Source organism: Cololabis saira, chromosome 24 (assembly GCF_033807715.1).
Source record: "Cololabis saira isolate AMF1-May2022 chromosome 24, fColSai1.1, whole genome shotgun sequence".
In the NCBI taxonomy this organism is placed as follows: Eukaryota; Metazoa; Chordata; class Actinopteri; order Beloniformes; family Belonidae; genus Cololabis; species Cololabis saira.
Window position 1 is genome coordinate 17,361,116 of NC_084610.1, and position 72,089 is coordinate 17,433,204.

The following is a 72,089-nucleotide window of genomic DNA, read 5'->3' on the forward strand; positions in this document are numbered from 1 at the left end:
GGCTGTGGGGGGACTGTGTGAGCTCAGTGTGCTACAGGTTAAGCACTGCAGTTTGTTTGTTTTTTCATTGGTTTGTATAGTCTGTGTTTGGACAGGTAAACGGGCTGGTTGATAACCATGGCTAGTGTGGAGGATTTTTTGAAAGCTCCATCAGGGGAGTCTTTGGAGTATCACACATGTGATCAGTTGTTGAGGATTGCTGATCATTTCAAGTTGGAAGTGAGTGATAAACGGAGTAAGGATAGCATTAAAGCTATTATTAAGGTTAATCTGTCTGATGTGGGGATTATCCATCCTGGTAAATTGCAGGCTGCCGATCCTGTGGTGGAATCTGTGTCTGGTGATGCTGGGTTAACTTTTGAACAGAGGCGGGAATTGCTTCTGCTGCAGACTGAACTCAAAAGGCTCGAGGTGGAGGCGTGTAGACTGAACTCAGGTGGCGCTGGTGCAGGCCATGCTCTTTCAGCTGCTCCTGTTAGATCAGCCTCTAGTTCTTTTGATGCTGCCAGTAATTTGCGTTTAGTTCCCCAGTTTTGTGAGCGGGATCCAGAAATATTTTTTTCGCTGTTTGAGCGTGTTGCTGAGGGTAGAGTGGTCAGTTTTGGATCGCACACTGCTTTTGCAATGTGTTTTAACTGGTAAAGCGCAGGAAGCCTACTCTGCTCTCTCAGTAGGTGAAAGTAAGGTGTATGCAACTGTCAAGGCTGCTGTGTTGAGGGCATACGAGTTGGTGCCGGAGGCATATCGGCAGAGGTTTCGGACCTGGGAAAAGTCTGGTAAGCAGACTCATGTTGAGTTCGCCAGGGAGCTGGTGACTTATTTCAGTCGGTGGTGTGTTTCCTTGCAGGTCAACACTTTTGATGACCTGTGCGATTTGGTGGTTTTAGAGCAGTTCAAGAACTCTGTTCCCAGTCATATTGTTGTTTATATCAGTGAGCATAAAGTGAAGACTGCTGCTGAGGCTGCTAAACTGGCCGACGAGTATACTTTTACGCACAGGGGTGGCCGGGAGCATTACTCTCGGGATGACCGGGCAAATGGTAAATTTTATGTGTCAGGTCATGTTAAGGGGGAGGACGGAGTCAGTCCTCGCCTGGGTAACATTAAGCCAGAACGTGTTGCACGGGGTCAGGTACAGTTTGACTCAACCAAAATATGCAATTATTGCAAAGGCAGGGGACATTGGAAAGCTGACTGTCCTAAGCGTGGTGCCCAGGTTAAATCTGCTGCGTTTGCTGCCTCTGTTAAACATGTTGGTCATGTCATTTATTCCTCCCAGCGGGTAGATGCTGGAGTCCAGTGCAGTTTGGATTAGGCAGATTTCTCAGCTTTTGTGTCTGACGGTTGTGTGTCACTGGTGGGGAGTGATGCCACTGTGCCGGTAAAAATTCTGAGAGATACTGGGGCTGTTGATTCATACATTGTGAGCTCTGTGTTGCCTTTTTCTGAGGGAACTAGTACTGGAGATTATGTTCTGATGCGAGGGATGGGGTTAACGGTGTTGCCCGTTCCATTGCATCATCTAGTGTTGAACTGTGGGTTGGTTCGAGGTGAGGTCACCATGGGTGTGCGCCCTGCACTGCCGATTGAGGGTGTGGACATTATTTTAGGTAACGACCTTGCTGGTAGCCGTGTGTGGGCTGATGGTGTGCCACCTCCACCCATAGTAACATCTTCACCTGTTACAGGAAAACCAGATGAGAGTGCTCAATGTTTTCCTGAGGTTTTTACAGCCTTTGCAGTGACTCGAGCTATGCGCCGTGCAGAGTCAGAGTCTGAGCCTGAACTTGAGGGTGGGGGACCAGGGGAGAGTGAGATTTTCTCTGTGGACATCCCTGACTCTTTGTTGTCTGTTTCTCGCAGTGACCTGCTGGTGGAGCAGAGGGCAGATCCCTCTCTGAGCCAGTTGTTTGACCGAGTTCTCACTGTTGAGGAGGCTAGGAGCGCAGTAAGTGGTTACTTGCTGCAGGATGGATTGTTTGTGAGGAAATGGTTGTTGCATGGGGAAAACTTTGTTGGTGACCCGGTCTGGCAGATTGTTGTTCCGCAGTGAGGTGCTGAGGGCTTCTCATGATCAGTCTGGGCACCTGGGAGTCCGCAAAACGTATGACTACATTCTGCGATACTTTTTCTGGCCTCAGCTAAGGAGGGATGTGTCCAGGTACATTAAAACATGTCATATATGTCAGATGACAGGAAAGCCAAATCAGAGTATTAAGCCAGCTTCTCTGTGCCCTATTCCAGCAATAGCGCAGCCATTTGAACATCTGATTATTGACTGTGTTGGTCCTTTACCTCGTTCCAAGTCTGGTAGCAACTATTTGCTTACAGTAATGTGTCAGAGCACAAGGTATCCAGCTGCATATCCATTGCGTACCATTACTGGTAGGTCTGTGGTGAAGGCTCTGACGCAGTTCATTTCCACCTTTGGCATCCCAAAAGTAATTCAGAGTGATCAGGGCTCTAATTTTTCATCTCATTTGTTTGCTCAGGTTCTGAAACAGTTACATGTTAAACATAACCAGGCTTCTGCGTACCATGCTCGGAGCCAAGGGGCTCTGGAAAGATTTCACCAGACCCTGAAGTTTCTGTTGCGTGGCTACTGTGTTGAATTGAATCAGGATTGGGAGCAAGGGCTGCCGCGGCTTCTGTTAGCTGCTCAAGAGGTTGTGCAGGAAAGCACCGGTTTTAGCCCAAACGAGCTTGTGTTTGGACACAGTGTGTGGGCCACTCACTCTGTTGCATGATGCTGTGGGGCAATCAGAACCACCCAGTAATTTGATTGACTATGTCAATGGTTTTCGGCACCGATTGTACGTGGCTGGGGAGATGGCTAGGGAGAAGTTAACCTCTTCCCAGGGGAAAATGAAGCGTCTTTATGACCGCCAAGCTGAGCACTGTCAGTTTAGTCCTGGTATTCAGGTACTTGTATTGTTGCCAAGTGCCGGTTCCCCTTTTCAAGCCAAGTTTACTGGCCCGTTTACAGTTTTATGCCAGCTGTCAGATCTAAATTACCTGTTGTCGACACCACGGCGTAGGAAATCAACCCAACTTTGCCATGTGAATTTGCTGAAACCTTATTACACTCGGGAGTCACAGGTCTCTGCATCTAGTGGTGAGGGGCAGAAAGAGTCTGTTAAATCGGTGGCTGCTGCCGTGGGAAGTTCTGTGTTTCTATCTGTGCCAGAGGATGATGGGGTTACTCCACCGGATGAGTGTGTTGCGTGGCAGGCTAAAGAACTCTGAAACCTTGAAAGATCTGGAGTCTCTGTTTGGTCATCTGTCTGAGGAGAGGGGTGCTGAGTTGTCAGCTCTGATTAATGGTTATCTGTGTCTGTTTTTGCAAACCTATTGTTTAGATATCCGTCACATTAAAGGAGTTTATAACATTGTGGCTGATGCTCCTGATTGTTAATCATGTCACTGTGCCATTTATTGTTTGATCTCTCCGGTCTGCTGTGTCTTTCCTTTTGCTGTCGCTCTTAAATGCTTTTCCAGGTGCCGGAATTGCTGGGTTGCAGTGTGGGGGTTGGTTTGCTGACCGGGGAAGGCAACGAAATTGGTCAGTATGAATTGTACTGTAATTGATACATTTCATGTAACTATAGACGGTGGTTAAGTGTTTCAGTTTTGTGCAATGTAGTTGTGCCATTTCCGGTGTTCCAGTGGGAACCCTGTTTTTATGGGGGGGGGGGGGGGGGGGGTGTGACGACCCCTCCATCCACTAGTTGTCCCTGCTTTTCTGCTGCTGTGTTTTTCCTTTGCAGGAAGCAGGGTGGAGAGGTCGCCTGATTAGGTGATGACCCACACCTGGGCCCGGTGTGGGTCTCTTTAAAAGGCTTCACTCCTGCTTGTCCTCTCTCTCTCTCTCTGGTCTGGTCGGGCACGGCTGCTGCTGTTTGGATTTTGGTTGTTTTTTTTCCATACATTCATACATGCTCACACTACTGATTACTGACTTATTTCTTTTGTTAATAAATTTCCTTTTTTATACTGTCATTCTCGTCTCCCTCCTTGTCGCTGCCTATGAGCCGGGCTGTGACAATGGACATAAATATTTGGCAACAAATCCAGTTTCCTGATATTTATATGTACTTAATTTCTACGCCGGGGAAATACACGAAGCAAAGCTTGAAGGCATACAAAGGTCTTGACGCTTGGTCCTACTTCAAGGCAGGATTTGTTGGCGAAATTAAAGTGATGAGGACACTAACTTTATGATTTGACCGTTTAACGTTAGCTACCCAAAAATCCAACATTACCTGATACAAAATGGGAACCGCAAATCCACGTTTTAGTGCTTGGAATCCAGTTGTTTCTGCGAATTGCAGCGATCCATTTGTCTCTCTTAAGCTTATTTTTCAGCAGTCTGTAAAACGATAACTCCGATTTTTTGCTAAATCTATGAGTACAGCACTTTCCCATTTTAGATGTTTTCCAGTTGCTCAAACTGAAGGTTTACGCTGCCACTCAGTCTTTCTGCCACTCAGTGGACGTAATCCGCTGTGAAGTTGCATCTGTGACGTCATGCGCATTCCCTCTATAGATCAGTGAAGAAAAGCCCCCCAAAACATTACAAAAATGTATAGGCTATAAAAAATTATTCAAGCACAAAATAGTGTTTTATATTTAGGGCCCGAACACTGACAGTGCGAAGGCCCTATTGTATCTGTAGGAATTTTTCTTTTTCCGACGAAAGGAGGGCCTTTTTGCCCCCCTAAACGTGCCCCAAAAGTCACCAAATTTTGCACGCAAGCCAGGCCTGACGAAAAATGTGACATTTAATGGTTTGCATTCATGGGTGTGGCAAAATGGCTCAACAGCGCCCCCTAGAAAACTTTGTGCCTCCAAGCCCCACAATACGGTTTGATGTACATGCACGAAAATCGGTACACACCTGTATCATGTCGCAACTTAAAGAAAATTCTCTTGGCACCATGGCTGAAACCGAACAGGAAGTTGGCCATTTTGAACTAATTGTGTCATTTTGGCGAAATGTATGCCATTTCTTCAGCCGCTTCAGAGCCTGAGCCGTAACGTGCACCCAGTAGTAGTAGTCGCAGTAGCAGTAGCAGTAGTATTATCAGTAGCACTACTAGCAGTAGTAGTAGTAGTAGTAGTAGTAGTAGTAGCAGTAGCAGCAGTAGTAGTAGCAGTAGTAGATTGGTGATTTGCATATGTCTGATTTTAAACGCTGTTAAATGATCTTAAGTTTACTTCAAGGTATTTGACCTGTTCAGCAGAGCTGTCATCCTGCTCCTCATGTTCATTATCATTCTCCATTACGTTCATTCTGGTCCATAATGGATCAGGTGCTCCAACAGCCGCAGCTGTGAGTCATTTTGCAGGTGTCTTCATTTTTTTCAAAGGGCAGCTTTATTTTAGCCGTGTTCATTGAAGATTTTTCCCTTCACTTAAAGCTAATGAGTCTCCGCACTAATTAGGTCCTCATGAAATTGTCGAAACTAAAGAAGAGAGCACTTTTCTCAGTCCAAACAGCTTTCAGGGCTGAAATATTACAGCTCATGCTGCTTTTTCACTTCATTGCTATTCATATTAATATTAATATATGTAGATATATAGACGTATAATATGGATATAGATATGTTATATGTAGGTATGTACCTGTATATGGATATATTGAGTTGTATTATACGTACATTGTTTGTGTATCTATAGCTCTATTAATATATAGATTTATAGTTATATATAGATATGTCGATATATAGATTTATAGTAATTGTTATGTATATAATTCAAGGTAAATATATGAACCAGTGTATATATAGCATATCTACTCTTATATAGTTATTCAAATATATTGATATACCATTGCTGTCTATTGTTCTCTATTATATTGTAGTATTATAGTAACGTAATGATAATATAATACTATACATTATAATTACTTCTATTATTACATACATAGTATCACAACTAAATGCTGGGCGTTTGTTTTGTTTTCTTTCGTTTGCTTTGATTTGTTTTGTTTTTGACTATATTTATATATACATATAATTGAGTATTATATCAATGTATTGAACAGTTATTAAAGTAGGGATGTGTGTTTTATAAGTAAGCTTATTGAAACTCTTGTTATATGTCAGAATGTATGGAAGATTCACGGGTAGGACTCGATAAGTGTTTACTTCATTCCTACTCTGTTTGGAACATGTTGGTGGATCCGTGAGGTTCGCCCAAGTGCTGTGTACATATATATGCATATATATTTGTATTGTTTTTTTTTTAACTTTTAACATGCATGTTCGAAATAAAATCTTCAAATCAAATCAAAATCAAAATTATTCTTTTTTTTTTAAAGATACAGATTGTTTATTATCCAGTGTCCAGGACAAAAAGACACTCGTGTGAACTCATCCATCACATTTGGCTATCAATGATACATAAACAGTGCAGGGCGCGTGCAGGTGAAGTGTTTGCTCCGGTGCGGTCATTGACCTCTGCAGCAGCACAAAACCGACAGGACACTTACCTTCAGCGATCTGACCCCGAGTTCCAACCAAGCCCAAATCTGGTCGATAACAGCACACGATTGGCTGCCATGGGTTACATACTGTACCGTCACAACTACAACCACCATCCAGGAGCTGCTTTTCCGGATACCGGCACGAGTTAATCAAGAACGAGGAGGACAACTGACCGGTACGTGCTTGTAGATGAATGCAGGTCACAGTGGGATTTCATTCACCTCTTTATTTTCACAGTAACGCATTTCTTTTTGATTTACCATTATGCCATTATGAGTTGTTTTTTTTTTGTTTATGTGTGTGGATGTGTTATATATGTACACTGCAAAAAAAAAACTGTGAAATTTAAGGTAAAATACTGGCAGCTGTGGTTGCCAGAATTTCATCGTAAAAAAACGTTAACAATGTATATGACATTACGGTACGCTTTTCAGGCAACCATACATTTCATAGTTGAGAACTGTTTTATTTACAGTAAATTACTATGAAAAAAAAAAATATTGTAAACCTGTTTATGTAGAAATTAAAGTATGTTTTTGCATAATGTTGAACAGTTTTATACTGTAAATTTAAATGGAAACATCAGCTAAATCTGTAATTTAGACAGAATAATACAGTTAATTTTAGGGTAATTACATGCTTGTGATATTACGGTATTTTCAAATTTTTTTACCAAAAAATTATATTTTTACAGTAAAATTTTGTGATTTCTACATATTATTACAGTAAAAAGTATAGTTATGTACTCTTTTCTTGATTTAGGGTAATATAATGTATCTACTACAGTGATATACTATTTTGGATTTTACGGTCGTTTACTGTTGCTATTTTACAGTTTTTCACTGTAATTTTTACGAACATTTCTTACAGTGTATATATAGATATCTTTTGTTTTTTTGTATAGAAATTAAATTAATTTTGATCATAATGAAATATAGTATAGGGGTAGGATTTAATACGTTTTTACTTCATACTCATTTTCGAGCATGTTCATTATGATGGATGCATGTTTTTATTCATATTTCTGTTTTGTTTTCTTATTTCTAATTGATAATTATTGTTTTGTTATTTAGTCACTACTGTTTCATGTTCGAAATAAAATTTCAATTTAAAAATTTCAATTTGGATTTTCCCAGATGACTCAAGATGCCGGCGGGATCAGTGAGGCTGCAGAGCATTAAGAAGTTGGGCCAGGAAAACCAAAGCTATGATCCTTCAGAAGAAGGTAATGCATGTTTCCCCCCTTTAGGAAAAAGCATATTTTCTAATCATAGAGAAATAGAGGACCAGCAATGAACACATACATAAAAATGCCTGATTTAATTTGTTTCAAAGAGCCAGACTGATTGTGGTTTTGTGTTGCAGAACCAGCTGGCTCCTATATGTAAGTGGTGCATATTCCGTCTCACGAGCTATTGATTTTACCCATCCATTACTATCAATATACTTTTTTATAACTCTAGTATGATGAAAAGATTTTAATTTTACATCATCATCATCAGAAGAACAGCATGGCTCTACAAGTTAATGTGATTAGTTAACGCTTAATTATCACGGCCCCGGAAGCTCAAACATCCAGCAGCTTAAAGATCCCCCCAGAATTGTTGGAAATATCAAAATGCTTTGAGTTCTACCATGTGTCTGACAAGTTCAGCCATTAAGCTTTAACTAACAGCGTGAACTCAGAGGCACGACTTGTTCCCTTTTTAATCACGAACAGAAGGGATTCTCCATGCATCCTGCATCAAATCCCCATGAGTAATGTCACCCTCAAGCATCTGTTTTGTACCATTATTGCAAAGGGTAACCCAGGGGCAGTCTCTCAGCGTTCTGTTTTCTTCCACGCAGGACTATGACTAATTCAAAAGAGAAAGAGAAGTGAGTAACGAATAGTAGCATATGCCCTGAACACTTTGTCACATTTCGGCTGATTTATTGACTAAACCGGCCTTCTGCTTCTGACAGGACGACAAGAGATGCAGAGCGACCTGCAATACGAGTGAGCTTCTTTCAGCTGGTAAAACATGTTTTTATTTATTCATTTATTTTGCACTCCCTTTTTTTTTTTTTTTTTTTAGGTTTGAGTAACTTTCTTTCTTTTTTTATTATTCGGAATCACACGAGCGTTACAGCAGCATAACATAAGCAGACCAACATTAGCAGCAATGTGTATATATATATATATATATATATATATATATATATATATATATATATATATATATATATATATATATATATATATATATATATATATATATGTGTATATTACGACAGAGTATTAGGACCAAATTAAGACAAAAAAAAAAGTCATAATAATATGAGAATAAAGTCATAATATTACGAGAATAAAGTCATAATATTACGAGAATAAAGTCGTAATGTTTTGAGAATAAATTCGTAATATTACGAGAATAAAGTCGTAATATTAGATATATTATAAATATATAAATATAACTTCACAAGATGGTCAATATTCCTCATTTTAACACAGGGAGAAGAAGCTCTTCCTGTCAGAGTTCTCATAAATTATATTCTCATAATATTACGACTTTATTCTCATAATATTACGACTTTATTCTCATAAATTACGACTTTATTCTCGTAATATTACGACTTTATTCTCGTAATGTTTATTCTCGTAATGTTACCACTTTATTTTCGTAATGTTACGACTTTATTTTCGTAATGTTACGACTTTATTTTCGTAATGTTACGACTTTATTCTCGTAATGTTACGACTTTATTCTCATATTACGACTTTATTCTATTACGACTTTATTCTCGTAATATTACGACTTTATTCTATTACGACTTTATTCTCGTAATATTACGACTTTATTCTCGTAATATTACGACTTTATTCTCGTAATGTTTATTCTCGTAATGTTACCACTTTATTTTCGTAATGTTACGACTTTATTTTCGTAATGTTACGACTTTATTTTCGTAATGTTACGACTTTATTCTCGTAATGTTACGACTTTATTCTCATATTACGACTTTATTCTATTACGACTTTATTCTCGTAATATTACGACTTTATTCTATTACGACTTTATTCTCGTAATATTACGACTTTATTCTCGTAATATTACGACTTTATTCTCGTAATATTACGACTTTATTCTCGTAATATTACGACTTTATTCTCGTAATATTACGACTTTATTCTATTACGACTTTATTCTCGTAATATTATGACTTTATCCTCGTAATTTCCACATTGTTTTTTGTCTTAGTTTGGCCCTAATACTCCGTCGTAGTATATATACATATGTACATATATTAATAAAAAAAAAGCTTCATACAATTATGAGAAAACTGGCTTATAGGCTTCTGGCCTGTTGTTGCTGGTACCTCTGAGTATTAAATAAAACATTATATCTCTACTGCGATCCATTTTTTTTTTCTTGCAAACAGAAAAAGAACAAAAACATACAGTAAACATGGGGTGTTTTCATTAAGATAAAGAGAAAAAAAAACTTTATATAGAGACAAATGGGTAAATAAAACATCTCAAACAAGAGCAGGGCTCAGGGAAATATAACTTTTCCAATCTTCCCAGATTGCTTCAAATTTGGATTGTTGCAGCCTCATAGACATTTTGCACTCACTTGCACTCTTTGAGAGAGAAGAGGCCATCTGGTGTGTGAGGGTATGATTTGTTCAAGTTCAAGTTCAAGTTGACTTTATTAGTACCCGTAGGTAGATTTGTTTTGCAGTAGATGGGAGAAGGCATCTCACACACAATTGACACATGATTCATTGTTTTACATTGAGCTGTTTAAAAAAACAAGGAATCTTAAGTTAGTCTTTACTCTCTCTCTCTCTTTACTCAACTTTTCTAAGTGTAAAGTTGGGGACTACATTGTGTTTGTATTTATGAAGGAATGTTACATTGAGTTCAAAAGCTTTTTTTTGTGGAAAGTTGAATAAACATTGGCATAAAGCAAGCATATTTGCCCTTTCTTATGTTGTTAACAGTATTAAAAACATAAAAAAATACCATAAGGTAATTTAGGACAGCAAAAAATGTGTGAATAAATGTGCGATTAATATTTGATTAATCGCGAGTTAACTATGAATAGGGGTGTAACGATACACTAATCTCACGATACGATACACCATATTGAGGTCACGATAACGATACGATACGATATTATAGCAGTATTTTTTTAACAACCTTGAATGAGGAACATATGACTGGAAAAAATTGTCTTTTATTGAAAGACACAAAATTCAAAACAATGCTGTGTGTTTGTCCTATTGTTACAGTTTGTAATGCTTTATAACTGTTTAAGTTTTAAAGAGCAAGCCAGGCCAACCATTTTCCACAAACTGAACTAAAAGTAAATGTCAGGTTTGCATTATGCATTTTCAGTTTCATACAGTTTCAACAAGTGTACTCATGTATGATTTGACCTTTTTCTTTCTAATTTAACAACTAAAATTAAATAAATAAATAAATAAAAGTAAATAAATACATACAATTTTACATCATAAAAAAGATTGATTCATGCTCACCTTATAAGTGTAAGAGATTTATTTTTGTTAAGAAGTTTGTTTTGGTAATTCAGGGTTCATTATTTTATAAATATATTCTTTATATTCTGATGTAAATCAGGGACTATAATTACACTAGTCAGTTTATCTGTAGTTGTTAATATGTTTTAGATTGGGCGGAGTGATATAGCACTAGGTGCTGTGTTGATGCTCTAAAATCCTACGCTGTTGAGCGGACATTAAAGTACACTGCAACTCAGCAGAAGTTGCCCGCGTGTTTATCCTACTCACGACCCGAAAAAGGTTTAATTTAATAAGGTAAGGCTTAACTCTACACCAGCGGTACATAAGTAAAAGTTCAGAGCTCAAAACGGGACCACAAAACGGGACTAGTTTCTTCTGAGCGGAGTAAGATTTTGGTCCGCGGGTCGAGGCGTGGTCGGATGCGCGTTACTAGTCAACACAATAGATTAATATTAATAACCCAATATCGCAATACAGTTTGTCACCTCCACGACACGTTTCGTGACGTTTTTGTATCGCGAAATTTCGTGGCACGATATATTGTTACACCCCTAACTATGAACAACATGCGATTAATTGCGATTTAAAAAAAAAAAGAATCGTTTGACAGCCCTAGTTAAAATAGATTCAATAAAAGCATGATGAAAAAGTGTCATGTTCCAAAGTATTGTGTTTGTGGTTTGGTGCAGTTTCGCTTTGCCACCTGCAAGGACGTGGGGATGATGGTGGTGGGCAGCCTGTGCGCGGTGCTGCACGGGTCGGCCCAGCCCCTCATGCTGCTGGTGTTCGGCCTGCTCACCGACACCTTCATCGATTACGACATTGAGCTCAACGCGCTTAAAGACGAGCGGAAGGAGTGCGTGAACAACACCATCCAGTGGAAGAAGAACTACACCGACGCTCTAGACCAGACGGTTTCCCTGAACTACACATACATGAACTTTTTTGACAATGCAACGTGGGAGTTGTTCACACCAGTGGGGAACATGTCATGTGGGTAAGTTTTTTTTTTGTTTCGTTTGTTTGTTTATTTCGTACGGAGGAGTATTAGGGCCAGGCAGGAGAAAAATAAAAAATAAAAATAATATTTTAGAGGAGGACATTTTTTTTTTCATTATGCACTTCGAGAAAGAAGTCGAAATGTTGAGAAAAAAGTCGAAATGTCGAGAATAATGTTTGTAATCCACAAATTTATATCCTCAAAATGTAGACTTCATTCTCGAAATTTAGACTTTATTCACGAAATTTAAATTTTGTTCTTGAAATTGTATTTCAACATTAATCTCGACATTTCAACTTTTTTTCTCAAAATTGTATTTCAACATTATTCTCGACATTTCGACTCGAAGTGCACAATAAAAAAAAAATCTTCCCATCTCAAATATTTTTCTCCTGCATGGCCCTAATACTCTTCCGTAATTTCGGTCATTTCCAAATTAAGAATTAAAATACAAAAGAAATGAAAGAAAAGAAAACGACAAATAAACATGAAGTTAATGCTAACATTAGACCAGAATATATATATTTTCTGGACTATAAACCGCACCTGCATACAAGCCGCATCCGCTCTATTTAAAAAAAAAAAGATATGCAAGCCGCAGATATTTATGTTAGATTAGATATTTACTACATGTACAGAACCATTTTGAACTGTAAAATGTACAAGGATCTATTTAGGTACATACATGCACATCATTTACAGTGTAAATGTAAAGTGTAAATGATGTGCATGTATGTACCTAAATAGATCCTTTCCTAAAAGTGTCTTTTAACATGGCAGCAACTTTGCTGATTAAAACGGGACAGAAAATAACCGGTATTTATTTATCTATTTGATATATCGGTTTGAAATCTGCTTCTACCTACTTCTATCTGCTAAAGAAAAAGTAGCGTATTCTTCTTTGCATTTATTTTGTCTTAGTTTTGATTCTCATTCTGGTTAGAGCGCCCCGAGCGGTGGAAGAAAAATCCACAGATAATATATGATAGATGTATAAACCGCATGGTTCAAAACCTATGAAAAAAGTAGTAGTAAAAAAAAAAGTAGTAAAAGTAAGTTACAGTGTGGCAACAGATTATTGTAAACCTTGTACATCAACTGTGATATTTTGAAATCAACAAGTTCATTAAATTTGAGCATCTGACAATTAATGAATAATTGTATGTTATATGGGGGTATCAGACAAAAAAGGCAAAATCCAGAAGCAGTGTTTGAAAAACCCAGGATATCCATGGGGTGAAGAACCGTCACCTCTGTATCACGTTGGCAGGCTCTCATATTGCTTTGGAGGAATTTTAGCCGACTCTCCTCCTCAACATCGCTTCAGATCTTTAAGATTTCCAGGAAATTGTTCACACATATCTCTCTGAAGGTTCCTCTACAGTGTTTCATCCAGTTTGAGGTCTTGATTTGGCCATTTTCAGCCGTCCTGCTGTAGTTTTGCTGGTGTCCTTCTGAACATTGTCCTGTTACATCACAAGTTCCCAGCCAAGCGTTAGCTGTTTGAGAGGATGCCTCACCTACGACATTAGAGCTCACTGGTATACAGAGAAGCTCACAGTGACATCCACGACGGCAAGCCGTCCAGGCTGAGCGGCTGTAAAACAACCCCAAATCATCACCACAGAACAAAACAGTTTCTTGAGCTGTTGTCTGAATTATGACTGTAGTTATGCAACATGTTAATACTAGTATTATATTGAGATTCAACAGTAGCTGCCAAAGTATTGGCAGCTAATGATGCTGTAAGGACCAATCACCTCCCAGAATGCTGATAAAACTGCTTTCAGAAACATCGTGTGGGTCAGAATTATCAAACAGATCCAGGGCAGCAAACAGAGGACGTATGAAATCGGTTTTATTTTTCCCACATTCCGTTTTTATTTTTTCCATTTTCTGTGTTTTTCGTTTTTTTTAAATTGTTGATAATTTGGTTTTTAGCATTTTATGCACATTTAACCCCAAGAAAATATATATCAAACAATAAAATATAGACAATTTATGCAATTATAACTGAAAACTTTAATGTTTTCATACTTTTAAACATATTTACAGGCAAAAAAATTGCAGTAGTTATTCTCGTGTCCAACAAAACATCCTTTTTTGGGCATAAACAAAAAAATCCAAGTTATTTGTATGAAATAAATAACTAAGAAATAAGTAACTCAAAAGGCCTTTCAATATCCATTTAAAGTGAAAACAAAGAAAGAAATTGCAACAGCTCAACAGCGCATGTGTGAATTAAATGACATGACTACTGGGATTAAAGTTCACCGGGTGAAAATGTTATAATGAAAAAAATCGATCTTTAGATATACCAATCGATTTTTAGGAATTAATATGAGAATCGATTTAGAATCGGAAAATCGATTTTTTCAACACAGGCCTACAAACAACAAGCCATACTCGCTCATACTTGATCTTTGGCTGAATTTACTGGGAACGCGGCCAACTGTCTTGCGATTGATCTTTAGTTGAATGAAAACGCCTTGATGTCCTCTTGCCTGATCGAGCAACAATTTCTTGCAAGTTCTCACGCTGAGAAGAACCAATGAAAACCATGAGGAGTGTTGCTCGAACGGTAGAGCGTTCCAGTGTTACCTGTCGTTGGGTGTGTCAAGCAATCTGTGTTGTTCCACTATCCAGACGGTATCAACAACCAGATACAAGGGTTGCTGTCCTTTGATTCACAAAGCAAGCTAGTTATAGCTGCATGGATGGTAACCTTGCAAGATCTAAACTCTGGTTTGTAGTCTTTAGGTGTTAGATGGTGGCCTACGTTTTATCAAACTCTTTCTTCAGATGTTGCGAAGTTGTCTAGTGTATAGGATTAGGGCTAGGTATTGTTAAGAACCTCACGATTCGATTCGATTTCTTTTTGATTCGATTCGATTTCGATTCCTTAAGTTTCGATTCGATATTGATGTAAATGCTTTAAATTTAAATTTCAATACAACACTGTACGGTCGAAGGTCCTTACAAATGAAGACGGCCACGGACTCCGTTATCTTCTGTGCGCGGACAGATCTTGGCGGTAGTTTCCAGACAAAGGCTTTATCGAGTTGCATCTGTGTTAGGTCCACAGTTTTAGCCGTAGGTTGTTGCAGGGCATCCGCATGGTGTCGGCTTAAGTGGTTCCGCAGGTTGGTCGTGTTGCTGTTGTATTTTAGTTCTGCCTGGCACAACTTACACACCACCCTACTTTTGTCCGTTTCTCGTGTTCCTTCTTTAAATGGGAATTCAAAATGAGTCCAATCGTCTGATCTGAATGATTTTCTGCTTGCCATTGTCGCCATTTTATTGTTGATTGGTCGCGTGCAGCCACTGTCCACAAAACGCGAATCATAAGAAAAGGTTGCACACAGCGCCCCCACTGGCCAGGAGGCTTTGCTTAATCGATATTGGGATAATTGCGATGCATCGATTTTTCAATTTTACCCACCCCTATATAGGACGGCATCTATAACAGGGAAACATTGATGAACTCATCTTTTTTAAGTTCCCATGATGAAGCAAGGATTGACTTTGTTGATCGCACACAGACCTAGCAAGAACTAGATGATTTATTTTAATGATACTTCCTTTTCACACTTGTGCATCTATGTGGTGTTGAAGTGTGCATTTATAACAGATTCATGATATGATGTGTACTTATTTTCAGGATTCTCGACATTGAACATGAGATGACCCTGTTTGCCTTCTATTATGTTGGAATTGGGGTGGCTGTCTTCCTGCTGGGATACTTACAGGTCAGTCTTCACAGAAAAAGAAAAAGATTTATCTCTTGTGAGTCATCCTTGCACCCACTTAAAACAAAGGCAGCCATCGGGACACCCACTTATCAGGCCACTAAAATGGTCCTCCTGCTGCTTTGATACTCTGCCAACATGCCTGTGTTCATTTGTATTTAATGTGCTCCATTGCAAACTGTGAGATCTTCTGTAAATATACAACCCGCAACTGCATTTACTAACCCTGGCAGGCAATTAATGAGCACTTACAGTTCACAATTTAGAAGCTATACATGCATGTATAAGGTATGGCGTTTTTCCATGAGGGTTGTGACCTCACACGGTGGCAATTTTTGAGGCTTAATACAGCGAGTCCTGCTTCCTACACAGCTGAACACAACATCGAACAAGAATGACCACAAGACTGGTTTCATCCAGGACAGGGGAGCACTAATCACACGCATGAGTGAACATGAATGATGTGGAAATCCCCAGGGCTTGGCAACACACAGCTTAACTTAATGACCATCTTTCAGTGCAATCAATGGGTCAACGGCCAGTGCATGACATTCACTGTGTAAAATAGCGTTTTTTTTTGTTTTTTTAAAGAGAGCTACTGGTTTTTACTGTACTGTTTTATTAAACTCATGAGACACTGCTCCCTAGATGTAGCGTTGCATTTTTGTGGTTTACCGAGAGATGAATTAAAGCTATTTTTGTACTACTCTACTTCTCCTAATAAGGCTCTGTATTATATACAGTATTTTCCATTATGAAAGTGGGTGACACCTCCTAATTAGACTCTTCTAAGTAGAGTCTCACAAAAACCGATATTTTATCCTAAATTTCTCAGACTTTTTCTGTCAAAATAAATAATTTGTAGAATCCAATCCCAAATTCAAACCAGATGACTTCGACCATCGTCCTCATAACACCCCGCTGCCCTCTTTGCTCTCCATCTAACCATTACCATATGTAAGTGTAACCTCGGTGTTATTCCTGACAGATCTCCCTGTGGGTGACGGCTGCTGCCAAGCAGATTCAGCTCATCAGGAAAATGTACTTCAGCAAAGTGATGCGGATGGAGATCGGCTGGTTCGACTGCACCTCTGTAGGAGAGCTCAACACTCGTATGTCAGAGTAAGTGAGATCATGAGGACATGATCTATAGGATGAAGAGAACATTGACACATCGGTGTCTGTGACTACGTTTACATGCAGTCAATAACCCTTTTCTAACCGGAATATTAGCAATAACCCGGTTGCGCACGGCCATGTAAACACCAATAACCCCTTTGAATAACCGGAATTTGCTCATATTCCGGTTTTTAAAAACCCGAAAATTACCCCTGGGTTACTCTTTTTCTAACCCGAATATTTCGTCATGTATAACCTAACGGGATATCCCAATCAAAAGGAACATGAATTTGTTTTCTGCGCATGTTCTTTGCACAAGGAATCTTGGTCTTTTGAGTCCAGGAAGTTCTTATAAACATGAAGAAACGCAAGACCAGGAGGAGACTAATCACTTCAAAAATGTAATGAAAGATATGAACATTTTGGCATTTGTAGATGGTAGAAAGTACCGGGATAGCGAGATTTACAAAAAGGTGAGCAAAAGGTTGCGCAAAGTGGTGGGTCAGTACCAGCACCAAAGCGCAAAAGAAGGCGACTTCTACTGGACTGTTGATTATCCGCCGTGCTGCTGTTATTGTTGTTGTTTTGGATTTGGATACAGGAAGAAGAAGTAGAAATGAGGGGAATTGCGTCATGACGTTCTCCATGTGTTGCTAGTTTGATCCAGATATCCCAAATAACAATTACCATGTATACAGGGATAACCCTGTTTGCTCACGCATGTAAACAGATTATTCCGAATGTTTCAGTAACCGGAATATTGACCTTAACCTGAATTTTGACTGCATGTAAACGTAGTCTGTGTTACAGTGAGTGTATCTGTTTTACAGTGACATAAACAAGATCAATGACGCCATTGCTGACCAAGTTGCCATATTTGTGCAACGCTTCACCACCTTTGTGTGCGGTTTCTGCGTCGGATTTGTGAAAGGATGGAAGTTAACGCTTGTCATCATCGCAGCAAGTCCACTAATTGGAGTTGGAGCAGGTTTCATGGCTCTGGTGAGATTTGACATCACTTACATGGACTGAAGTTTGATATTTATCATGACTTGATGACTTTATCTCTTCCGAACTGACAGCTTCAGCCTTTGACGTCACTTCAAATGACTTACTTTTTTGACTTGGCATCTTAGCTTTTCTTGTCTGGATTTGTGTTCATTAGATAACTTGATGTGACTTGGTTACTTGACCAGTCTCATCCATCCATCCATCCATCCATCCATCCATCCATCCATCCATCCATCCATCCATCATGCATGCATCCATCATGCATCATGCATGCATCCATCCATCCATCATGCATGCATCCATCCATCCATCCATCATGCATGCATCCATCCATCCATCCATCCATCCATCCATCCATCCATCCATCATGCATGCATCCATCATGCATCATGCATGCATCCATCCATCCATCATGCATGCATCCATCCATCATGCATGCATCCATCCATCATGCATGCATCCATCATCCATCCATCCATCCATCCATCCATCCATCCATCCTTCCATTATGCATCCATCCATCCATCCATCCATCATGCATGCATCCATCCATCCATCCATCCATCCATCCATCCATCCATCCATCCATCCATCCATCCATCCTTCCATTATGCATCCATCCATGCATCCATCCTTCCATTATGCATCCATCCATCCATCATGCATGCATCCATCATCCATCCATCCATCCATCCATCCATCCTTCCATTATGCATCCATCCATCCATCATGCATGCATCCATCATCCATCCATCAATCCATCCATCCATCCATCCATCCATCCATCCATCCATCCATCCATCCATCCATCCATCCATTATGCATCCATCCATCCATCCATCCATCATGCATGCATCCATCCATCCATCATGCATCCATCCATCCATCATCCATCCATCCATCCATTATGCATCCATCCATCCATCCATCCATCCATCCATCCTTCCATTATGCATCAATCCATCCATCCATTATGCATCCATCCAACCATCATGCATGCATCCATCATCCATCCATCCATCCATCATCCATCCATCCATCCATCCATCCATCCATCCATCCATTATGCATCCATCCATCCATCCATCCATCCATCCATCCATCCATCCATCCATCTTTCCATTATGCATCAATCCATCCATCCATCCATCCATCCATCCATCCATCCATCCATCCATCCATCCATTATGCATCCATCCATCCATCCATTATGCATCCATCCATCCATCCATCCATCCATCCATCCATCCATCCATTATGCATCCATCCATCCATCATGCATGCATCCATCCATCCATCCATCCATCCATCCTTCCATTATGCATCCATCCATGCATCCATCCATCCATCATGCATGCATCCATCCTTCCATTATGCATCAATCCATCCATCCATCCATCCATCCATCCATCCATCCATTATGCATGCATCCATCCATCCATCCATCCATCCTTCCATTATGCATCCATCCATGCATCCATCCTTCCATCATGCATCCATCCATCCATCCTTCCATTATCCATCCATCCATCCATCCATCCATCCATCCATCCATCCATCCATCCATCCATCCATCCATCCATCCATCCATCCATCCATCCATCCATCCATCCATCCATCCATCCATCCATCCATCCATCCATCCATCCATCTCTACAGTAGATGGCTTTCTTGGCTGACCAAGTATCTCTTAACTTCACGTTAGCCCCCACCTACTTCTTTATTAACTTTGCTTCTCTTTTGACTTTAGTTCGTGGCTAAGCTAACAGGGATGGAGCTGCAGGCTTATGCTAAAGCTGGTGCCGTAGCGGATGAAGTTCTCTCCTCCATCAGGACCGTCGCTGCCTTTGGTGGAGAGAAGAAGGAAGTGGAAAGGTTTGCAGACACACAAACTGAAAGCCATATGGAAGTGAGATTATTCTGAGACTAACCCTCATCCTTTTCCAAAGGTATGACAGGAACTTGGTCTCAGCCCAGCAATGGGGCATCAGGAAGGGTCTGATCATGGGCTTTTTCACTGGATATATGTGGTTGATCATCTTCCTTTGCTATGCTCTGGCCTTCTGGTATGGCTCTACCCTTGTGGTTGACACTCAGGAATACACTCCAGGAACACTACTGCAGGTATAACTTTCAAGACAAATATGATATCCAATGCAGCCTGATTTAATAGACTATATATACGTGTAAGTGCTTACGGTCTTGGCTAAATTAAACTAGATTAAGAAAAACCGGCAACACTGCCCTGGGACTTTCACATGGCATCCTTAACACCGACTGCTCAGGTAAGCATCACAACAAACGAGTAAAGATGTGGTTCTCCTGCTCTTTCAGGGAGGCAACATGTGCTAGCTAACAACATTAAGATCGAGACATCACCTGATTAGGATTAACCAGTGTTTAGTCTCCAGTTATTTCAAGATATTCCTAACTTTACTTAAAGAACTATAAAAGAAAGAGTATAGAGCTGATCAAATCAAGGAAACATACAAAATGTGTAGCCTTTTCAGAACGGTGTAAAAATAACATGCAATCAAAAACCAAATATGTGTTAACACTAGGCCACCCTTGCATGAATCAACAGATTTAAAACCAACTATACAACGGATTAGGAATATCATAAAAAAAAAACACATCCACTAAAATCCAGAGATAAAAACCTAGCCCCATAAAAACAGAAGTAAAATAAATGATAAATTAGTGAGTTAGAGGAATCCCGAAGCAGCAGTGGCCAGCACAGCTGCAGAGATATAAACATACTATATGTTAGCTAAGTCTGATTGTACATTTACTAGAAACACAATGATCAAGACAGTGTGCAGTGATCAATAGGATTACCTTGCTGTATGACACCTTACCAATGCAACGATGCAGCGGCCAACTCCAACTCCCCGACCAATCGGTGGCCTGTAGTGTGATGACGTCAGATGCTCAGCCGCTTAGAACCTTGGCAGAGTAGTTACAGAAAAAGTATCTACTTGACACATTAGACCCCTAGTAGGAAAGAACCAAACTGAGGCGAGTCGGGCTGGGTAGGTGCTAGTGGAAAAGCGCCAATAGTTTCCCCCCCACTGTGGAACGATTAAAGGCTTGTCTTAGCTTCTATTCGCCTGCCCCCTCCCCTGTCCGCCCTGCTGTTGCTCTCTATCTTGTGCTGTCTTCCATCTATTTTGGAGCCTCTCTCTGCATATCTTCCATGTTCTCAAACCATGGATCTGGTCAGCTGGTCTCCCAACTCAATTGACCACATTTTCTTGCCGAGAAGACGGGAAAAGGGGAGCCCTCAATCCTCCTGGAAGTGGAGGGTCGTGTGTCTGTCCATACTGTCGCTCGAAGATGTCTACATAATTGGATTTTTTATGACAGATTTCTTCTTTTTGGAGCTGACGGTTACCTGGCATATTGACAAATTTGGACCACAAATTCGGCTGTTTGGAGTCGACATTTGAGATGTACCAGAGAGACTTCCAATCAGAAGGAAAATTACTGGATATGTTGCTATCTGAATGGGCTCCCCCTTGTTTTCTTGGAAGGGTGGCTATCTCAATCTCCCCTGGATGCTCGTCCCCCACTACCCTTTCCTTTCCAGGACACCTGTGGAACTGGATCAGAACTCTGCCGATGCAAACTGATAACGCTCCATCGCTATCAAGGACTATGGTTGAGGAACTGAAACTGGGGCAGAGTTCACAGATTTACTTACTCACACCAACACCCATCCTGTCTCTTCTTCATTACTGTATTGTACTGTATTGCCCTGCCCGGATGGTCTTCAGCAGGAGGGTCCCCCCTTATGATCCAGGTCCTGGTCCAGGTTTCTTCCTCCTAAAGGGGAGTTTTCCTTGCAACTGTTTGGTTTAAGGTTTTTCTCCCACTAGGGGAGTTTTTTACCTGCCATTGTTTATGTAATAATTGCTCGGGGGGTCATGTTCTGGGTCTCTGGAAAGCGCCTAGAGACAACTTGTGTTGTAATAGACGCTATATAAACAAAACTGAATTCAATTGAATCATAGATTTTCACTACTTTTAAACTGGCTCCTACTTGGACATTGCTTGAACTCTTTAAAGGAGCATGAGGCAGGATGGAGGCAGGATTTATGAAAATATTTCGTATACGTTTTAAGTTTTCTAGTAATAATGTCAGATGAAGCGTTCCAAACCAAAAAGAATGAGTCCCCTACCGTATCTCTCTGTTGCCTTGAACAGGCTGTGTGCTGCAAAATGTGCTGCAATTGTGACCGGAATTTCCCGCGCTGTCCTGCGGATGTGACGTCAAATGACGCTGCATGTGCGTTCTCCCCGTTCTCCCGTGCCGGCTTCACTGTTGGCTGCAGTACCCCCGACGGCCGTCGTGGCGAAGGGTGGCGCTAGAGAGTCTCATTTCTTAAAAGGAGCCTCATGCTCCTTTAATAATAGTGGTGTAATATAATCCCATTGGTATGCCAAATGACACAAAACAAAACCAATTTAATGATTCACGTCTCCAAAAAGTTGGGAATACTTTATACAATACAAACTGACCGTATGTTGTAGTTTTGTTTAGCTTTTTCTCGTGATTTCTGCCTGTATACAGATATTCACTCTTTTTGTATTGGCTTGGCTCATTTTTCATTTTTTTCTCTATTTACAAACATGCCCCTGTCAAAAATTTGGTTTTCCTTCATTTCCTTTTCAGGTGTTTTTTGGAGTTCTGATAGCAGCCATGAACCTGGGACAGGCCTCTCCGTGTCTGGAGGCGTTCGCAGCAGGCCGTGGAGCCGCCACCATAATATTCGAGACTATTGACAGAGTAATAATAATTAATGTTTCAGAGTTTCCCCTCCCCCCTTGAATGTAATGTTTCACAGGAAGCTGTGAGAATCTTATTGACAAGTCTGACTTTTGAAATATGTTATCACCAGGAGCCAGAGATTGATTGTTTATCAGAGGCTGGATATAAGCTTGACCGGGTCAAAGGAGATATCGAGTTCCACAACGTGACCTTCTACTATCCGTCCAGACCTGAAGTGAAAGTACTTGACTATTTTTACTTTATTCTTTTTTTTTTTTTTTTTTTTACCTTGTCTGCACACATATTAATGATTGATACCATGACGGTAGAAACCAAAGGTATGTATATATATGTGCATTATTACTATATTTAATATATATACATATATATACGCATACATATGCGTACACATACATAAATATACACATACAAACCCAGTGTTTTTTTTTTTGTTTTTTTTTGGGGGGTGTGGGGAGGATGACGACACTGCCAATCCAGGAAGCAGGAACACACGGAAACACACGTAAAGCACTGGAAATCTGCAACAAAAAAACCACAAACAAAGCACGGAATTGATACTTTATTCAAACACAGCTGGAAAGTTTGCAAACCCTTAAGTATTTTTGCAAGGACCTGAGGAAAACTGGAGATTTGTAGGTCGTATTTAGGCAAGCAAGGCAAGTTTATTTTTATAGCACAATTCAACACAGGGTAATTCAAAGTGCTTTACATCGACATTAAAAGCGGCAAGACACAATTAAACAGTAAATAACAAATAAAATGAAATAAAAGGATAAGAAAAGAGGTAAAATAGAGTTAGAGAGTACGCTTCAGTAAACAGTAATGTTTTTAGGCCTGATTTAAAGGATCTACAGTTGGAGCAGACCTCAGGTCTACAGGAAGTTTGTTCCACCGGTGAGGAGCAGAATAACTGAACGCTGCCTCACCTTGCTTGGTTCTTGTTCTTGGGAACCACAACAAACCAGATCCAGATGAACCTCAGGGGTCTGGGAGCTTCATAGGAACTAACAGATCAACCATGTATTTTGGTCCAAGGTCTTTGTAGACCAGCAGTAAGATTTTAAACTCTATCCTTTGACTCACTGGAAGCCAGTGGAGTGATTTCATGAATATGGTCCAGTTTCCTGGTGTTTGTAAGGACTCTGGCGGCATTGTTCTGGATCAGCTGCAGCTGCCTGATTGATTTCTTGTTAAGGCCTGTAAAGATGCCATTGCAATAATCCAACCTACTGAAAATGAATGCATGAATAAGTTTTTATATTAATAATAATGTTTTCCAGGTGGTAATAGGCAGATTTAGTGATAAACTTTAGATGGCTGTTGAAGTTCAGGTCTTTAAGCAGAAAGCCATCGGGTTTCGCAAACTTTCAAGCACCGAAGAATCTGATTTCTGGTGTCAAAGATTTGCGTCCAAACTTCCCTTCACCGTGGTGTCACGGCCTCTCTGTGATCAGATCCTGGACCAGCTGAGCGTTCCAGTGAAGTCGGGAGAAACCACAGCGTTCGTTGGCCCGAGCGGAGCCGGGAAAAGCACTGCTGTTCAACTCTTCCAGCGTTTCTACGACCCTAAAGAGGGCATGGTACGTGGAAAGATCCCCTAAGAAATCACATTCATGGAATATAAGGTGCTTTTTCTTTAGAAGTCCCTTTCAAACGTGTGCCATTACACACTGTTGCTGCCTCCTCTTCCCTTTTCAGCTTCAGACTGTAGCTCTTGTTTTAAAATTAACCATCCCCTGAGGCCTACAGAGGTACAGGATAATCTGTTTCATTATTCAGCCAATGGTTCCTAACAGCCTCATTTTTCACTTTTAGAGGAATAACAGCGCTCCTCACCCACTGTACTCTCTTATCCTGATTGCCCCTTTTCATTTGAAACCACCATTGTTGCAAAGTAAAAAAAAAACATTACAATGTCACATTGCTTTAATAGCATCATCCATCAATTTTGGTAAAAGCACCTGCTCTCTGTGCCCCCGTCTCAGGTGACCCTGGACGGCCATGACATCAGAGGGCTGAACATCCAATGGCTGCGCTCTCTGATCGGCATCGTGGAGCAGGAGCCGGTGCTGTTCGCCACCACCATCGGGGAGAACATTCGCTACGGTCGCCCCGGCGTAACCATGGATGACATCATCGCTGCGGCAAAGGAGGCAAATGCGTACAACTTCATCATGGACCTGCCACAGGTGGGGAGTGGGGGGGAATAGACTCATATTAACAGATTAAATACATCCCTGTATAACTATTGGACTGCAATTTTTAATACTTTGACAGAGATAACTGGGACAGTTGAATGAATGAATGAATGAATGAATGAATGAATGAATGAATGTTTATTTCGGTACATTTGTAACCGAAAGGGTGTAGGTAGAAGCAAGGCTTATATATACCTACCCCTTTTACTGGTAACTTACAATGGTTACAGCAAATACAAAAGAGCAGAGCTCAAGACTTTGAAATTAATTATCAGTAAACTCAAATATCCTATCATAGCAAAATAAACTTAACTTAAACTTTCTGTTCTCACTTCCATCTCCACCTTCAAACTTCATCTTTTATTAAGTACAACCCACTCCTGCACTCGCCTTTAGTCCTCCTTCATGCATACTAACTGTTTTACTTGGTTAATTGTTTTATCTTTTGCATTGTGTTTTAATGTATTTTTGTGTATTTATATAACTTTGTTTTTTTTCCATCTTAGCTCCCTCCCCTTACCCCCCTAGGCTGCACTTGTAAATAAGAAATTTGTTCTTAAATTGCTTGCCTGGTTAAATAAAGGTTAAATAAAAAAAAATAAAGAACGTCACGGAGCTCAAAACCCCAAAATAACTTAAATTTCCCATCATAGCAAAAATAAATAGCAAATGGCTCAAAAGCCCAAATAAACTCAAATTTCCCATCTAGCAAAAATAAAAAATAGCGCATAGCTCAAAAACCCAAAAAATAAACTTAAATTTACCATCATAGCAAAAATAAAAAGTAGTGCATTGCGCAAAACCCAAAATATAACAGTACAGAAGTTGGCAAACTTAATTTTGCATACCATAACGAGAAATTACGTAATTTTTATAAAGTCTTTTAAGGCTGAATAGGGTACAACATGATTTGATATTTACAGGTTGTTGGCAGTTATTGAGTTGACTGCGTTGTTTGGCATCTCTCAACTGCCTTTGCTTAAACTTCAAGCAGATTTGATAGCTTTTGTGACATTATTGGCCAGACGTCTTATTCTAATGAGGTGGAAATCACCAACACCGCCATCACATACACTGTGAATAAAAGAGAATTTCAACAATTTGAGGCTTGAAAAAATCGGACACTCTGAGAGGCTCTTCCAGAAAATTTAGTGAAATGTGGGGACCTTTCTTTGCCTATGGAGAGAAAGTCGCCTTCCCAGTTACACCTGAATAAGATTACACTTTATTTTTATTTACCTTTTGTCATTTATTTATTTATTTCTATTTTGACTTGAAAAGTGAGGTTATTGTCACTGTAATATGTGAAATATGGCCAAGCCGGGCCGCTCGGTGGCGCAGTGGGTTAAGCAGCGGCTCATATACCAACACAGTCCTCCTGCAGCGGTCGCAGGTTTGAATCCCGGCCTGCGCACCTTTGCTGCATGTCATCCCCATTCTCTCTCTCTACCCCTTTCATATCTGCAGCTTGAATAAAGGGCCACTAGAGCCCAACAAAATCTTAAAAAAAAAAGAAATATGGCCAATTTTTTTCTTTTTCTTTCTTTTTTCCTTTTTTTTTGTTTGTTTGTTTGTTATTTCGCTCTTATGTTGCACTTTATCCTTGTCAATTTGTGTATTAAAAATCAATAAACAAAGTTTATAAAAAAAAAAACAAAAGAAAAAAACAGATTAAATGAATAAAAAGCATGACATATTTGCAGGTCAGTATGATAAAAGTCAAAGTAAATCTAGGGATCCCTGTTCCTTCACCTGCACTTTTCTTGTATGTGATGTGATCACAGACAAACGATGTTCTCTTCTATTCTAAATTGCAGAAATTTGACACATTAGTGGGGGAAGGTGGGGGCCAGATGAGCGGAGGGCAGAAGCAGCGGATCGCCATCGCGCGCGCTCTGGTCAGAAACCCCCGCATCCTGTTGTTGGACATGGCGACATCTGCTCTTGACAACGAAAGTGAGGCTATTGTTCAGGAAGCTTTGGATAAAGTAAGTTAGTGAATTAGCTTTGGGTTTTATATGATGATTATATGAGTGAATATCCTGCTGGCAATTCAAATAAGTCTTCTTATGCTGGATTTAAGTCTTAGGGTGCTTTCACACCTGTCCCGTTTGGAGCAGTTGTTCCGAAACAGGGAGCATTTCCCCCTAAAGATCGGTTCGTTTGGTATATCTGAACACAGCAATCGTGCTTGGATGCAGGACTAAACAAGCGAGCTGAGATCGTCTAGGAGAGGTGGTCTCGGCTCGCTTCCATTCCAGACCTGGAGCGGTTCGTTTGCAGTGAGAACATAATCGACACAGCACACAGAAACACACAGAAACAAACCACACTTGCCACACTTGCGTACGATGCTCCATAGTTGTTGTTTTTCCCGGGGTACGGAAGAGGAAACTCCTTCCGCGTTCATTTCAGACCAATGAGAGAACAGCTGGGTTCGCGCATGGCATTTGTTAACAGCTACAGACGGTTGCCTTGTGAACACAAACGCCACAAACGAAAAACGAAACAACTGTATCGATTTAGCCCCTGAATCGGAACAAAACGAACGGGCCACAGGTCTGAAAGCACCCTTATTCACCTCTGTTCAGTGCAGTTGGAATTATAATTGTATCAAAACTGATCATCTACCAGGAGAAAGGATGCCCATGACATGATTTGGACTTCCTCATAGGTACGCATGGGCCGCACCACCATCTCCATCGCTCATCGGCTGTCCACCATAAAGAACGCCGATGTGATCGTGGGCTTTGAGCACGGCCGGGCCGTGGAGCGGGGCAAGCACAACGAGCTGCTGGACAGGAAGGGCGTGTACTTCACCCTCGTCACTCTGCAGAGCCAGGGGGACAAGGCTCTGAATGAGAAGGCTCGGCAAAGTTGGTCTAACCGTCGCGTTGCGTAACATCAGCAAGGTTCTGCCTTGGTTCTAGTTCTAGTGAACGTGACTGTTACTATTCCCTTGTTCTCTCGTGTTAGTGGCTGATCGTGAAGAAGAGGAGCCAGAGAGGTTAAACCTATCCAGAGCAGGCAGCTACCGGGCCAGTTTGAGGTATTACACTAACATATCCCCAGTTACTTCCTGTCACGGCTTGTCACTTCCTGTTTTATTTTGAAGCCCATGGCTGCGTCCGAAATGCCATACTTCCACCCTAATGAGTAGCAAAAACAGAGTGTGAGATTTTTTAGTGCGTCCGAAAAATTTGTACGTACACAATAGTATGCGCTATCCATGCTCATTTCGGAGAAATGTATTAGTATGGATTGATGGACACTAGCTAAGCAGAAACTTCCCACAATGCAATGCAGCGCTGTTTGGTTGCTAAGTGCTGCGCAGATACGTATATGTCATAAGTATAATATTAAGTATAATAATATTATTCTATAATATTAATATTATAATATTCTATAATATTAATATTATAATATTCATATATAATAATATTATATAATGTAATTTTGTTTCGGCCAGGATAAAGGGGAAAGAGCGGAGCGGTGCTGCTACTGCTGCTGTGACAGGAGTTGTTACCATGGTAACAACTCCCCCTCCCAACAGCAGGAAGTGACATGTGTGCTCTGAATAGTACGTCCGAATTAATGCATACTACTGATATTTACTCAAAACTGTGCCGAACTGAAGTATACTTTTTGAGTATATACTGTTTAGTATGGCATTTCGGACGCGCCGCATGTCTTTGTGTTTCAGTTCTTGTTTAACTTTCCTGTTTCCCATCCTGCCCTGATTGTCTGCACCTGTGTCTCGTTAACCCTTGTGTATATCTGGTCTTGTCTTTCTCTTGCTCCCTGCTGGTCCGTACTGTTTGTTCCTCCGAGTTTTCTGCCCAGGTTTTTGTAGTTTTTGATTCTTGTTTTAAAAGAGCATGAGGCAGGATTGAGGTAGGATTTATGAAACAAATTTGTATACGTTTTAAGTTTTCTAGTAATAATGTCAGATGAAGTGTTCCAAACCAAAAAGAATGAGCCCTCTAGTTTATCTCTCCGTTGCCTTGAACAGGCTGTGTGCTGCAAAATGTGCTGCAATTGTGGGGCCGAATTTCCCGCGCTGTCCTGCGGATGTGACGTCAAATGACGTGCCGGCTTTGCTGTTGGCTGCAGTACCCCCGACGGCCGTCGTGGCGAAGGGTGGCGCTAATATGTCACATTTCTTAAAAGGAGCCTCATGCTCCTTTAAGCTCTGTTTTTTTTTTTTGTATCCTGTTCAGCAGCGCTTTTGCTTTTGTTTTCACTAATAAATAACTGTTTTTTGAACTCCTGCCCCCTGCATCTCTCCTGCATCTGGATCCTACTCCCACGTAATCGTAACAACTTCCACCCTTCATCACTTGCTTACTTGGGTATATATACATTTACTCAGCCATGACTGCCTCTAAATAAGATAATTGCAGGATTTATTTTGCCACTGTAGACTTGGGTAATAACAGGGACTAGCAGCATGATTTGCTTCATTGCCTCCTTACATTTTCTTTGACATTTGGAGCTTTTAACTGACCCAATCATCACTTACAAATGCTGAAGCAGCCGAAGATGCTGAAGGACCTCTACCACCACCATCACAAGTAGTCTGGTTCCCCCTCAGCTCAAGAAGACAATACCACTGGCTCCAACTCATATTCAAATGTATCCACTTTAGTTATCCATCTTATTTAAAACATCCTCATATTCTCTCAGAAACACTCAGCAACCCTTCTTTTTTGTTCCTTTGACATTTAAAGAAATTGGCAGACATGCTTTTAAGTTCAAAGCCCCATCAGATTGGAACAAGCTTCCCATCAATATAAGAGAACTCAATTCATTAAAATCTCAATAAACCATGTAATTGCCTCTAGGGCAGGGGTCGGCAACCCGCGGCTTTAGAGCCACATGCAGCTCTTTTTCGCCGCCCTAGTGGCTCCTGGAGCTTTTTCAAAAATGTTTGACCTTTTTTTTCCTTTTTTCTTTTTTTCTTCTTTTTTTTTCTTTTTATCTCCTTTTTTTCCTTTTTCTTCTTTTTTCCTTTTTTTCTCTTTTTTTTCTTCCTTTTTTCTCGATATTTCGACTTTTTTCTCGACATTTTGACTTTTTTCTCAACATTTCGACTTTTTTCTCGAGATTGTAGTTCAACATTAATCTCGATATTTTGACTTTTTTCTCGAAATTTCGACTTTTTTCTCGATATTTCGACTTTTTTTCCAACATTTCGACTTTTTTCTTAACATTTCGACTTTTTTCTCAACATTTTGACTTTTTTCTCGAGATTGTAGTTCAACATTAATCTCGATATTTTGACTTTTTTCTCGAAATTTCAACTTTTTTCTCGACATTTCAACTTTTTTCTCGACATTTCAACTTTTTTCTCGAAGTGCATAATGAAAAAAAAACTTCCCCCAGTTATAACTAATATAGAAACATGCAGCATGTGTTTGCCTTCATTCTAAGGCTTATATAAGACATTTCATTTTTTGCGGCTCCAGACATATTTGTTTTTTGTGTTTTTGGTTCAATATGGCTCTTTCAACATTTTGGGTTGCCGACCCCTGGTCTATTGGTATTGCCTTCTCATTTGTGTCATTTTCTTTTCTTTTTATTTTTTTATTTATATTTTATACATAATGTATCTATTTTTTCATATGTTGTATAATAATGATGATGACAATTGTTGTTCTTGTTGTTATTACTGTGTTATATGCAGTATTTACTTGTGCTCTTGGGGTGTGGTAGGTCTTGGGGACTGGTGTGTGGGCGGGTTTGTGTGTGAGAGCCTTATGTATTATGTATGTTGTATGTGACTGTTTTGTACTGTGTTGTATGTTTTTTGTTGGACTCCCTTGAAAACAAGATGATTCATCTCAAGGGGCTTAATAAAAATGTATTTATTTAGTCAGTAATGAGACTACCAGCAGCAGCACTTCCTCACCATAGCGACAAACTAATTGTTTTGTGCAGAGCGTCAATCCGCCAGCGGTCCCGATCCCAGCTGTCCAACCTGATCCCAGAATCCTCTGTTCCTGTTGCTGGAGACTTGGGCCCCAGATCCTACTCTGTGTCACATGAAGATAAATATGAGGTGCGTGAGCATGTATTCATACCCAATAGGGCTGTTCGATTAATCGATTTTAAATCGTAATTGCGATTATGTAATTAGAACGATGTTAAAACGTGAAACTCGTAAAATCGATTTTTCTTTTTTTTTTTTTTTTACCTTGTCTGCACACATATTAATGATTGATACCATATTAATGATTGATGGAAATACCTCTCAATACCTGCGACAAGTGCCCCATTGGAGAGGCTCTTTAGTGTAGGAGGGGGCGTTGTAACATGCCACCGGGCATCCCTCAAGCCAGATGCGGTAGACCGGCTCGTGTTCCTTGCAAAAAACTTGCAAATGTAATGACTGACATTACACACCTCTACCTCCTTCATGGGTTGCATTATTATTTAGCATGCAAAGACCCAGTTTAGTTTAATTAGAAAATGTCTTGTTTTATTTAATTGGAAATATAACTTACTGTATGTTTGCAAGTGCTGATTTGCTGATTTTTTTTTTTCCAGAGATAAAACTTTATATTTTATTATATTTTTTAAAACTTTTTTCAACTTATTTTACAGAGTTTTGCACTTTATTCATTCATTTTTGGTTTAATAAGAGCAAAGTTTGCACTTAAAGCCCAATGGGGCAAATGTTCAATAAAAAAACAGCATATTTGAAATCATTTCTTTGCCTTTTGTCAATTCACAAAATAATCGTAATCGAAAATCGGATTTTGAGAGAAAAAAAACCGAGATTTTATTTTTGGGCAAAATCGAACAGCCCTAATACCCAACATTGATGGATCCACCTCCATTTGCGCGTGCTCATGTGTACTCTTGTGCCTGCTCAGAAAGAGGAGGAGGGGCAGGAGCTCGTAGAACCTGCTCCCGTGGCCAGGATCCTGAAGTACAACTCACCCGAGTGGCCCTACATGCTGTTTGGTTCCTTCGGGGCTGCGATCAATGGGGGGGTCAACCCCGTTTACTCACTGCTGTTCAGTCAAATCCTGGCGGTGAGGTTCAAAAAGTTAATTGTGTTTCGCTGTCTTTCAAGTAAATAAACCCTGTAAATAGAGTTTAAAGGAGTATCCTTTACAAATGTGCAGGTACCTGTATGATGATCCATCTGCAACCACTTTTTCTTTTCCACCTGTCTGTGTGTAGACTTTCTCAATAATAGATCCTGCAGTTCAAAGGAAGGAGATTGATGGTATCTGCGTCTTCTTTCTCATGGTCGGCGTGATCTCGTTCTTCACCCAGATGCTGCAGGTAAAGTCGCTGCCTGTTATGAAACGACTGACTACTGTATCGCTCCTGTGCTGCTTTCTGCTCTGTGCTTGTGATCAAGGTTGAAGGAAAGTCACTAGAGATCTCTGTTATTTTGGTAAATGAAAGCCTTTATTGAGCTGAGAAAAACAGAGACGGGAATGCAGCCAGTCATTTCCCCACCTCCTGCTGGTAGGGAGATTACTACTTACAGTTGAGTCGTGAGTTGTGGCTTTCTGATGATGACAAGGGACTATTTTATCAGATATTGCATTATGTTTACATTGGAAGGGTATTTTGATTTGATTTGAAGATTTTATTTCGAACATGCATGATAAAAAAAGAGTACATATATATATGTATATATATATATATATATATATATATATATATATATATATATATATATATATATGAGGATTGAAGTAAACACTTATGGAGTCCTACTCCTGAATCTTACATACATTCTTACATATAATAAGACGAGTTTCAATAAGCTTACTTATAAAATACCTATCCCTACTTTAATAACTGTTCTATACAGTGATATAATACTCAATTATATGTATACTGTATATAAATATAGTCAAAATCAAACTAATCAAGGCAAACAAAAGAAAAGAAAACAAATTGCCCAGCATTTAGTTGTGCTACTATGTATGTATGTAATAATAGAAGTAATTATAATGCATAGTATTACATTATCATTACTTTACTATAATACTACAATATAATAGAGGAGAGACAGCAATGGTATAACAATATACTTGAATAACTATATAAGATTAGATATGCTATATATACATTGGTTCATATATTTATCTCCAATTATATACATAAAAATTACTATAAATCTATATATCAACATATCTACATATAACTATAAATCAATATATATTAATAGAGATATAGATATATAAATACTGTACTTATAATACAACTCAATATATCCATACACATACCTACATATAACATATCTATATCCATAATATGCGTCTATATATCTACATATATTAATAAATGTACATATCTACATGTTTTTTCGCATCTGTATTTTGAATAGTTGTTTCTTTGTATCTTTTTTTAAATTGTGATACGTTTTGACTTTGTTTTAGCTCCATGCTCAGGCTGTTCCACAATTTCACTCCATAGGTCGACATACAGAAGCTCTTTTGGACGTGGTAATAGTATTTTCTGTATGCATGTGTTTCCAGGGCTATGCCTTCTCAAAGTCTGGAGAGCTGCTGACCCGCAGGTTGCGGCGGATCGGCTTTCATGCCATGCTAGGCCAAGAGATCGGCTGGTTCGACGATCACAGGAACAGCCCCGGAGCTCTGACCACACGTCTGGCTACGGATGCCTCACAAGTCCAGGGGGTGAGTTAGAGCCTGGGAAGAACCTTTCAAATTCAGTCATTCAGCTGTAAAATAACAGCTTTTTATCTGCAAAACTGATAAGTTTCCAATTCAGCTGTCAACTCCTCTGATCTTCATATCTGGAAATCTACTTTTAATGAATATTTTGATGTTACTATTTACATTTTTTTTATATTTTCTTATTTAAATATATTTGAATACAATCTTTATGCACCTGAACCAAAATATGTTTGGTTTAGTTTAGTTTATTTCGAACATGTAAAAAAAAAAACAAGAAAAAAGACAAGAAAACAAATACAGGTGGGCATTTCACCACATAAAGAAAAAAAACAACATCAAAACACATATTTCAGTTACATGTTCGAAAATGAGTGGGAAGATAAATTATATGTCTGTATTTATTTTTTATACTATACACAAATTTGCATAAATATACATAATTTGTTTACAAAAATAACCTGTTTAATACAAGATGTAAGCTCTATCATAAATATAATATAACTATGATATAATATAACTAGGATATAAATATAATACGTATATCTAATTATATAAATATACAAAGACAACATGACAAAATAGCAGAACACACAGCTGGTGATCTTTAAACACAGTCTTCACTTTTATACCTCAAATAAACCATTTCTTTATATTTCTTCTTAAATTGTTTTATGTTTGTAAATTTTTTTAACTCCAAATTCAAACCATTCCACAAACTGATACACAAAAACGTATTTTTTGTTGTACGCATGAATAAAGATTTGAAGTTTAGGTTTCCCCTTCCTTCCTAATGAATAATTTCTGCATGTTATCCAGTAGCGAATGATTTTTTTGCTTTAAACATTACTTGTGCAGATTGAAATGCCACTAGATCCATGAGTTTTAGTACTTTAGACTGTAAGAATAGTGAGTTAGTTTGATCTCCATATCCAGCCTTATGAATGTATCGTATTGCTCTCTTTTGAAGTATGAGTAATGAGTGTAACCTAGTATGTGGCTTATTTGATTACAGTTTGGGTGTACAGGTGGCTTCTCTGCAAAGCAACCGTAGCTGCTTAGCAGGAGATTTAATGAACAGTTTAGAAACAAAGAACAGCCTGCCCATACCCAGTGTGAGTCGCCACCTGATGGGAGAAGTACTGAGAGTTAGTGTGGAGCTGTAAAACCTAGTTATGCCTTAGTTATATGTTAAATTCAGTGACTAAAAGTCTTATTCTGAGAACCTAACCCATTTGAATACAGATATTACATGAGCGAAATATAAAATATTAAAGGTATTTGCGACAACATCAGTATGATGACATCTGTCTAGCGGGGAAAAATGGGATAATGATGCATATCAAGTAACTCTGAAGTTGAACTCTTAGCACACGAACACTGTAGCAACACATCCACTGATAAAAAGCAAACAGCACTATGTCTGATGCAGTAAGTCAGAAGGGTTATAAACAGAAAATGATTGGGGTTTTTACTTTGTTGACGTGAATAACAGTCATGTTGGTTCTGAACTAAGGGTTATTGACTTTAGACCTAATGCCATTTTTCATTTTGGAGTTGGACATCAAAACCGAGTCCTCAATTTTTTGATATCCATCTCTTAAACCAAAACAAAACACGAATAGTTATCTGCTTTTCGTTTTGGAGAAATTGAAGACACAATTAGTTCCGTGTCTCAGTTTCTTGGATGAAGTGAATGACATTCCTCTTTATCATAATGTTATGAGCATATTCAATTTAGTGCTGTTAAGCCATTAAAAAATTTGAGTGATTAATTAATTAAGACGTGTAATTAATTAATCTCTCTTTTAATCCCACCTAAAAAATGCTGAGAATAGCCCTCAACTTGAGGTGTTTTCTTTAAATTCATTACATTATTTTGGCAGATCAAAAGATTGATATACAAAAAAAGGGGCTTTATAAAGTCATTTTCTTTTTTTAATAAATTTTTATCCCTGATTTTTTCCGATTTTTATCACTTAAAGTCCTTTTATAGAACAAGTAACTTTTTCTCATCCAAACATTCATACTCTCTTTTTTCACAGAGATCCTCACAGACTTCCTCCCTTTTACACTGATTTTTTACAGTTTTTTTCTATCGTGCAAACAATTATACTTCTTCAGTGAATGCATCAGAGGCCATGTGGGGTTCAGTGACTTACAGATACTTCAACATATCAGGGTGTGGTGGCAGAAATCGTCAGTTATTACTGTAGCTGGTTTTACAAACATTAACTCTGCATACAGTACGTCACGTGTGTCACGTGTCTCGGTGCAGCAGAGACACTCTTTTTCTGTAGAAGGCCACCAAAAATGCAATTTACACTAAGGTATATCCAGATGTACGTGTTCTAACAAGATATCCTATCCATCAAAACGTCCTGCCTTGGCTCAAACAGGTTCTTTCGTATTTGACCACAAATGCCTGTCGTTGTCTCATGATTTTTAAACAGTATTTTTGACAAATGAAAAGACTCAAGAGCCAACAGATTGTCAGGAGATGTACACTAAATGTGACAAAACCATTACATGTTAGAAAAAGTCACGAGTTGTGTAGTGAGGTGAGGACCCAAACGGGAAGCAATAGTTTCAAACCAAAGTCCTTCTATTTAACAAAAAGGCTTCACAGGCACGAATACAAAAACAGAAACTCCACAATTACACTACAAACACAAGACATTTTAAAATAACTCTAAAAGCCTCTGCAACAGGAACACAGGAGGGCAGAAGGTACGAAATAAAAATCTTAGACAAAGAAGAAACAGAGCTGGGGAGAAAACACACATACCAGCACAGAGTAAAATGAAAGACGAGACAATATAAAGACAGGGCTGGTGAGACAGACGTGTGAACAAACTGACACGACTGAGCCAGGGAACAAGATTAATAAAATAAAACCTGAGAAACAGAGGAAAACAAATAAAAAACCTACAAAAAAACCCTAATATAAAAAAAAAACATGATAAAAAAAAAACATGTATGTAACTTATGTTAGTTCAGTGATCAATTAATATCCTACAGCATTTGAAACCTGCTTTTTGTTGTGTCTTAAAAGCATTTCTACAAAGTCGTGTGTCTTTCATAAGCTCAATTTTAATATGTATTGTGACTCTTTGGAACCAAGGTAGGACGTGACGAACAGAATATGTCATCAGAACGTTGGTCATATGACCAGCGTGATAGAGATAGATAAATCTGTTGCACATCTCTCCTCAAGTTTAATGTGATCTGGGCAGTTTTGACATGCTTTAGACCAATGGTTCTCAACTGCTGGAACCCAAACGGGATGCAGACCCATTTTCCGTCAGGGAGCTTTGACTGAGGAAGACACATTTTCGAGTCCTTTTGGAAAGACTTAGGGTGCTTTCACACCTGGCCCGTTTGGAGCAGTTGTTCCGAAACGGGGAGCGTTTACCCCTAAAGATCAGTTCATTTGGTATATGTGAACTAGTGGTGGGGGAAAAAATCGATATTGCAATATATTGTTGCGCTCTCTGTCGCAATAAATAATCGATAAACTGACGGCAAATATCGATATTTTATTACAACACACATAATGGATTTACACGGTTGACAGTACAGGTGCTCTGTGTGTAACTTATGGAGATAAGACGCTACTTCCTGTTTCTCGTCATTTCAAAATAAAAGCACAGGTTTCAAAATAAATTCAAAAACGTCTGCCTTTACACTGACTTTTCAGTATTAGAAACAAAGCAGTGCACTGTCCTGGTTTATATAAAACATGTTATTAATGTCCATGCACTGTAATTTGTCCAGCTGTACAGTGTTTACATTTACAAGCCTAGGATGCAGTGAGGAAATATACAAATGCACTTTCTTTGTACGTTGTATGAAGTTTTGGCATTGAATGGCATGACTACAGACATTTTCCTTTTTATGGGTATTTTTTCTTTTTCAGTCACATATATCGTGATATATCGTTGATGAAATTTCTTACAATATATTGAATATATCGTGTATCGTGATATTATCATTATCGTGGGCCGCATATCGCCACAGTATTGAATCGTGAGTTACCCGTATCGTCCCACCCCTAATGTGAACACAGCAATCGCGCTCGGATGCAGGACAAAACAAGCGAGTCGAGATCTCCTAGGAGAGGTGGTCTCGGCTCGCTTCCATTCCAGACCTGGAGCGGTTCGTTTGCAGTGAGAACAGAATCGACACAACTCATTCATAACTGTGGTTCAACCTTTGTTTTTCCCAGGGGTACGGAAGAGGAAACTCCTTCCACGTTCATTTCTGACCAATGAGAGAAGAGTTGGTTCGCGCATGGCATTTGTTAACAGCTTTGAACCGCTACAGACGGTTGCCTTGTGAACACAAACGCCATTAACGAAAAACGAAACAACTGTATCGATTTAGCCCCTGAATCGAAACAAAACCAACGGGCCACAGGTCTGAAAGCACCCTTATTTCATGTTTGTACATAAACGCAATGCTAGTCCTTATAATCTGAAGTTTAAATTACCCTATTTTAAATAATTCAACTTTGAGTACCTAAAAGGTTTCCATGATTTAGGTTACAGCTTGTCATTATAGGGTGATGGTGGTCCTGAGGCTGGACCAGACGGGAACCACCGCTATAGACGACATAACTGTCTACGTATGATGTGTCAGGATGAGTGAAGCAGCTCTTTATCTGGCCTATTTCTGGCTAATGATCACCAATCTGAATCATGTAAATAGACTTTGGTAGACCTTGGTAGACCTTGGTAGGGGCGTCGACTCCCGCACTACCTAATGGGGCTGAGACACCAACCGGGGACCGGTGAATCCCTCCACAATTTTCTTTTTTTTTTTTTTTTATTAGCGATTTCAAGTTTTTTCCAACAATAAAGGAATTAAAAAAAATTTAAATGGAATAGAATAAAATAAGAGAACAAACAGGTTGACTTAGGGCATACATTAATAAAAATAAAGAAAACTCCCCAAAAAACAGGATTTTATATTCACACAGTCAATGAGTTACATTCCACAGAATATAAAGTCCACCTTTCCCAGTATATTATATACTGCTCAGCCCGTAATCTTAAGGAGAAGGTCAACCGATCAATCAATCAAATTTTATTTGTATAGCACAGGGGTCAGCAACCCAAAATGTTGAAAGAGCCATATTGGACCAAAAACACAAAAAACAAATATGTCTGGAGCCGCAAAAAAATGAAAAGTCTTGTATAAGCCTTAGAATGAAGGCAAACACATGCTGCATGTATCTATATTAGTTATAACTGGGGGGAGATTTTATTTTCATTATGAACTTCGAGAAAAAAGTTGAAATGTCGAGAAAAAAGTCAAAATGTCGAGAAAAAAGTCGAAATGTCAAGATTAATGTTGAAGTGCAATCTTGAGAAAAAAGTCTAAATGTCGAGGAAATAGTAAAAATTTCGTGAAAAAAGTCAATGTTGAGAAAAAAGTCAAATTGCGAGAAAAAGTCAAAATTTCGAGAAAAAAGTCAAAAAATTTCAAGATTAATGTTGAAGTACAATCTTGAGAAAAAAGTCGAAATGTCAAGGAAATAGTAAAAATTTCGCGAAAAAAGTCGAAATGTCAAGGAAATAGTAAAGATTTCGTGAAAAAAGTCGAAATGTCGAGAAAAAAGTCGAAATGTTGAGATTAAAAAGGAAAGGAAAAAGGAAGAAAAAAAGAGAAAAAAAGGAAAAAAAAGGGAAAAAATAACATAAAAAAGAAGAAAAAAAGGAAAAAAAGGTCAAACATTTTTGAAAAAGCTCCAGGGAGCCACTAGGGCGGCGCTAAAGAGCCGCATGCGGCTCTAGAGCCGCGGGTTGCCGACCCCTGGTATAGCACCTTTCATCCAGGTACATGAAATACAAAGTGCTTTGACATTTTGACTGAAAAATAAGCATAATAAAAACAAAAATAAAAACTGGGAGACCAATGCACACTGACATACAATATAGTTAATTAAAATGAAATAATGATAAAAGGTCAGTTTTTCCATGCAACGTATATCCTCAACTATTGTGGTTCAGTCGTCCTTTGATGGCAGATTTGTCTGCAGCATCAAAGACAATTTTGTTGAACACACAATAAAGTTTTATCTTATCTTATCTTATATTTTGGGAAAAAATCCCCAGTAGCATAAAATGCAACTTTGCAAACGGCCCATCTGTGTAATGGGCCCACTGCCTGATGTCATGCTCTTATGCCGCGTTCCATTTACCTCGGAAATCGGAACTGGGAACTGGGAATGGCAGCCATCTTGGAATGGTAACTCGGAGGTGGTGAAGCTTCTCCCACTTTCCCAGTAGGAAATCCCACTTCGAGGAGCGTTCCAGTTGAAAATTCCGACTGGGAAATTCCGACTTCCGAGGACAAATGGAACGCGGCATTAGTGTAGGTTGTGCAGTGCAGTGTAGGTAGATCAGCTCTTTCAAAGTCACCACATGCACGGATGTTTTGAGTCCATGTAACACAGTTCCATTCTCCTTCCTGTGAAGGCTACAGGTTCACAGATAGGGATGATCGTCAACTCCATGACCAACATCGGCGTGGCTGTCATCATGTCCTTCTACTTCAGCTGGAAGCTGACGATGCTCATCCTCTGCTTCCTGCCGTTCATCGCTCTCTCGGGCGGCTTCCAGGCCAAGATGCTGACAGGCTTTGCCAAGCAGGACAAACAAGCCATGGAAGCTGCTGGACAGGTCAGACATCAGCCAGACTTAGTCAGCCAGCTCTTTGAAAATATTTTGGTCTCTATGTTAGGCTCCAAGTGTTAGCTTTTTCTCACTTTTTATGAAGAAACACTGCAAATCTAATATGTGGATGGAATAGTTTGTTTGTTATAAGCTGCGTCTGTAAATTGATGATACAGAGGCAGAGATAACGCTCTCAGACTCCATCCCTCCTTGAGCCACCCAAGCTTACAAATGCAGCCATTGTCCACAAGGCACAGTGGATAAAGACCTTGGGACAGTGAAGTAACAGCCAGGAAAGTTCACAATCAAAGGAAAAGTGTTCAAAAGTCAATTTACTGTGAACTTCTTTTAATTACAGTGATGCAGTAAACCCCACCCATCCAAGTAAAGTCGATTAGATGAAAATTTAATGATCCCTCAAGGGGGAATTTGGCTTACCGCTGCAGCTTAGAATAGGATTTAGATGAAAAAACAGTGAAACTGTGTTATCTATGTCTTACTCACCCATCACATATTAGAACAAAGATGAATTAAAAGCTGTATCTCTCTTCATCCACCATGTCATTTAATTTAGACTCTCAACTCGTGCTTTCATTTTGCAGATCTCTGGGGAAGCCCTCAACAACATCCGCACCATCGCTGGCCTGGGGAAGGAAAGGAGTTTTGTGGAGATGTACGAGGCCCAGCTGGACGCTCCGTATCAAGCAGCGCTGAAGAAGGCAAACGTATACGGCGCTTGCTACGGTTTCGCCCAGTGTGTGGTCTTCATGACCAACTCCGCTTCCTACAGGTTCGGAGGCTACCTGGTTAAACAAGAAGGTCTGCATTTCAGTCTCGTGTTCAGGTGAGAGAAGAAAGTTGAGGCTGAGAGCTAATTTATCTTTTTTGCAGACAGTATGAACCAATGTATTTTACTATTTTTTTTTTATCCCCGATTTTTTTCCCATTTTCATCACCCAGTGAACCAATGTATTTTATTATTTTTAGTGATGCACCGATTGTTCGGTAACCGAAATTGTTCGGCAGAAAATGGCAAAAAAAACACTTTGGGTGTTCGGTGGAATAAGTGGGAAAAAAACGAACAATTAATAACGGCGTTGTAATATAAGGAAATAGACTGGCCGCTCCGTACCGGTTGCACCACAAACATAAATCGTTGGCCAACCAAAAACTAACCCCATAAGAATTTTACCAACATTCACCAGCAGGTGGAACCAAAACAACAGAATGCTGGGAAATTAAAAAATGTCATTTTTTTATGTTCAATAAATATTTTCTACCTTGTAATTTTGTAAAAGATTTTTTTCTTTGAAAAGCCTAAATCAAATGTATTTGATTTATGCAATGGTGAAAAAAGTCGAAATGTTAAGAAAAAAAAGTCTAAATGTTAAGAAAAAAAAGTCAAAATTTTGTGAAAAAAGTCGAAATGTCGAGAAAAAAGTCGAAATGTCGAAAAAAAGTCAAAATTTTGTGAAAAAAGTCGAAATTTTGTGAAAAAAGTCAAAAAGTAACCACAATGCAATGGTGAAAAAATTGGCAAAATAAATGAAAAACTGCGAAGAACCATGTTCGGTATTGTTCGGTATTCGGCCAAGTGTTTATTATTATTTTCGGTTTCGGTTTCGGCCACAAATTTTCATTTCGGTGCATCACTAATTATTTTACATAAACTTCTTTTTCCAACTTCTCCACATATTTTCTCTGCGGTTCAGGTCAGGGCTGCAGCATGCCAGTCCACTACCTGTACCCTCTTCTCTAGGGATGGGAATCAAGAACCGGTTCTTGTTCAGAACCGGTTCTCAGTGTTTCAATTCCTTGGAATCGTTTGGAAATTTTGCAAACGATTCCCTTTTCGATTCCAGTGGGAACGAACGCCGTAATCACACACGTTGCATAAATCAACAGTCAATAGTAAACATGGTGCCCAGGTGATCAAACGCTCGACAGTCCGGTAACATTTCAGTAAAAAAGACGACAACAAGAAAACTTGCAATACTTGCCAAGTCAATATTTCGTCAAAGGGAGGAAATACTACCAACATGCAAAAACATGTGCGCACTCAGCATGTAATAACAATCAATGAATGTCACGTTTTCAATCCACTCCGGACCAACGTTAGTGCTTCTCAACCCAGCAGCAGCAGCAGCAGCAACATTAGCATGTCCTTGGCTGACTCCATGCCTTACTGCAAGTAACTAATTAACGAACATTTGCCTCATTGTTGTCATTTTTTTCAAAATGAGAATTGATAAGGGAATCAATTAAGAACCGAATCGTTAAGCAGAATCGAAAATGGAATTGGAATCGTAAAAATCGTATCAATTCCCATCCCTACTTTTCTCCTTCAAACATGTGCCCAGAGTCTGGTTTCACATTTTCCTGCTGAAAAACAGGGGACATTTCTGGAAAAATAGATAAAGTCTTGAGGGCAGCAAGCGTTGCTGTAAGACCCGAATGCACTTTTCTGCATCATTGAAGTATAAATTGACCTTTGCAAAGGGCAAAAATACAACCTACAGACCGTATAAAAAGATCTGGACAAAACCCCAGTGTGACATCACAGAGGGGTTGTAGGTGACGCATTTCTGGCAGGAGCTCATGCCACCCATCCTCAGTTAATCCCCCAAAAATTGGCAGAACAACCTAGCCATTATAGCCTAGCTGACTTTATGCTAATCTATGATGCTAGCTAGCGGTACGTTACAGATGTTGGTACTGAAACAGCATCTGAAAGAGTAATGTCAGAGTTGTTGCGGGGGGTTCATGGTGACTGGTTCCTTAAACCAGCCCCTAGTGTTTGTTGGAGGATCTGCAGGTTTTGGGATTTCCATGTGGATGACAGATTAGCAAAATGAGTAACGCCCTTGGATGTAAGGTAGAGTCTTCCTACTTTGATGTGGAGCACATGGCACCTATTTCTTCCTAAAAGGATCTTTTTTTCCCAACAGGAACTCCATCTTAGGCTTGTGCTCCCTCTCTTTTCTCTTTGCTTCCTTTTACAAACGTGTCAGAAACTGTGACTTCAAGAGTCACCGTTTCTGCAAATGCAAATGATGAGATTCTTTGCAGTATAAGACGGGGAAATCAAACGAAAGCTTGTTGAAGGTCACCTTTTATCGTTGTTTCTGGCAGGGTCATCTCTGCCATCGTCACCAGCGGCACAGCTCTCGGCAGAGCCTCCTCATACACTCCAGACTACGCTAAGGCCAAGATATCAGCAGCGCGTTTCTTCCAGCTGCTGGACCGCGTGCCCAAAATCAGCGTCTACAGTGGGAAAGGAGACAAATGGGTACAGACGAGTGTTTTAAGCTGTGTGTTACATGAACTCCACCTTTGGCGCTTTTCCACTAGTACCTACTCAGCTCGACTCGCCTTGGTTTAGTTCTTTCCCACTAGGGGCCTAAGGAGCCGAGTAGATACTTTTCTGTAACTACTCTGCCGAGGTTCTAAGCGGCTGAGTCGGCTGTATCTGACATCATCACACTACAGGCCAACGATTGGTTGGGGGGTTGGAGTCAGACAGGAGGTGGAAATCAGCGAAAGACGGCAGCTTCTTGTTCGTGGCACTCTCGTACTCACAGAAGCCAAATATAACCTTTGTGCTCTGTTTTTACCCCACATCTTGCACGTTTTAGGATAACTTCCAGGGGAACCTTGACTTCATTGACTGCAAGTTCACGTACCCCACCAGGCCGGACATCCAGGTCCTGAACGGGCTGAATGTGTCCGTGAAGCCCGGCCAGACGCTGGCGTTTGTGGGCAGCAGCGGCTGTGGGAAGAGCACCAGCGTCCAGCTGCTGGAGAGGTTTTACGATCCGGATCACGGCAGAGTGGTGAGGAAATGTCACAGCACAGTTCAGGTTCATTACAAATGATTTCAATATCCTGCAAACCGGACGGTCTCGAGGTGCCGCTGTCCCTCATGTGGAGAGGGGAGGTTCATGTCTTCCTGATAAACATTTTTTTTTTTTTAACTGTGTCTGCATATATATTAATGGTTAATACCATGTTGGTAAATATGGAGGATTTTTTGTGCGACGAGTGAAACTGACAGTTTTACATTTCATGATTCACACGCAGCAACACAAAATCATTAATTAAATGTGTCATTAATTAATTAAATGCAGTTTTACATTTCATGATTCACACACAACACGAAATCATTAATTAAATGTGTCATTAATTAATTAAATGCTGAAATAATAAATATATTTTTTTACTTAAAATGAATTGTATTTTAATTAATTAATGACATATTTAATTCTAATTTTAATTAATTAATGACACATTTAATTAATTAATGATATATTTAATTCCCATTTGAATTAATTAATGATGTATTTATTTATTTAATTCTGGCACAAAAAATCCTCCATAGGTAAAAACCTGAGGCATATATATATATATATATATATATATATATATATATATATATATATATATATATATATATATATATATATATATATATATATATATATGCATTTCTAATTTATAATATATATCATATATATTTTAATATATATATACACCGGTATATGTATATATATATATATTTATTTATATATATATATATATATATATATATATATATATATATATATATATATATATATATATATATATATATATATAGAATCTAGAATTGGATGATTGTTTGATGGTTGATCCACCATCAATCGTCGACCTTAACCAAAAAAATCAACCTTCTGACCTGAATTCAACTTTGAATTAGCGTCTTTTTCCATGTGGGTTGCTATCTCTAGCATTAGTATCACGTTGGGTATGTGGCGTAATTCTAGTTTGGAAAATCCCGCCAGAAAAACTGACATTGTGCAAGGCTGCGGTTTCCAAAGGTGGCACGGATGTTGTTGAAAATAACAAGGTTATTAAGCATAAAAGGAGCTATCACATGAAAAACTTAGCAACATGCTAACCGACAGTGTGTTTTAAATTTCTGTTTGCAAACTAAACATTATATATATATATATGATTAAATAATAAAAGCAGAATAAAGGACTGTTGATGAGGTTAAAATGTCAATGTCAATGTCAGTGCTTACTCTCAGGAGTACGGAAGAGTATTAGGGCCAGGCGGGAGAAAAATTAAAATAATATTCGAGAGGGTGAAGATTTTTTTTTCATTATGCACTTCGAGAAAAAAGTCAAAATTTTGAGAAAAAAGTTGAAATGTCGAGAATAAAGTCAACCTTCTTAGACTATAACAAGCGCATGTGACTGTCTTTACAAAATGCCTCGTAGGTCCATAGACACTCCAAGGATGTAAGTTAGTTAGTTAGTTAGTTAGTTACGGCTGCTGCTGCATAGCTGTCAGTCGCTCTCCTAACTGGATTTGATGTGACATTTCACTCATTCATTCATTTATTCACTAAATTGTATTTCAACTTTATTCTCGAAATTTCTACTTTATTCACGAAATTTCGACTTTATTCTTGAAATTGTATTTCAACATTATTCTTGACATTTCGACATTTTTCTCGAAATTGTATTTCAACATTAATCTCGACTTTTCGACTTTATTCTTGAAATTGTATTTCAACATTAATCTTGACATTTCGACTTTATTCTTGAAATTGTATTTCAACATAAATCTCGACATTTCGACTTTTTTCTCAAAATTGTATTTCAACATTAATCTTGACATTTCGACTTTATTCTTGAAATTGTATTTCAACATTAAGTTCATTTGGGCCATTTTGTTACAGATATGCCACTGTGTTTGGGACTATTGTACTTTTTTTTTAACCCAAATAGTTGATCTATAATCAAGAGTATGAGGGCCAGGCAGGAGAAAAATAAAAATAATATTTTAGAGGAGGAAGATTTTTTTTTCATTATGCACTTCGAGAAAAAAGTCGAAATGTCGAGATTATTGTTGAAGTACAATTTTGAGAAAAAAGTCGAAATGTTGAGAAAAAAAAGTCGAAATGTTGGGATTAATGTTTAAAATAAAAATAATTTCAAGAATAAAGTCAAAATTTCGTGAATAAAGTTGAAATGTTGAGAAAAAAGGTGAAATTTCGACTTTATTCACGAAATTTCGACTTTTTTCTCGAAATTGTATTTCAACATTAATCTCGACATTTCAACTTTTTTCTCTAAGTGCACAATAAAAAAAAATCTCCCCCTCCCAAATATTTTTTCTCCTGCATGGCCCTAATACTCTTCCGTACAGGAGTCAGTACTGGCTACATGGCATCATTTGTTTTTTTCAGTTTAGTTCATTTGTACAGTACCAATTCTCAACAAAATTATCTCAAAAACACCTGACAGGGAAAAAATGTTCACTGTAGTCGTCTTCAGTCTGATTACAATCCAGTGATTCCAGTTCAGTCCAACTCAAATTCATACAATGCAAATGATCATGATTTAAAAAGATAAAGAAAATCTACAATGATGAATGAACACTTACATGAAGAGTTAAAGTTTTCTTTTTATTGCTCCACAAATCTTCCAAAAGTGAAGTGGACTCGACTGTTTCATCGACTTAAGGTGTAACAATATGCACCACCATCAATTTCTGTGTTTATAATGGTTATTTTTCATGCTGGGGAAGGCTCTTTACCAGACACCATCACATATATCAGCTCTCTGCTAACAAACCCGCCGTATGATTGACAGCATTATTACAGGTTCAAGTAAGTGCTGCAGCACGTATACAGTCATACATAAACGCCAGTGTGCTGAGGAAATTACAAACCTGCTGCCGGGCATCTGGTGATTTATTCTCATAGCTTCCAACATAGAAATCAAGAACTGAGGCTTCTGACCGCCGAGCAAACAGAACGATCCTGCTGCAGCCGCTGCTGACCTTTGCTAAAATGTCAGATATTTAATTTTAAAACGAAAAAGTCATGTGAACAGCCCTACTTTCAAGTTTCCTTCTTAATAAGCTCATCACCGCGAAAGCGAAACCCCGTAATCCGTCAGAGTCTGAAAGTAATTGCCAGCCGTTCGGTGCATGTGGTGATGGAGGTATTTCACGTCACGGTAAGCCATTCGTCAGGGAGCAATTGCGCTGACTGTTTCCTGTATTTTACTGGAATGATGGTATGACTCTGTGCCAGCAAGTCGTCCCTGCCAGGATTCAGATGGCCTTAATTGAGCTGGGAATGGTTTGGAAACAAATTGCCCTGATTCTCCGTCTGAGTCTGCAAAAGAGCAGCATCACCTCTGCATAGTTAGAGAGAAATTACAGTGGAGAGAGTGTCATCATAGCTCATTAAGTGGATTGTGTTTCCAGTATTACGTCACCTTCTTCTAATGGTAAAATCGATGTCTTCCTGCAGCTGATTGATGGCCATGACTCAGGTCGCGTCAACGTGCCCTTCCTCCGCTCCAAGATAGGCATCGTCTCTCAGGAGCCCATCTTGTTTGACTGCAGCATCGGGGAGAATATCAAGTACGGGGACAACTCGCGGGAAATCGGCACGAACGAGGTCATCGCGGCGGCCAAGAAGGCGCAGCTTCACGACTTCGTCATGTCGCTCCCTGAGGTAACTGGGGACTTGTGGGTTTGGAGTATTTGTGGCGGGAGGTGGTGGAAAGCTGCTTGGATCAGAATCACGTTGCCTCATGCTGGATTCACACTGAAAGCGCCACAGGCGTCCGGTTGCCATTCATTGTCTATGAAAGCTCGCTGTGAGAGGGGTCGGAGGCATCCAGATAGTCAATTTGAAGTTGAAAAATCTCAACTTTATGCAAATGAGCAGCGGCGACGCCGAGGCAGCGTCCAATCACAGACCAGAATTCCTGAAGCAACAAGCATCAATGCAGATTGTACTTTCATGTTCACACAAACTCACTCACATGCATACATGAGCAGAGCTGTGTACTAACAAACTTATTTAATCAGGAATGAATATATTTCATTCAGCAAACTGACATTTTTTTGCTGATTTGACTGCCGTTTTTACATGAACTCTTCTCATGTGAAACACATAACTGATGGTTGAGGAGCTTGATGGTCCGAACGATTTTATTTGCTACATTGATCCAACGCAAAATAATTAAAAACTGTGCTTATTAATCACAAAACACAGTTTAAACATTATGACCAAATCCGCTCCGACCCGGTGTGTCAGTGTTCAACGCAGACGGACTGCAGCTTCACCGGGACCAACGACTCTGGTGGTTGCTGTTGATCCAGGAGCAAACTTGTTAAGGAGCATCAAACTCACTCTTATCTACGCGGAAATAACACTAAAATATAAAGAAGGCTTCCCAAAGTGTGATCCATGGTGAAATAAGAAACTGAAGATGTGCAGCTACAGTATATATTACGGAAGAGTATGCAGAGCCGTGCAGGAGAAAAAATATTTGAGAGGGGAATTTTTTTTTTTATTGTGCACTTCAAGAATAAAGTCGAAATGTCGAGAATAATGTTGAAATACAATTTCAAGAACAAAGTCAAAATTTTGTGAATAAAGTCGAAATTTCGCCTTTTTTCTCAATATTTCAACTTTTTTCTCAAAATTTCAACCTTTTTCTCGAAATTGTATTTCAACATTAATCTCGACATTTCGACTTTTTTCTCGAAGTGCATAAAAAAAAAAACTTCCTCTAAAATATTATTTTTATTTTTCTCCTGCCTGGCCCTAATACTCTTCCGTAATATATAGATATATGTAGGCTATATGCACTTTGTTCCCTCCAGTTCTGCAGTGCCCACTGCAGGCATCGACAGACTTTACCAAGCAGCGATGCAGGCGTCGACAGGCGTCCCGAGCCTCCACAGGTGATTTTTGACGCTTTCAGTGTGAATCCAGGGTCAGTAGACAGTCAGTCAGCAAAGGTAAACGAAAAGAATAAAGAGAGTAAGGACCACAGATTAAGCAGCAGCGGGTGATCCGCCGGGGGAACCTACGGGGTTTGATGACAAAAAGGAAGAATAAAAAGCTTCCCTTGGTGGCGCATTAAGCAGATGGCTGCTCTTTCAGCGCTGTTCAGCCCGTCTGAACCAGGTGCTGGTGTTTGCTTCAAGAACTGGTTTATGTTTCCATACACAGAGGCTCGTCACCGCATCATCATGTGATCTGGACCTCCCTTTAGTAGACTCATAAAGTCCATAAAGGACACAGGGAACAGGTTTTATTTTCTGTTGTCATGACAACGGCTGGTGCTCCAGAACGACCTCCCTTATCAAAACCACAGTTTCCAAACGCTTTCCATGTTTATATTTGCGAACGTTTCAACAGGGTCCAGGAACGGCAGCAGGTCACATGGAAACATCCAGCACTGTTTCCTACGACGGAGTATTAGGGCCAAACAAAAAAAAACAAAAAAAGGAAATTATGAGAATAAAGTCATAATGTAATGAGAATAAAGTCGTAAAATTATGAGAATAAAGTCATAATATTACGAGAATAAAGTCGTAATATTACGAGAATAATGTTGTAATATATTATAAATATATAAATATAACTTCACAAGATGCTCAATATTCTTCATTTTAACACAGGGAGAAGAAGCTCTTCCTGTTAGAGTTCTCATAAATTACCACTTTATTTTCATAATATTATGACTTTATTCTCATAAAATACCACTTTATTCATTACGACTTTATTCTCGTAATTTTACGACTTTATTCTCGGAATTTTACGACTTTATTCTCATAATATTATGACTTTATTCTCATAATATTACGACTTTATTCTATTACGACTTTATTCTCGCAACATTACGACTTTATTCTCGTAATATTACGACTTTATTCTCATAATATTACGACTTTATTCTCATAATATTACGACTTTATTCTCGCAACATTACGACTTTATTCTCATAATATTACGACTTTATTCTCATAATATTACGACTTTATTCTCGCAACATTACGACTTTATTCTCGTAATTTTACGACTTTATTCTCATTATATTATGACTTTATTCTCGTAATTTCCAATTTTTTTTTGTTTAGTTTGGCCCTAATACTCCGTCGTAGTTTCCTCATGAAGACGTGAACAAAACAATTAATCACAGACATTTTAAACAGCTGTGGTAAGTGCTGCTGTAGTCAGAAATCTGCAGCTTAAATAGATTTATTAAAAGTATGAAGCAGACTTAGCACATTCTCAACTTACATCCATCTGCAAAGTTCTGTGGAAGTACTGTTGGATATTCATTTAACAAGCGCTGATCAGTCAGCTCTCATCACTTTTAATGAAGGCTGTCGTGGATCTGAAGAGAGACTGATCTGCTTCGCCAGCAGGCCGCTCAAGTGCACACATTATGAGCGCTGATGCGAGTCATGCGGAAGGAGATGTGGCCTTTTCTTTCTGGAGAAAACGCAGACCTTTCAGGAAAAGATGTCACCTCAATGGGCAGCATATGTCTCTCCAAGCGCAAGTCTCCCTGGCGTGGGTCCTGATGTGGCCCTCCATGCCATGGCAGGCGCTGGCCTCTGCACGTTTCCCTCAGCGTCTGCTCTGAGGCTTGATAAGCTGCTTGCTCTCTGACTTAGAATATAAATGCCAGCGGGCAGAGCCGGCCCAAGGCATAAGCGAACTAAGCGGCTGCTTAGTCTCCCGTGACCACTAGGGTTAAAGAGTTAAAGAGTTAAAAAAAATTAAATAACAAATAAACTTTTTTATGTGTGAGTGATGATTCATACATTAGCAGAGGTATGCTCTTGTACAAAAACACAATAATGAATATTATTACATAAACAATATTATGTTAATAGACTAGAGTAGACGACTGCTGGCATATTGACTATCCACTGGTAATGTGTTCATTCAATCGTGCATTGTTGCACACGGCACTTGAGGCATCTGAGGAGCCGGTTGAAGGCCCACTAAAAACGGACTTATCCGAAATGAAAGAGGATGAAAGATGAAGAGGAGAAAAAACGGTTTATCTAAGTTGAGTGATTTTAATTATAGTTCTAGTTTTTGTAGTACTTTGTGGTTGCGCTTAATTGTTGTTGTTCCACTTCAAATTGTTGTTGCACATTGCTGTTGCAGTTTATTAAAAACCAAAAATAAAGTAGATAACGTGTTTACAGTAAATGGTTTATAAATGATCTATTTGATTATTTTGTTTCTTTTACTAGGCCTACACTGTAGATCAGTGGTCCTCAACCTTTTTTCAGTGATGTGAAATATTTTTTCATCCAAGAACCCCCTAACCAGCGCAAAGCACTTTTGGTTGTAAAAAATAGACCTAAAACAGAGCACTGTGCCATCAGTAACTGATTTATTAAACATAAAAATATTGCTGCTATGCTTCAACCACGACTCCATCGTTGGTCCAAGTGATTGACAGGTGAAGCCAGGTGGCATTTGACAGGTTAGGTGGAACCATCCTGGTGTGGGGGATACTCTGGGGTTTTAGGATAATAAGTTGAATAACCTACTCCTGAAGATAAAATTCATTTTATGAATTTAGACTTATATTTTTTCTCAATTATTTATGAAATATTTATTTTTAAAGGATTTTTGCATGGATGCTACTTTTTAAATATATGTATATTTTAAAATCTCATGTACCCCCTGGAGTGTCTTCACGTACCCCCATTTGAGAAACACTGCTGTAGACAACACTCAGTATCACACTTAGTACTATATGACTTTAAATATTAAGTGTAAATCAACCCCAGGTTGTTCTTTTAGCTGAATTTGCTCCCATTTCAGATTAAAAACCATAGATGGGTAAAAACATGACTGACAATAGGATGATGGAAACAACACTGCTGCAACTGGTGCAGCTCTCTGACCTTTTATCTGTTGCTTCTCTGTGTGGCCAGTAGGGGCAGTTGCTGACTTTGATCAATATGAATTGAAAGATTTTTCTGCAAGTTTGTTAATCTGTTGTAGCTTCCATGGTCTTAATCACTGTGGATTACAATATAACTACAACAAAAAGTTCTTACATCTAGTTTTACAAGTAATGACAGGGAAGAACATGAAATAAGTTTATAGTGGGTGTGTGAATGATCAATAACCAGTATTATTGGCAGTAATAGAGGGCCCCAAAATCAACATTTTGCTTAGGGCCCCATGGAGGATTGGGCCGGTCCTGCCAGCAGGAGAGAACGACGGACTCTGACTGGTCCAAGAGGTGGAGAAGGATTACCAGACAGTCTCGTTACCGTGGGCAACAGGACGTCCAGCTCCGCTGCAGGGGGAGCTGTGGGGCAGCAGTTCAGCTGACAGAACAGACTGGACCAGCTGCACCCACCTGTTTCGCTACCGCCCTCTGTAGCAGCAGGGACCAAGAGGGGGAACTGGACTCCAGGGGTCCGTTTCACAAAGCACGTTTAGTGAAAACTCGGAGTCTGTTAACCCTGAAATGAGGGAAACTCTGAGTCTTCCGTTTCACAAAGGGAGGTAACTCAAACCAGAGAAAGAGAGGTAACTCTAGCCTGTTTCACAAAGAGAGGTAACCTAAGCTCTCGGTCAGTTACCGTAGTAACAGACGCTCTGAACCTAACCTGGTCGGGACCAGGTTTATTTCAGCGAACCTGGAGTTTCTCTCTGTCTCCTCCCTCAGTGGCGTCAATTCAGCCAATGGGTCTTTACGCAATACGCATCTGTTTTCTGCACCACGGACAGCAAGCGGCAGAGTTAGAGAGCAGAAAAGGCGTATCTGACAAAACGCAATTAACTCGTTCACTTTATTCACTATGTCAGTGCAACAATATCACAGGGACATCCCAGTTTAACTTCAAACAGTTAAAGTCCAAATGCGAAAAGGAGAGGGAGAGTAAAAAAAAAGTCAAATATTTCCCTTAAACAGATGTATAAGAGGATTTATATCTTACTTTGAGATGAACTTGCATAATTAATCCATCAGTGGCTAACAGCCTCGTTAATATCTTCTGGACCCATCACTTGTCTTCTTTCTTTTTTTAAATTGCGTGGTTGTCTGCTTCCATTTCATTTTTGTAAATTAGTAACACTGCAGAGCGCACTAAAAACGAGATTGATAGAGACCACTGTCGTCAGGGACGCTGGGACATCACATTTCAAGATATGAGGGGGGAGGGGGGGGTACAAGTGTTGGGATAGATAATACCTACTGAAATCCATCATGTTGTTCTGATATGCATTTGTAGTTATTTTATATGTATTAAGTAATAGAATAAATCAATACAAATAGACACAGAGTAATTCCATAAATGTATTAAAAAAAAAACATTTACATTTTCCCCTGAAGCCGAGGTGTGGCGGCTGCCGTACCCAATTGATGGCCCTGATATAAATGACAATAAAATTTCATTTTTTTCCCAAAATATGCTCTCATACTCGCCATATGCACGTATTAACACTTCTAACTCCAGTGGCGTGAAGTATGTGGATCTTGAGATGCAAACTAATGTTTCCTCAAAGGGATTTTGTAAATTGAAAAGATAAATAAAGTTTAAAATAAAAAAAAGAAAATGTATGTCGCTCTTTTGTGTCGCCGGTTGCCATGGTGAATCCTTGTATCAGCGCTCTACTGATGATGGCTTTTTATTTCCCTCATGCTCGCGCTTAACTCCAGGTGAAACTACTTAGAGTTGAGTAAATTACCTCAAATCCGCTGTTCTGGAACCGAAAACTCAGAGTTTCCGATCTCAGAGTAGATCAACTAAGAGTTCAGGATTAGACTCAGAGTTTGTTGAACCTGCTTTGTGAAACGGACCCCAGAGCTGCTACCAGACTGACTGTGAATAAACCAGCTTGGCAGAAGTCTGCCGGTGCAGGGAAACCCTTCAAACTGGACAGGATTGTATTTGGCTTGACTCACTTTGGACTTCCCCCTTCCCTAGGGTTGCCACCCGTCCCGTAAAATACGGAATTGTCCTTTATTTGAGAAAAAAATGTTGCGTCCCGTATTGAACTAATACGGGACGCGATTTGTACCGTATTTTCATTAACTTTTACACCATATTCTAGTTGAATTATTGAAATAAATTAACCTTTACACCATATTCTAGTTGAATTATTGAAATAAGTTAACTTTTGCACCATAGTCTAGTTGAATTATTGAAATAAGTTAACTTTTACACCATATTCTAGTTGAATTATTGAAATAAATTAACTTTTACACCATATTCTAGTTGAATTATTGAAATAAATTAACTTTTACACCATAGTCTAGTTGAATTATTGAAATAAATTAACTTTTACACCATATTCTAGTTGAATTATTGAAATAAATTAACTTTTACACCATATTCTAGTTGAATTATTGAAATAAATTAACTTTTACACCATATTCTAGTTGAATTATTGAAATAAATTAACTTTTACACCATATTCTAGTTGAATTATTGAAATAAATTAACTTTTACACCATATTCTTCACCTGTATGTATATTATACATCTGGGCTGATTCGGACATACAGTAGCATAGGAGGATATTTCAGTTGCTAGTATGGTTGGCTGTCTGTACAGTCATGCAATTCAATGCTATTAAAGCACTTTAAACTTTAAATCAAAGCATTTTGTTTTTTTATATAAAAATTTTATATAAAAATAAACACATTTTTATTCAGTTTAGAAGTTTGGGGGCTTTTTTCTTTTGGCTCCTGCGCTGCTGAAATCAGGGCGTCCCTTATTTCTATTTCTGAAAGGTGGCAACCCTACCCTTCCCCAAGGACAGGGCTTGTTTGCTCCAGGACAACTGTCAATGCCGGGACGTGATTATCATGCACTGGGACGGCTTTATTGACCCCACACCACTCTGGTGTTCACAGGTTCTCACTCAATCCACCACTTTAGGCTGCAAAATCCCACTCTAGTGTCAGTGTGTCTCAGATGGAAAGGATGTGCAGGACCTGGCATCTGAATGAGAAAGGTTTGAACACTAAATCTCCGTCATGGGTAACCGTTTGCTCCTCATGACAACTTTGAAGCTTAAGATTCAGATCAATATTGCTAGAAGGCGGAGCAGCCTAAAACAAAGGTTTCTGTCTCCTTCCTCCCTTCCATTTGTATCTGTAGTAGGGCTGGGCGGTATGGACTAAAAAATGCATCACGATAATTTCTGGCATTTATCCCGATAACGATAAAAATGACGATAAAAAAAATACCAATTCAACTCCACCTTTTCAACTATAAATCTATCTCACTCTCAGATCGGCCATGTTTGTTACACAAAAACATCATCAACGGGAATTTATCCTTCTTTCTTTCTTTCTTTCTTTCTGGCTAATTTCTTTCTTTTTCTTTATTTCTTTCTTTCTTTCTTTCTTTCTGGCTCATTTCTTTCTTTCTTTCTTTCTTTCTTTCTTTCTTTCTTTCTTTCTTTCTTTCTTTCTTTCTTTCTTTCTTTCTTTCTTTCTTTCTTTCTTTCTTTCTTTCTTTCTTTCTTTCTTTCTTTCTTTCTTTCTTTCTTTCAGGCTCATTTCCTTCCTTCCTTCCTTCTTTTTTCCCTTCCTTCCTTCTTTCCTCCTGCTCTCTCCTTCCTTCCTCCTTTCCTTGTTTTCTCCCTTCTCCCCCTTCCTTCCTTCCTTCCTTCCTTCCTTCCTTCCTTCCTTCCTTCCTTCCTTCCTTCCTTCCTTCCTTCCTTCCTTCCTTCCTTTTCCCTTCCTTCCTTCTTTCCTTCTGCTCTCTCCTTCCTTTCCTTTTTCTTCCTTCCTTCCTTCCTTCCTTCCTTCCTTCCTTCCTTCCTTCCTTCCTTCCTTCCTTCCTTCCTTCCTTCCTTCCTTCCTTCCTTCCTTCCTTTTCCCTTCCTTCCTTCTTTCCTCCTGCTCTCTCCTTCCTTTCCTTTTTTTCCCTTCCTTCCTTCCTTCCTTTTCCTTCCTTCCTTCCTTCCTTCCTTCCTTCCTTCCTTCCTTCCTTCCTTCCTTCCTTCCTTCCTTCCTTCCTTCCTTCCTTCCTTCCTAAATTCACGTACGTTGTGCGTGGATTTAACGCATAACCATAAATCAGCTTTACACAAAAACGTCATCAACAGGAATTTATCGTTTTTACCGCGACATGACAAATTCTTACCGTGAGGAATTTTTTTGACGGTATATCGTGATCGGTAACCATTCCTAATCTGTAGCATCAAACTTTTATGGTTGGACACTCCATAGAAGCTTTTTTGTCATCTCTACATCTCTACCAGTGTGTGAGGATAGGAATGGTAGGAATATCACCACAGGTGCTCCATTTCAAACTATAAACTGCAGAAAGGACTCGGGCGATGCTTGATCAACATCACGGGTGCAGCAGCTTTCTGCGTGTAACCTCAGATCTCCTCCTGACAGAAATACGACACCAACGTGGGCTCTCAGGGTTCTCAGCTGTCCCGCGGCCAGAAGCAGCGCATCGCCATCGCCAGGGCCATCATACGCGACCCCAAGATCCTGCTGCTGGACGAGGCCACCTCCGCGCTGGACACGGAGAGCGAGAAGGTACGCTGTTACACTAGTACCTACTCGGTTCTACTCAACTCTGCCAAGTTGCTTTTCCATAACAATTCAGCATCTGGAAAAGTTGGAGGGTTGGAGTGAAGCTGCTGTGACGTATTTGATTGTGTGATCTAAACGGAGAAGACAACAACACTAAAGATGTAGAACCTGGAGGAGATGATAAATGTGCTGCTGTGGCTTGTGTTTGATATCAAGTTAAAAAATGAGAGTGAGAGAAGCTTCAAGCAGCGACGCTTTTTTTTAATTTATTTATTAATTTTTTTGTCTGTATATACAGGACTGTCTCAGAAAATTAGAATATTGTGATAAAGTCCTTTTATTTTCTGTAATGCAAAAATGTCATACATTCTGGATTAGTTACAAATCGACTGAAATATTGCAAGCCTTTTATTATTTTAATATTGCTGATCATGGCTTACAGCTTAAGAAAACTCAAATATCCTATCTCAAAAAATTAGAATATTCTGGGAATCTTAATCTTAAACTGTAAACCAATATTTCAGTTGATTCGTAATGAATACAGAATGTATGACATTTTTTGTTTTTTTAATTGCATTACAGAAAATAAAGAACTTTATCACAATATTTTATATATATATATATATATATATATATATATATATATATATATATATATATATATATATATATATATATATTATGCATTTTTAGTATATAATATATAATATATATATTTTAATATATCATATATATATTTATTTTATTAATATATATATATATATATATATATATATATATATATATTGTGTCGGGGTGGGGGGTGGGGTTGAGGGATGACATCCGCTGCTAGTCTAAAACGCGAAAAACACAGGGAAACGTACAACAAGCACATAAGCCTTGGAGATCTGTAAGAGAAAAAACAAACAGACACGAGAACAAGCAGAGACACAAACAGCAACAATTTCAGGTCTCTGACACTGAATCAAACCTAGGCTACTGCAATTATTATTAAAATAAATTTTTTTTTTTTTTTTTTTTTTTTTTAGTTTGCCTCTGTGTTGCTGAAAAGTCAGTTGGTAGCCACGAGCAGCTATGAAGCTATGACAGCTAGATGGATCACCAAACAGACTTTTGCGCTGCCGTTGCCTGTTGAATAAAATTAACAAGAAACCGCCGTCAGAGTTGCTCTTTCTCTGATGTCACATCCTGACTCAGACGTCTGACTCCAACCCCCCGACCAATCGGTGGCCTGTAGTGTGATGATGTCAGATGCAGCCGACTCAGCCGCTTAGAACCTCGGCAGAGTAGTTACAGAAAAGTATCTACTCGGCACGTTTAGACCCCTAGTGGAAAGGCGCTAATCCGAGGCGAGGTGAGTGGAGCCGGGCTGAGTAGGTACTAGTGGAAAGGCTTCATCCCCTGACTGCACATCAACGCAGCTGCTTGACACTCTAAGCACAGGGAGTGAGGAGAGCAGGCGCTCAATTATTATTACCATTAGCATCATTATCGTTCATCATCTCCATTATTATCACAAGCTATAAGCTCACGGTTCACACCAGCCCTCCAGGAGAGCCTCTTTAGGATTAATACGGCCCGTGGCTATGCCATAGTTTCATCAGCGCTAACAGCTGAACCGAGCTGAAGAGCAAAGGCTTCTGATCCACCGGAACGGTCTAATGACAGTAATCATTGCATTATTGCGAAATTACTATAATTGTGAGGCTTTTGTACCTGCTTTGCAGGAGATCAGATATTTGTACACTCATACATATGTGTGTCTGTTTTTTTGTGAACACATCAGACCGTGCAGGAAGCACTGGACAAAGCCAGAGAAGGTCGAACCTGCATCGTCATCGCCCACCGGCTCTCCACCATTCAGAACTCTGACATCATTGCTGTTATGTCCAGGGGCTTTGTGATTGAGAAAGGAGCGCATGACCAGCTCATGGCCCTGAAGGGAGCCTACTACAAGCTGGTGACGACTGGGGCGCCCATCAGTTAGCCGACCAGGGACTCAGGAGTCAGGCAGGAAATGCTTTTCATTTGGGCTGTCAAACCATTCATTTTTCGCATGTTGTCCATAGTTAACTCGCTATTAATCGCATATTAATTGCACATTTATTCACACATTTCTTGCTTTTCTAAATTACCTTAAGGTATTTTTTAATGTTTTTAATACTGTTAACAACATGAGAAGGGGCAAATATGCTGCTTTATGCCAATGTGTATTCAACTTTCCACAAAAAAAGCTTTTGAACTGAATGTACAGTAACATTCCTTCATAAATACAAACACAATGTAGTCCCCAACTTTACACTTGTAAAGACTAACTTAAGATTCCTTGGTTTTTAAGCAGCTCAACGTAAAACAATGAACCATATGCATCACAAACATTGTACAAGAAGTGCATTGGTCAGTTAAATTTTCCATTTTCGTAAATATGTCTAACCTCATTTGGAGGATGGAGCTATTACTGCATCGGTCGTGTGTTTGGCTTGCAAGTGGTATTTGAGACTCGACGTACTTCCATGATAATTCATTTCAAATCGACAGTAACTGCAAATAACTTTAGTCTTGTCCAGCGAACCATCTGGCATCTTTTTGAAAGTCCCTTTTTATTCTCCATCTTTCCTCGCTTTTCAAAAAAGTTCATGCAGTAGTCCAGCATACTTTTCCTCAAGCTATGGTTGCCATCGACCGCCAGAAATTATATAATGCGCGTTTTTTTTTTTCTTATCCTGCGCATTAATCGTGCATTAAAAAAATTGTCGGCGTTAAGAGGACGTTAAGTTGACGCGTTAACTTTGACAGCCCTAGTTTTCATATACAGTAGCAAGAAAAAAGCTGCAGACCTCCAGGAATTAACTGGTTTTCTGCACAAGTTTTCCATAAAATGTTATTCAGCTGAGCTTATTATTGTCAATAGTTTGCACACCTGAAGTCCTGTTAATGAAATTAGTTTGAAGATACTTGGGAATGTACTTCAGAATAATGTCAGAGTGGCCGTGTGTTTTATCAACTTAAGCACAAGTGTTGGTCTACTATTGAGGCTTAGACTGATCATATCTTACGACGAGTTAATGCAAACGAGCAGTTATTTCCACGGGGCTGACAAGGAGGAAAGTAGAAGGACAAGGAGCCAACGGTAGAGGATTGTGTGAAAATGCTGATGTATGTTGCTTTTGTGGTTAGTTACTTCATGTGTCTGAGTGTTTTTTTTTTGTTTGTTTCTAGTGTGTGTGTAGCATCATACAAATGCCAACAATTTACTGCTTTTGTTGCTTTGCACTGATGTAAAGTGACTAAAAGTTGGGTTTACAACATCCTGTAAAGGACAACCAGTCACACCTGAACAGACTGGACTGTTTCTGCCTTTATCAGGATCAAACTGTCACAATTCTTTTAAACATTTCAACTGTTACTGTATAATTTCATCCGTCCATCCGTCCGTCAGTACGTATGTACGTACGTACGTACGTACGTACATACATCCACTATACCAGGGGTCGGCAACCCAAAATGTTGAAAGAGCCGTATTGGACCAAAAACACAAAAAACAAATATGTCTGGAGCCGCAAAAAATGAAAAGTTTTGAAAAAAATTCAAAATGTCGAGAAAAAAGTCGAAATGTCGAGAAAAAAATCAAAATATCGAGAAAAAAGTCAAAATGTCGAGAAAAACATTCGAAATGTCAAGATTAAAGTTGAAGTACAATCTCGAGAAAAAAGTCGAAATGTCGAGAAAAAAGTCAAAATTTCGGGAAAAAAGTCAAAATGTCCAGAAAAAAGTAGAAATCTTGAGATTAAAAAGGAAAGCAAGGAAGAAAAAAAGGGAAAAAAGGAAAAAAGAAGAAAAAAAGGAAAAAAAAGAGAAAAAAAAGGAAAAAAGAAGAAAAAAGAAGAAAAAAAGGAAATAAAAAGGTCAAACATTTTTGAAAAAGCTCCGGGATGCGGCTCTAGAGCCGCGGGTTGCTGACCCCTGCACTAAACCTATTTAATCAAACTTTGATGTACAGTCATCAACCTCTGCTTTTAAAATGGCTTAAATGGTAAATGGCTTGTATAGCTTGTACTCCTACAGCCTTCACCACTTCACACTGCAGACATTCACCCATTCACACCCCGGTTGTCGCCAGGGCTGCCATGCAGTGGCACTGGCCTGACAACCGGAAGCAACTGGGGATTCAGAGTCTTACCCAAGGACACTTTGGTGGACATTTGGTGTCTTTTGTGGATGATCAGTGCTGGACAACATGATGATATAAGGAAATTCTGCCCTCTATGATGTCATAGGGAGCCGATGTTTGAAAAAAAACTCTTCAGGAGAAAGCTTTTTCAGCCCCCAGAAAACGCTAAGGTGCTTAGGAATGCTGCAACTTACGATGTCACTGTGTGTTTAGTTTTTTATGCCTTTGGTCTAAGAATATAATTCATGATGGTAACACTTTAGATAAGTCAGTTGTTATTATAACTGTAAATGCAACTTACTGTATAATTTTATATTTTTCAGTTAGTAATAAAGTTAGTAAAACAATTTAAATAGAGTGTAAATGAACTAATTTATTTCTATGAAATCTGTGTACACACAAATCCTTATGCTATATTCTCAGTGTATGTAAAACCTCAGAGAATTGGGAGTTTTGCAATTAGAATAAACTGTTTCATGTCATCAGTGTGTGTGTGTGTGTGTGTGTGTGTGTGTGTGTGTGTTTGAGTTTCACACTTTTTATGCTCTTTCTCAAGATAGTGGGAAAGAAATGAATTAATGTTTATGCATAATGTACAAAAAGACTTCAGTGTGCTGACTGAGTTGGCGACATCAGCGTTAGCTCCTCTGTTTCTTGGCCGCAGACATTTTCTGACTCAGTTGTCATTCTCCTGCAGGTTTCATATCCACATATTAACACAGGTGCACACAGGAAAATGAATAATCCATGAACAGTGTTTCCTGAACCATAATGTGTCGCTCTTGTCTTTGTTGCTGCCCCTCCCCCATAATGTTGCACAGTTTAAAAATGTAAAAAGTGGTGAATAGATAAGCATAATATGGCCACTTTGAAGAAAGAGTTATATGTATATTATAATCTTTAACCCAAAAGACCTGATGCACCACAGTCACTGTGACTGATTTCGTGCTTCAAATAAGCAATCAGCAAATATAAATATAAATCACATGCTGATAAAAAACCCTCCAGGAATACATTTCAAATGAATTGCATAGTTCCGAAAAATCTTGAAATCCACATATGATTCGTATATCAAAGGTAAAATAATCCGATTATAGGTGGCGTTTTCCTTGCTCTCAGTCAAAGTATGTTTCAGTTGTACTCTGTAGCAGCACAGTTGTGCGCAGCTTATTATCCAGTTATGCTGGATTCACACTGAAAGTGTCAAAAATCGCCTGGATTTTGGAGGTTCGTGACGCCTGCATCGCTGCTTGCCAAAGTCTGTCGACGCCTGCAGTGGGCGGGGCTTCAAGCTGCGCTGCAGAACTGGAGGGAACAAAGTGCATGTAGTCTACATATATCTATATATTACAGAAGAGTATTAAGGTCAGGCAGGAGAAAAATAAAAATAATATTTTAGAGGAGGAAGATTTTTTTTTCATTATGCACTTTGAGGAAAAAGTCAAAATGCCGAGAAAAAAGCCGAAATGTTGTTCATTAATAAATAAAAAAAAAAAAAAAAAAAAAAAAAAAAAATGGGGAGTGGTAGCCTAGTGGTTGCAGAAGTGGACTGGAGTCTGGAGGACCAGGTTCAAGCCCCCAGAATGCAACCCAGGTCAACCACCCTGGGCCCCTGAGCAAGGCCCTCAACCCCAACCGCTCCCCCGGGGCCGTTTATATGGCAGCCCACTGCTCTCTAGTCTAATTAGAGATGGGTTAAATGCAGAGAAACAAATTCCACCAGCCTGGCTGTGTGGTCATTAATACATTTTTTTTTTAAATGTATTATTTTTCATTAATAAATTAAAAAAAAAAAAAAAAAGTCAAACTGTTGAGAAAAAAGTTGAAATGTCGAGAATAATGTTGAAGTAAAATTTCGAGAAAAAAGTCGAAATGTCGAGATTATTGTTGAAATACAATTTCAAGAAAAAAGTCAACATTTCGTGAATAAAGTTGAAATGTTGAGAAAAAAGGCGAATTTTGCGTTGGATCGATGTAGCAAATAAAATCGTTCGGACCATCCAGCCCTCAACCATCAGTTAGGTGTTTCACATTAGCAGAGTTCAGGTAAAAACGGCAGTCAAATCAGCAAAAATGTCGGTTTGCTGGATGAAATATATTAATTCCTGATAAAATAAGTTTGTTAGTGCACAGCTATGCTCATGTACGCATGTGAATGAGTGTACGTTTGTGTGTACATGAAAGTACAATTGAGGCTTGTTGCTGTGATTGGACGCTGCCTCGGCGTCGCAGCTGCTCATTTGCATAAAGTTGAGATTTTTCAACTTCAAATTGACACTCTGGACGCCTCCAACGCCTCCGTGGCCTCCGACGCCTCTGACAGCGAGCTTTCATAGACAATGAATGGCAACCGGATGCCTGTGGCGCTTTCAGCATGAATCCAGGGTTAGCTGTTAATAGCAGGTCGCTGTCGGCCTCTCCCTCCAGTTTAACATTAATGGCCGCATGAATGAGCTGGATGACAGAATAACGCACCTCCTTAAGAATTCAGGGCCTGAATGAAGTCCTCGTCTGCGGCAGGAATATTAAATCCCGCCGGCGCTCAGTTCCACAGGTGTCCACGGCTCTGCACGGCCGGGCCATGGAGGTCCAGATGTCAGAGATACTCCATCAGTTAGTGTTAATATGTGATCACACTGCAATGACCTCTGGGAAATTGAGTCTTTAATCACGACAGCCGAAGACCCCCGACTCTTGTGGTTGCATCTGATGAATTAGCATTCCTCAGATGCAGCCTAATCGAGCAGCTTCTCCTGGCGATTCACGCAGCGAGAGGACACGGTTTGACTTGGTGCCATCATGTAACGTCAACGTGATTCTGATTGATGCAAACAGGAGGCTTGGGGACGCGTCTGCAAGCCGTGGCCTCCGCGGGATACGCATGATTTCAGTGCACGTTCACATCAAAACGCAGACTCACTTAAAGGGGAATTTGTTCTGGCTGTAAATGAGGAGATTCTCAATACGATTCAAACGCAGTTATGTATAAGCCTTAGAATGAAGGCGAAATGTTGAGAAAAAAGTCGAAATGTTGAGAAAAAAATTCAAAATGACGAGAAAAAAGTTGAAATGTCGAGAAAAAAGTCAAAATATCGAGAAAAAAGTCAAAATATCGAGAAAAAAGTCAAAATATCGAGAAAAAAGTCAAAATGTCGAGAAAAACATTCAAAATGTCAAGATTAATGTTGAAGTACAATCTCGAGAAAAAAGTCGAAATGTCGAGAAAAAAGTCAAAATGTCGAGAAAAACATTCAAAATGTCAAGATTAATGTTGAAGTACAATCTCGAGAAAAAAGTCGAAATGTCGAGAAAAAAGTCAAAATCTTGAGATTAAAAAGGAAAGCAAGGAAGAAAAAAATGGAAAAAAGGAAAAAAAGAGAAAAAAAGGAAAAAAGAAAAAAAAGAAGAAAAAAAGGAAATAAAAGGTCAAACATTTTTGAAAAAGCTCCGGGAGCTACTAGGGCGGCGCTAAAGATTGAACAGATTTTGGCAAAAAATGTTGTGTTCCAGTCATAACTTCATCTCCCGTTTATTTCCCACATGGGTAATTAGTTTCCCTGTTTCCCTGACCTCACCGATTGCAGGACAGCAGATCTCTGAAGGATTTAAAGCGCTGACAGTCAAGAAGCCATTACGGCTTGCTAATGGCCAGCAAATGGGTTGGCTCACAGGAGCAGTAAATAAGACGGAGGAGAACGGCGTTTCTGCTCTGGTCAATAGCTGACCTCGGGGCGGCGGTGACTTCAGTCAGAATTTAAATGTGCCTGTAAGGCAGAGGGAGATGAAAGATGCTCCATATTTGATGTGAGCCAGCGGAAGGAGGTTATGTTTCAGGCATGAGCCCATGGCGAGTCTCAGCTCAATCAGAATAAATGGCTCCCACGTTCTCGCCAGATCCGCTGTATCCTCTCGTTCAACCATGTTAAAGCCCTTCTGAAAATGCAAGCTTTCGCTTTAAAGGAAACTTAAAAGGTAGCCTGAAAGCGGAACTAAACACAGCTGCATGCTCAGATTTTTCTGTCTAATTTGAGTCATTTGATTCAAGTAATCTTTTTGTTAGTTATTGGTTCATTTGGGCCATTTTGTTACAGATTTGCCACTGTGTTTGGGACTATTGTACTTTTTTTTTTAACCCAAAGAGTTCATCTATAATCAAGAGTATTAGGACCAGGCAGGAGAAAAATAAAAATAATATTTTAGAGGAGGAAGATTTTTTTTTCATTATGCACTTCGAGAAAAAAGTCAAAATGTTGAGATTAATGTTGAAGTACAATTTTGAGAAAAAAGTCGAAATGTTGAGAAAAAAGTCAAAATGTTGAGATTAATGTTTAAATAAAATTTCAAGAATAAAGTCAAAATTTCGTGAATAAAGTTGAAATGTTGAGAAAAAAGGTGAAATTTTGACTTTATTCATTATTTTAGAAGAGGACGATTTTTTTTTCATTATGCACTTTGAGAAAAAAGTGGAAATGTTGAGTAAAAAGTCGATTATTCTCGAAATTTCATCTTTATTCACTAAATTTCGACTTTATTCTTGAAATCGTATTTCAACATTAATCTCGACATTTCGACTTTATTCTCGAAATTGTATTCCAACATTAATCTCGACATTTTGACTTTTTTCTCAAAGTGCAAAATAAAAAAAAAAATCTTCCCCTCTCAAATATTTTTTCTCCTGCATGGGCCTAATACTCTTCCATAATAATCCAAAGCCTTCAGAGTGCTGAAAAAAACATTTCAGCCATATTTGTTGTCATAAATATCATTATTGTGTTCTAAATTGCAATTTATAAAGCTAATCGAGGCGTGACGCGTCTGAGATGAAGCTTTTGGGTTTTTCTAAACTGAGCATGGCGCAGGTCGACCTTGGGCTGAACCTGCCGGAGCACAGATGGTGTAAAGACAGCGTTTATTTAGAGCTTTTCATGTCTTATTGACCACTGAAAGTGCTTTTACACTACAAACCACATTCACCCGTTAAAACACACATTTATACACCTGGAGAAAAAGAAAAAGGGAACCATCTTGAAGGTTTTCATCCTGTGAGTAATCTTTCTCGCTGTAGCGCTGGACTCAGAATGAAATGAGGAGCAGGCTGCAGAATGAGCAGCGATGTAATCCAGTGTTTCCTGGTGAAGAGAGAGCTGCTTCTGTGTGGAGATACTGGCTGAAGGCATGCGTGGGTGGATGGGCTCACCCTGCTGTCACGCTTCGGGGGGAAACCAGTCGTGGTGGTTCGCCTGTCTCGTTAAGACGCTTTCTGAAAGCTGTCCACAGGAGCGCTTCAAATATGTCCTCCGGACAGAATAAGAAGTAGGTGAAGAGATTGAATCTGGCGTTAGAAATTGGTTTTAACCTCAAAACAAAAGATACGAGTTGAGTGATAAATTTAATGATTTCTTTTTTTCTCCTCAAACGTATCTCAATTAAATGCAGGCTTTGATGTAAACCCTATAAATTCACTGGGCAATAATCCATTAAAAGCAACTTGAGATCATCTGTTGATGCTGACGCCATCTTTGTTCCGGAAGCAGGGCCGGCCCAAGCCTCCACGGGACCCTAAGCAAAATGTGATTTTGGGGCCTCTATTACTGCCAATAATACTGATTATTGATCATTCACATAAACTTATTTCATGTTCCTCCCTGTCATTACAACTACACTTGTAAAACTAGATGTACAAACTTTTTGTTGTAGTTAGATTGTAATCCACAGTGATTAAGACCATGGAAGCTACAACAGATTAACAAACTTGCAGAAAAATCTTTCAATTAATATTGATCAAAGTCAGCAACTGCCCCTACTGGCCACACAGAGAAGCAACATGTTTTTACCCATCTGTGGTTTTTAATCTGAAATGGGAGCAAATTCAGCTACAAGAGCGGCCTGGGGTTGATTTACAATTAATATTTAAAGTCATATAGTACTAAGTGTGATACTGAGTGTCATCTACAGTGTAGGCCTACTAAAAGAAACAAAATAATCAAATACATCATTTGTAAAGCATTTACTGTAAACACGTTATCTACTTTATTTTTGGTTTTAAATAAACTGCAGCTGGTAATACCAGTGGAGCTCTGGAGCCGAGAGGCAGTAGTCAATACGCCAGCAGTGTCTACTCTAGTCTGTTAACATAATATTGTTTAGGTAATAATATTAATTATTGTGTTTTTGTACAATAACATACCTTTGATAATGTATGAATCACCACTCACACATAAAAAAATAATTGTATTTTTATTTTATTTTTTTAACTCTTGGGTACGGTGGCCGAGACCTGCCATTGCTGAAAATAGAAGTAACGCTGCAAACAGAAACAAACGCCACAAACGCCACTGCAAATAAAATAAACCCTTACCAAATAAAACAAAAAGAAACGCAGCTGCAATAAAATAAAAAACGACGCATATAAAAAAGTCACAACGGAAGTGAATTACCAGGGACTATTTTTGCCGATGCACCAGTGTTGCACATTAAAAATCACACGTAGCAACGTTGAACACTAACTTTTTCACTTATTTTCTCGTTCGTTGTTCTTGTTATTCCTCGCTCTTCTTATTTCTTCCTTTTCACTTACATCCTCTTCGTCTTCTTCTTCTCCTCTCACGTAAAAAACACAGATGCATCAGCAAAAATAGTCCCCGGTAATTCACTTCCGTTGTGGCTTTTTTATTTGCGTGTTTTTTTTTTATTTGCAGCGGCATTTCTTTATATTTGCAGCGTTTCTTTTGTTTGCAGCGGTGTTTGTTTTTATTTACAGGGTTTATTTTATTTGCAAAGCGTTTATTTTATTTGCAGCAGCGTTTCTTTTTATTTGCAGCGCTTCTTTAATTTTCAGCAATGGCGGGTCTCGGCCACCGTACTTGGGGGCCCCCTAGTGGTCACGGGGCCCTAAGCAGCTGCTTAGTTCGCTTATGCCTATGCCTTGGACCGGCTTTCTTTTGAATTCTTATGTTTTCTTTGCAATCTAAGCAAGCACCTCGGAATTAGTATTAATTTGTACCCTTTATTATTATTTCAAAGGAATTGCTGTTCGTCCAAAGTTCTCCCCCGAGCATCGAGCACAGCAGGATCACTCCATCTGCTCACGGACGGGTCGTCACAAATCTGTATGGAACTTCCTGCCTTATCATAAAAAATGACATCAGTAAATATGAAATTAAATATGAAAGTTTATTTATATATGCAGGGGTTACTTACAAAGGGGTGTAATGTGCTGCAATGCCAGGAGGGAAAGACATCAACAATGATATAACAGAAGGAATTGTTGCTTTCCATTAACTCTGGGAAGAGTTATCAGGTCATTTACAGGCAGTTTGGAGTATTTCAGCACACTTGCAAGTAGGAGACATTCACTCCATCAGACTGTCCAATTCTCAGAGAAACTGTTAAAAACTAGTAAAAGTTAATACAATTGAGAAAAAAATAGAGCAGGTCTCTTGAGATGTTGTTAAGACGGTCAAACATTGGGGGTGTCATCCAGCAAATGTATCTTTGGATTTTCATGCAGCATTTTGCTTGATATTTTCATGAGTGAAGAGGCGAAAGAAGATGAGTTGTATAAGCAATTTGCTTCGACTGGCCTCAACATTCTGAAGTAAAATACTTTGAGGACATTTGAGTCTTGACGCTGAAATTACTGAGTTGTGTGTTGCATTGATTCTTGTTATTGTTGTAAACTGTGAGCTCTGTGTGGCCTTGAATCTCTCTACAACACTCCAGAGCGCCTTTCAAGCATCGGCTCAGCCAGCATTAAACACAGACATCTGCTAAGCAAAAAAGTAACGCAGTTTGTTCATGTATGTTGCCATTTCATAGAAAATATAATGAATTTCTTGTCAACCACATCGAGAACATTTGCATGCACAGCTTGTCGAATCGTCAAATGTCATGTGAAATAGTTGCAGCATCAGCAGTGAGGATGAAGGACCAAGCAGCCTGGATCCCCATCGGATCTTTGCTGAAGCGCATCCATGTACAGCGTTTCTTTAACCTTGGATGCTGCTCAGAGGAGCTCTGCATGCTTGGAGTCCCGTCTTTATTCTCCTCATTCATTAGAAAAGCAGAGAGATAGTGAGCCATGACGGTGTCGTCGTTAAAGCAGAGGGAGCAGGTTACAAGCAATGTGTGATCTATGCTCTGCAGACCTCAAGTTCAAGGCAAGAGTGGAGGAAATTCAGATATCTGAAGGAAAAAAGGGTGTTTGTTCTGTGTTATACACTAGTTTGAAGCTCAAAACATCTTAACAAGGCTGAGTTTCATGTTAAAATGCAGTTTTCTCTTGAGGATTTTTCCGGAGGGTTTAGAATCAGGGTCCCAGGAAACTGCAAGTGAGTGTTTATAAGGAGTATTTTTTGAACAGGGTTATGAAGTAGTATTGATGAGGCACCGGCGAACAGCTTGTGTCTGAGATACAGACTGAAGAACCGGGGGAATTCTGATGAGTTGCTTTAACAGCTACTTATAATAACAGGAACCCTCGTCATTTAAAAGCATTATTCAAACCTTTAAAATGTCAGTGTGACTTGAGAGAATGAATGACTTTTGCAGCTGATGATTATATATACTAGGTTTCCACAACACGGTCCACGTTGCAACATACATTTCGTGTGACTGTCCAGTGTGAAAGGGATGCTGAGTAATCTTAAAGCATCCAGATTGAATTTGAGAGGACCGAGTTGTTTTAAGGGGGTGAAAACTTGTCCCGCTCTAGCTTGGTTTTTTAAGCCTCCCCATCAGAATTTCCCTTCTTACGAGTAGTTAAATCTTAGGGTGCTTTCACACCTGTCCCTTTTGGAGCAGTTGTTCCGAAACAGGGAGAGCTTCCCCCTAAAGATCGGTTCGTTTGGTACATGTGAACACAACAATCATGCTCGGATGCGGCACAAAACAAGCGAGCCGAGATCTCCTAGGAGAGGTGGTCTCGGGTCGCTTCCATTCCAGACCTGGAGTGGTTCGTTTGCAGTGACAACATAATCGACACAGCAACCGATACAACTCACTCATAAGCTGCTTTCACATAGAGCGCGGTTTGCGCCGCGCCAACCGCCGGGTAGGGCATAGAGTCGGCGCTGAGTCGGCGCAGAGCCTCCACCTCCTCCTCTCCTATTGGACGTGCCGAGATGTCGTTGCAGCGCGGCACGGTGAAATAAAAAAAAAATTCAATTCGGGTAGGCAGGTGCAAACGCCGCGGCAGAGCAGTCCGATCTTGCGCCGCGGTAGCACATACACAATGAATGGGGTCGCCGGTGTTGGTCGCCGCTTTGCGTCCTCTATGTGAAAGGGGTTATAACCAATGTTGTTTTTCCTGGGGTACAGAAGAGGAAACTCCTTCCGCGTTCATTTCTGACCAATGAGACGACAGTTGGTTCGCGCATGGCATTTGTTAACAGCTTTGAACCGCTACAGACGGTTGCCTTGTGAACACAAACGCCACAAACGAAAAAAGAAACAACTGTATCGATTTAACCCCTGAATCGGAACAAAAAAAACGGGCCACATGTCTGAAAACACCCTTATACTCGTAAGTAATTTAGTCAATCCCATTTGTAAACTACATAAAATATCACCTTAAAATATCACCTCTCCCATTTAAAAGCAATGCAGCGATTGGTATTCTTAATTATAAAACGTCTCAGAGCAAACACATTTGTGAGATTAGCTACGCAGAAAATGAGTCAATGACTGACCTCGGAGTAATACTCAAGCTGAGCTTCCTGCGTGCTCAGGCCTGTTGTTAGGGTTGCCAACCGTCCCTTGAAAAATGGGAATGGGACGTATTACTTTGAGTCAAAAAATAGTCATAAAATGCCAATGGAAAATGGCATTGAGCTGTTGAGTTCATAAGTTATTTTTTTCTGTTTTACTACAACTGTAGCTAAAGTCATGGCCTTTGAAGCACAAATATGTTTACAAGCTTTCTAAGGACTTTCTGTTTGCACTTTTGTTATTGCACTAAAAATGTGCACTATTACAGAATGGATGTTCTGCTTTCTTTCTATTGTATTATATTAATGTACACAATTTTAAGTTAAGCAGGACAGGTTTCTGTTTAAGAAAGATACTTATTTTATTCAGTTCATTTTGTTATTTTGTATTAAAGTGAATTGCTGGCTAATAATTCTAATTCAATTCAGGCTCGAGTCAAATAGTAAAAAAAATTGTTTCACTCACAAAAAAAGGGGCTAAAAAAACTCACCACGCCAGGAAGGGCCAATGAGATGTCCCTTATTTATTTTTCAGGCAGTTGGCAACCCTAGCTGTTGTACTCATGGACTCTGACACCCCACAGAGTGAGCTGCAAAAGATTGACTTGAAATAATGACTAAACAACGATATGTGCTATCTGTATGCAGGGGCAGCTGTGCACAAATGCACGCCGATAAACGTGTATCTGCCTGTCCCTCTATAGCTGATTTCATCAGGATCTCTGACACGATCACTGATCCCTGACTGGCACCGAAACACCTACATTGATTCACTGCTCTGTTAGTCTCAGAAGGCACGTCCCACCAACACCAGCCCACATCACGTAGGAAATTGGATCAGTGACACAACGGTTCAGTTTTTACTATCCTGTAGTTTTTATGACTCAGTCAGTCCTGCTCCATCCTGTTCAGACTGATTGGAGCAAGGCAAGTTTGTTCTATGGCGGATTTCATGTAAAATTCACATTGCTAATGAAAACATTAAAAATGCAATAAAAAGTAAAAGAATCTAGAGGCACAATAAATATGTAAAGTTGAATGGTCACAAGTTAAAAAAGAATAATACAAATGAGATGCAGGAAATACAGATGACAGTGGATTTGGGTAGATTACTGAAATGGAGCAATAAGCAACTGGGAGTTTCAGCAGCCCTGGTGCATTCTGGGAGTTCATTCCCCAGGTGAGAAGTATAAAAGCTGAACGCTGCCTCACCGTGTTTGGTTCTATCTCTGGGTACAGGAAGTAGGCGTGGCCCTGAGGACCTGAGGGTTCTGGTTGGTTCATCATGGACCAGATCAGAGATGTGTTTTGGTCTGAGATCATCCAGAGATTTATGGACCAGCAGCTGGATTTAACATCTGTTCTGGGACAGACAGGAAGCGGGTGTAGTGATCTAAGACCTGGACTTATATGGTCCAGTCTTCTGGTCTTAGTGAGGACTCGGGTCTCTTTGTCTTAGTGAGGACTCGGGTCTCCTGGTCTTAGTGAGGACTTGGGCAGCAGCGTTCTGAACTAACTGCAGCTGGTTGATGGAGGTTCTAGTACAGGGGTCGGCAACCCAAAATGTTGAAAGAGCTGTATTGGACCAAAAAAACAAAAAACAAATATGTCTGGAGCCGCAAAAAATGAA

General features: G+C 39.3%; 1 protein-coding gene across 1 annotated transcript; it reads left to right on the top strand.

Moving 5' to 3' along the window:
- The first annotated feature begins 7,567 nt into the window (after positions 1-7,567).
- Positions 7,568-60,338, top strand: abcb11b (ATP-binding cassette, sub-family B (MDR/TAP), member 11b). Its single transcript, XM_061715739.1, has 28 exons — positions 7,568-7,713; positions 7,854-7,872; positions 8,337-8,366; positions 8,454-8,505; positions 11,708-12,015; positions 15,680-15,767; positions 16,756-16,889; positions 17,717-17,888; positions 19,648-19,772; positions 19,847-20,021; positions 22,573-22,686; positions 22,799-22,909; positions 24,144-24,269; positions 24,675-24,878; positions 26,705-26,875; positions 27,562-27,763; positions 27,864-27,936; positions 30,828-30,960; positions 31,766-31,927; positions 32,079-32,183; positions 33,395-33,556; positions 40,036-40,239; positions 40,836-41,077; positions 43,366-43,522; positions 43,869-44,066; positions 47,543-47,749; positions 56,438-56,584; positions 58,368-60,338. The coding sequence occupies exons 1-28, from the start codon at positions 7,635-7,637 to the stop codon at positions 58,566-58,568; spliced, it is 4,101 nt and encodes a 1,366-aa protein (XP_061571723.1). The 5' UTR covers positions 7,568-7,634; the 3' UTR covers positions 58,569-60,338.
- The last annotated feature ends 11,751 nt before the right edge of the window (positions 60,339-72,089 follow it).

Excerpts from the sequence above, each read along its gene's own strand:
- abcb11b (XM_061715739.1), top strand. The coding sequence starts at position 7,635 with ATGCCGGCGGGATCAGTGAGGCTGCAGAGCATTAAGAAGTTGGGCCAG. Across the intron at positions 24,879-26,704 it reads TCATCATGGACCTGCCACAG|AAATTTGACACATTAGTGGG; the intron begins GTGGGGAGTGGG and ends TCTAAATTGCAG. Across the intron at positions 27,764-27,863 it reads GAATGAGAAGGCTCGGCAAA|TGGCTGATCGTGAAGAAGAG; the intron begins GTTGGTCTAACC and ends CTCTCGTGTTAG.